We start from the raw sequence: 71,285 nt of genomic DNA on the forward strand, positions 1-71,285 counted from the left end.
GAGGAGGGATGAGAGTGGTGGCAGAGTTTAGGGGTTGCTGATTTGGGAATTTTAGGACGCATATTTCGGAAGCTAAGAATTCCACTGTTTACATTTTAAACAGTAGCTACGGTGGGACTCCCTTTAGTTCTGGAATATAATAAAGTAGTAATAATAATAAGTTGCTAAAACTACTATCAACTTCATTGATAACACACACATTGAAAGTCTTTTACCACCCTACACAAAGCGAAGCATCAAGTTTATTAACACTTTATGACACATCCAAATAAAGCATAGAAAGACCACTGTCGGAAACCTCAACGAGGGAATGCTGCAATCTCCATGTCTTTGCTACTTAGGAAAGGGATGGGTGCTTCATAAGCACTGAAAAGGCGATATGAGGAGATTAGAGAGAGCACTATGTAACAAGCCACTGCTCCAAAGGTGATGCCGATAGAGGTTGTGGCTTTGTTGCAGAATCCACTGAACACTCCGCATTCCTTGCTCCATGTCACTTGCTCGTCGCCATTGTAGGCCAAGTGGATGATTTCTGATGAGACTGCTCCAGCCGCTAGGATCACATAAGTTAGAACCTGAAAAAATTAGGAAGGGGGTTGTTACTAATTTGGAACTGTATTTGCAATGCAATTGTCATGAGTAAAGACCCTACATATTTGTTTTGTTTATCTGTGCCTATTAATCTTTTTTTTTTTTGTCATTGATCTGTGGTTTTTATTCCGATGTTGTTGATAACAAAAATGAGATTCTGAAATTACCATCATCCGCTGAATAGCAAATGGATGGTAACTTGCCTATGAAACCCAACTTTTCAATATGAAAGAGTAATGAAGTGAAACTCCAAGCTTTCTGTGTGTGCGCGCGCGTTCTCGTGTACATAAAATATTGGTGAAATGAAGTTACATTGTAGTTGGAGTACAAGTAGCTTGAAGCACGGTTCATCATCACAAGTAATAGGAGATGATTTGTGTTTGTGATCCAGCAGAAATAATTGAAAGGGAAGCAATTACAGGTTAGAAAGTAGGAATCTAATCATTTCAAAATCACAAAAGAGTTAGAATATCGGTTGTATATTTGCAAAATGTCTGTTTGTGATGGGAGAGATTGCGTATCTTTTCCTTATTATTTGGCAGAAACTATTTCAGACAAGAGTCAAGAAGGTAGGTTTTCCTATTTAGTAGTGGACACTGATAGGTTCTAATTGCAATTTCTTTTCTTCATTATACCTTTCTTAACCGAAGAAGGCCACAGTTATATAAGGAAGCTGCTTCCAATTTGAAGGAAATTTCACAATTTGGAATTGCATCAAAACCATTTCTTGTAAGTTGTCAGTGAGAGGTCGCAAAATTTTCACTTTTCCTTAAAGGGTTAATAGCCCCTTTACTATCGCTGTTTTGAACTTACGACCCTTATAGTTTCTTGGTAAGCTACTTCAAGATGATGTCATGACAGTCAAGATTAGAAACCCATTAGACATATTTTATTATGGTACCCCATTGGACACACTAAATAAAATTTCACTATGCGAAAGGAAAAAAAAAAAGAGACGTGTTTCATCTCATAAAAGAGACACCCAAACTATGAAAGTTTGATCCTCTTCTCCCGGGATCCCAGATGATGGAGCCCAAGGAGAGCCACCGAACTCCAACAATCGTCCATGTACGATCCATACTAGATCTGTGGTGAATATAAAACTATAATTCTCAAGTTTACTAGATCTTTGAAGTTGTTGTGGGAGTTAAAGAAGTTTGATAAGCAATTAGGTGGGAAGTCGGAGTCAAAAGTTAAGGCATGGGAAAGTCACCATTCATTTGCTCATTCATTTATTACCCATTCATTGCTTGGTTGAATGAATCTAAAATAGCCCAAAAAATTAAAGTTTTCCATCCAATCAGCTGTCAATGCTATGCTCTACAACAAATCATTTTCTCCCGAAAAGCTTTCTCGATCAGGCTAAATTATGAAAAAGCAACATCCAACAACCACTAATTTCACGTGAAAATTCAGTACTCAGTTTAACTACAATAAAATATATATCTTCAACTTTAGACAACTACTTACTTGGATAAACTCTAAGATAATCCTCGAATCATCGGTTTTCCATTTCTCAGATTACTATCCAGTGATTTTTTTTTTAATAGTGGAGAACTGTTGCATCCTGCAGAGCTACTGGATTATTCCCCCTAGTGTGCATGATTCATTAGTTGATCTCATTCATAACACGCACGCACGCATACGGTTCGTACACTGGACTAAAAAACAATCTTGTGGATCTCGACCATTAGATTGCCGATGCATCAAAAATCTGTCTTGATCTCTAGTTAATCTCTAGTTAAGCCAGCGTACTCATTTTGCAGAAATCTTTCGTAGTAGACAACTCCCAATACGCTAGATGTTTAGAGAACTTTGTGGTAATATTGTTCCAAAGTAATTAAGAAAATTCGACAAGGTTAATTAGCCTTCAACCTATTGTTGTTATCAAAGTTGCCCCCGGCTACTTTATCCAGACTTCAAGGTACGTAAACGTTAAGTTCAAGCTTAACCTAATTAAGACATCATCACCTGATCGCAGTAAGGATCATTCATTCACCTCGATCGCAGTCAAGATAGACGGCCCAAGCTCCTTCGCCAGGCGACCCGCCGCGCCGGCTCGCGCATGGGCTATGGTAAAAAAATGCCGACAACAGCGAGTAACCGCGCCACAATACCCCGCTTCAGCATAAACAGTGTAACAGCGAAATGGGATGTGAGGTTAGGCAGTAGCGAAAAACCGAGTCCCGAAACTCAGTTGTCTCTCTGTTCTTGACCATGACCAGCAAGCGCAGCGAGGCAGAGACCCATGCGGCACTATCCTCAGCAGCGGTCTCCGCTGTCCTCAGCAGGCTGCTGCTCTGCTGAGTCATCGCTGGGTTTCGATGGGCTGTTTTCTTGGTTGGTTTCTAGTCCCATCGCTGAGAAAGGGGAGGGGGATGGGTTTTGAGGGCAGGGGACGATGGGGGGTCGGACTTATGTAGGAGCGGGAAAACGAGTCCCAATCTCGAGTCAGAGGCTTTAGCATGTTAAGAGGATTGGGACTCCTCTCGTATTAATACACCCGTTTAAAACTTGGTATTCCTCTGGCTTTATCTTTCCACATACGGATACCTGATCAGTGAAATTTCTTAAAACTGTTCCATCCTCTGGAGATTTATTTGACGTCGAACAACAATTCCTCTTTCTTAGGCGTAAAAGAAGGATGGGGTTTATCGGCAAAAATAAAAAAACTAGAGAGGTAGTAAGTGTCACGCCCCGGACCCGTTGGCGCGTGCAAGCCGTGGGACCCACCGAGTGTAACGTGCTATTTGGCTCAAACCACTAACAAAATTAACTAGCCGATGTTACACTTGAGCCTTTAGCTTTACTATATAAACCACTTATTTTTCTATAATCCCACCAATGTGGGACTAAATTTTGAGTCGGTAGGATGCTACATTCACCCCACCTTACAAAGACGACGTCCTCGTCGCAGCATGACAATTAGCACATTCCAGACTACCAGACGATGTGGACTCTAGAGGTAGTTCCTACGGGCTCTAGAGGTGGCTCCCACCACACGGTGTAGCACTTAGCCCCGCATAGCACTTAGTTCCACACTTCCGGTTGGTAACTGCTCTGATACCATTTGTCACGTCCCAGGCCCACGGGCCCGTTGGCGCGTACAAGTCGTGGGACCCACCGAGTGTAACGTGATATTTGGCTCAAACCACTGCCAAAATCGACTAGCCGATGTTACACTTGAGTCTTTAGCTTTACTATATAAACCACTTTTTTTTCTATAATCCCACCAATGTGGGACTAAATTTTGAGTCGGTGGGATGCTACACTAAGTCACAACGACTTTGCAATTAACGGAGGGGATCCATCCGCAATTTTCTCAGGCATTCTCGTATATCTTGCTTTCATATGATTGAATATGGACTTGCACGACGGAATTCTACCCGAATTAAAGAATATGGTTGCAATTGTCATCCCTTGATTCATTGTTTCAGCGGAGCATCTGTTGTGCGCGGCGTGGAAGCGGGACAACCAAACGGGCGTGCTTCGAGAACTAAATCAAACAAACATCGAGATAAAGGCCAAACAAATCAAAAACAATGTCACAAATCCAAACACAACAGTTTTACGTGGTTCGACAAATTGTCTACGTCCACGGGACAAGAAGGGGATTGGGTTTTTACTAATAGAGAAGAAGAGTACAAACTGAGATTACAAAACGCTCAAACCAATCAACTAATCTCACAAACAAATTTCTTAATCTTTCCAAATAAACCCTCAAACAATTGCTCAGAAAAACTCTCTTTTTTCTGTGCTCCAAATATCTCCAAACCAATCTCCAAACAAAGCCAAAGAAACCATAATTCGTATGTTGGTATTTATAGCAAACACCAAACCCAATAAGAACAGGAAACACAAACATGCTCTGACCCGATTGGCGGTCGACCGCCCAAAGATCGCGGGTGACTGTGATCCAGCGACAGAGACCAAATTCGCCTATAGGGTCTCGCGGTCGACCGCGCCAAATCCAGACTCCTACTCTGGCTTGTGCACGTTCGCGGTCGACCGGCCTTGCGCCCAAAACGACTCCTGCGCCTCCAAACCTGTTCTGATCCAAAATTTCTCGCCGATTCTACAATTCTCTACCTCGGCGAAGTTTCTTCCAAAAACTGAGCCGACACCAACCAAACCAAATGCCTCACTTGTTGCGTCCAGTACGAAGTGAAACGATTCACGACAACAGACTCAATCCACAACAAGTCGAGACCCAAACGGGAGTGCGAACGCTCACCCAAACGTCGGTATCTACTCACCAAATCGGCTGTATCAAAACTGACTGCCTACGTATCCTCTTGCCCAAGAAATCAAGCCTTCACGTAGTTCATCCAAACTGCCTCCAAATGCCCTCAAACAAATAAAAAAAGTCTGCAACTCTTCACCAATATCATTTGCATCCAAATCCAAATGATCCCCAATCTGTGTCACCTCAGCTGGAATCCCAAACGATGCAGTATGATCTGGAGTATGTGGAGTAAACTTCACCCAACGTGGAGTAGCATCACTCTCTACCTGCTGCGATATCCAAACGATCTGATCAACACTCTCTACCTGCCGAGAGTCAAAAAGTGACATACCTGCTCAGAACAAAATCAAAGCTCCCAACCGATAATCAAATAAGCCTCTGAATCCCAAACGCGCAATCGGATCAAATCTCACATCCTTGATGTGACCAAATGCTGGATAACCAAATATCCGACACTAATCAAAATCTAAACCAGCTCCACCAGATCCAAAATCACTAAATGCAACAGTCGATAACCTATGTATAAGATGACCCAAACGTGTCGAAGCCCGAATACCAAGACTAATGCTCGACAACCAACACCGATCCTCCTCCAGAAAGGAGCAGCTCATCAAATCTGTCATCTATATCGTCGCCATAACGTTTCCTCTGCAATGAAGTGTCTCAAACTGCCATGAGCTCGACACAAATACAGAAATAGGTCCCTCTTGTACCTCCCGCTAAAATCAGAATGAAGTACCTTCACCTCCTGCCAATACACTTCTTCAACTGTTGTTGACTACTAGGACTTTAAAACCAACAGGATTTGGTTGTAACCCACAAATGCCTAGTACAATCTCCAACATAGGAAACTAAAATACGAATTTACCTTCCAATGATGCCTCCTTGGAAGGCCCCTAAATGCCTGAATGAACACCAAATAAAAGACCCCTCAATCATCGAATAGAAGTGTCAAACTCCACCTCGGTCTCCTTGCTCATACCAACATGCTCAAAGGACTTCAATATGCAGGTCAAGGGCACTTCTCAATAATCCAATGCATTGTATCAACAAACAAATAACCCAGCCTCAAATCCTTCTATCTCGGCCAACTATCTCAAAGCACCAACAAATGAAGAATATATCCAAACTGATAAATAAGAGAATTTTACCTCCAATTGAAACTCTAACAAGAGTCTCCAAACGATCTCACCCCGTACGACGGCAACGAGATCCGCGAATAGGAAAAATCCCTCCTTTATCTCCAAACGAAGCCCTCGAAGAGCCTCCAAAGCGATCTACTCATCCAAATAGTCCAAGCGCCAACAAACCAATGCGGAACAAACGAAGAATAGATTCAAACTGAAAAAGATAGATTCTTTACCAAAAAGATCCCACCTTTCTCACCAAACGAAGCCCTAGCCGAAACTTCCAAATTGATCTACTCCTCCAACCAAGACAATACCCTAGATCTGGAATCTGGAGCTCTGATACCAATTGTTGTGCGCGGCGCAGAAGCGGGACAACCAAACGGACGTTCTTCGAGAACCAAATCAAACAAACGTCGACATAAAGGCCAAACAAATCAAAAACAACGGTACAAATCCAAACACAATAGTTTTACGTAGTTCGGCAAATTGCCTACGTCCACGGGGCAAGAAGGTGATTGAATTTTCACTAATAGAGAAGAAGAGTACAAACTGAGATTACAAAACGCTCAAACCAATCAACTAATCTCACCAACAAATCTCTTAATCTCTCCAAATAAACCCTCAAACAATTGCTTAGAAAAACTCTCCTTTTTCTGTACCAACAAATCTCTTAATCTCTCCAAATAAACCCTCAAACAATTGCTTAGAAAAACTCTCCTTTTTCTGTGCTCCAAATGTCCCCAAACCAATCTCCAAACAAAGCCAAAGAAACCCTAATTCGTATATTGGTATTTATAGCAAACACCAAACCCAATAAGAACAGAAAACACAAAACAGGCCCTGACCCGATTGGCGGTCGACCGCCCAAAGCTCGCGATCGACCGCGATCCAGGGACAGAGACCAAATTCGCCTACAGGGTCTCGCGGTCGATCGCGTCAAATCCAGACTCCTACCCTGGCTTGTGCACGTTCGCGGTCGACCGGCCTTGCGCCGCGGTCGACCGCGCAGCACCCAAAACGACTCCTGCGTCTCCAAACCTGTTCTGATCCAAAATTTCTCGCTGATTCTACAGCGTCAAAAAGGTATCCATCGTTTCTACTATCAGAAATAAAAGTATGGAACCATTGTTTGGATATTCCTATCAAAATTTATGATTGGAATACAAACCCGCATTTCTATTTTTGATAGTATATATAAGTAAGTTTTAATTTGTAATATAAGCATCATTTCCCATCTGAGTTTGCATCAGATAACAAAGACTACGATGCACTGATTCGAAAGACGGACGTGCTACCGTGACACTGTATGGTTGAAGATACTTTATGAAGGTGGGTAAGGGAGCCGGGTGGTTGGGAAAATTGAATGGGCATGGCATAATGGGTTGATGGCCCACGAAACGATGGCCATTTAAAGTTGGAAGGAGGATTGGGAGGAAGAGTGGGGCACGCATCACAAGGACGAAAGCATTTGATGCGGGTAGCTCGGGGTTTTAGGCTGCTGTTTTCTCCTATACACGCGTCGGTGAAAGAATGCAACGTTGCATGGCAAGCTGGTGCGGTACTCGATCGGGTTACATTTACGTCAGCCATTCCTTAGCTTGTGAGGATCGGGCACTTTGAGTCGCAAACAATTGTTAGTTTTTCTTCAATTTTTTTTTCAAGTCTTGACGCAATGGACGCAATAAATTTGGATAAGATGCCCAACTATTCTCAGCAAGAGGATTCTTCCGAGGTCGTGAATCAACAATGCACTGAGCTGCTTATGTGTGAGGTTCGAAAAGAGGTCAGGCCAATTTGGGTCTGTTATATGCAGTCTTACCTTGCATTTTTTTTTTTTTTACAACAGCGATATGGAACGGTGGGTGATCAATATTTGTGCGCCAGTGGACGACCCATTGGCGAGTTATTTAAAGCCAATAGAAAAAGGGACAGGTTTCATAAAACAACTGCGAACCACTAAGCAATTTGCATAAAAATATAAAATATCTAAGAAGTATCAAAGTTACCCATGTTAAGGGTGTTGTCAAAAAGTCCAAGTATCATTAGTAGCCGGAAGGAAAAATATAGTGATAGAGCAGTTCTATAAAGGGTACATTTGGTTTACTGCAAAATGCAGGGGCTGTAACAGCAATAACAACTGCGTTTGCCAAAAAATATCCACTTGTAGTGGACAACTCACGCAAAATTGAAGGTAAAAGTTGCGACCTTTGTAAGTTGAAAAATAAGGTATAAACTATAAGCAGCCAATGCTCACTCAGCCACTATGATTCAACAAAAATCTAACATCCCAAAACTAACATTTGGACACATCTCCAAATTCAAAATCTTAAACTGAAACCAACCAAGCGCGAAGGAAACAATAACTAGAACTCAAGATAAAGGAGGTCATGAACTGAACTGTACACATCTTATTACCATCCACTTTAAACCAATCTAATTACAGTGTCCCTCACAACCAGATGTCAAAACCTGCGACTTCATACAAGCAGGTCGAGAAAATACATCGAAATGAAAGAATGAAAGAAAGAAGGATTATCAGACTGTACAGTATGTGATAACATTTTCTATAAAATGATATGTGCGAAAACAAGCTCACTAATGTGGCACACATCACCAGTCCTGGGGCAGGTGATTTCGTTTTCGTTCCCCACAGCCATGCTTAAAAGTGCCTGCGGCATAGTCACATGGAAAAAAGCATGACTCCAATATATTTGGTGTAAGTTTGAGAAAACTACCAAAAAGTTTCAAAAATACAGAAAAATACTATGAATTATTTAAGCAAACGTTGCTAAAATTATGTACAGAAGATCTAAACTACCCTCATTTATATCTATCAACCAACAAAGTTCATACCGGTAATATAGAAAATACATAAAGTACACAAAGACAATTATTTTGAGTATGGCAAAATAATATTAAATAGTTTATCAGCACTTATACGTTCTGAATCTCAGACAGCGTTATTGCTCACTAGCTTGAGATTTCATGTTAAAATCACTTCACGATAAATTGTTTTTGTCCCTCGGTTTAACAGAAAAAGGGGACTAGATTACGCTCTAAATTGAGGGCAAAAATGTAATTAATATCACGTGATTCTCTCATAAGATCTTAACCTAACGGGAAATAACGCTAGATCAAGAGGTGTAACTGCTAATACAATAGTTTAGAGGACAAAGTGGTTTTAACGGGATGTATTTACAATTAACCTTCTAGTTTAACTGTAAGATGTATTTACAATTAACCTTCTAGTTTAACTGTAAGCTAGTATAAACAACACTCGAGGTTCGTACCATGGTACTGTACGCATAACCGTTGGGTAACACAAGCGGCCGGTTCAAATGATCCATAGGCTGTTTGGATATATAACAGATAAGCTTGGAACTGCGATGGTTTGAGAATGGCAATTGTTCTATCCATAGGCTGTTTGGATATATAACAGATAAGCTTGGAACTGCGATGGTTTGAGAATGGCAATTGTTCTGCCAATTTGCGGAAGCCCGCCTGCGAAAATAAGCTTGGAACTGCGATGGTTTGAGAATGGCAATTGTTCTGCCAATTTGCGGAAGCCCGCCTGCGAAAATGGGTCTTCTTTTGGACAGTTCCCTTCATAACAAGATCTTGTGTAAGTTAAAGAAACAAACAGTACTCTTAAGTGATTTTTCCATCCATATAAGTAGCAAGGTAATTTAATGTGTATATGCAAAAAAAAAGTAAATTTCACGAAACCCCGAAGGAGTTTGACCCATATTGAGATAACCCTAAACAAGCTGCGAAATGTCACTTAAACCCCAAACTTTTTCAGATAACCCCCAAAGTTGGGGGTTATCTGAAAATAATGGAAAAATGCAAAAGTTTCAGGGTTAACTGACGTTTTTCTAACATTTTAGAGGTTATCTAAAAATGGGGGACTGGTTTCATGAAATTTATCAAAAAAAGTACATGTATTATACCTAACATGTTGTATAAGGATACAAAGTTTTCAGGACTGTTAATCCCGCTTGGAGATGGATATCCAGCGGAGATTCATTAGTTATACCAAACAATCTATGAAATTCTCTCTTGAAATCTTCGACCAAATAGTCCCATTGCTTTTCCTCAAACAAAACCTGAATGAAGAAAGATAGCTCGTATAATCAGAATGTGTTCAACAACCAAATTAAATTGACGTGACACAAATCTTTACAAACTTAAGTTACCACACAAAACTTCATGCTCATATATATTATTAACTGACCACGTCAAACAAGAATATCGCTGATAGTCATTTGTGGTTTTGAGGAATATGTTTGCATCAGTAATATTGGATGAATGCACACCGCTCAACAGAAGAAGGATAAACATGATTTCTTCAATGAAGATTTTGATAGATTGATGCAGGAACATGAAGGAAAATTTATCCCCTAGCACAAGCATGACTGAAGAATATCAGAACTAGTTGATAAAAAGATCCATTGTTTGATTTTGAATAGGGAAAAAAAGACCAGTCACAGGCATCGGTTAATTGACTCATGGAAAGGAGGACAACTCAAGAACAAGTTGTTCAGCAGAAGCGATTGATAAATAAAGGTGCATCAAAATAATTTTGGAGCTAGGTTGCCCAAACACTTCATCTAGGCTCCCATATCCGTGTCCGTATTCATGTCCGTGTCCGACACTCCTTGGACACTTCTTGAATATACACATACATTTCCAGACGTACTCAATTATATAACACATGTTTTAGTTCAAAATACTTGTGACACAGTACTTGAATGTATAGAGTACACTTCACCTCAAATTCTGCTACTCATTGAACTTGGGGCATGTTCGTTTTAGCACATACCTAGTTCATAAGTATGATTTTAAAGAGTCGTATGGGTATCTAGTTCAATAAGAGCAGTTTTTCAATTCATAATCTACTTGATAAAAGAAATATAAAGATGGTACAAGGATGTTAGTTCTCATGACATGTGAATGAAAAATAATATCAGTTTCATGTAAATTATTAATTTTAAGATGTATGTATACAGCCGTGTCCTCATATCCTAACTTTTAACAATTTGGTCGTCTCCCGTATCTGCACCCATGTCCGTGTCTGTGTCCCCACCCGTATCCATGTAACATAGTTTGGGAACACAGGATCACATACAGGTGGTTTCGGAATCAAATTTTAGTCTGTCCAATTAGCAGCATTTCGTTTGAATTAGTAACAAAAGGATTTGGATAGTAACCTATTGACAGATCCCTGAATTCTCTTTCGTTAATATACATACAGTAATTTATCGATAGTTAGGAACTTTTATGGATTATTTGTGAAATGTATTTAAATATTAATGTCGGAGCATCCTTGAAACAACCAGTTTACAAGAGAAGCATAATATTTTCAAGAACAATCTGGCCTCTTTCTATACTATAAATACACACACATTCAAACAAGAAACAAAGCAATAAAGCTAATAACTGTTGACCAGATAATGGGGTCTATAACAAGAAAAATGGAAAATGGTAGCACACAAATTTCAGCATCCAAATGACAAAATAAATAAGACCTAACCACTTAGACTGCACATAGACCCCTGTACTATCCTTGTTAGAAACTTACTACTCTTGTCGTTTCATTGTCCAGAAAGAGCTCCAGGGTGTTTAGAACTCTTTACCCTTTAGATAGACTCACTAATTTGACCGAGGTGCAATATCTACCAAATATTAACCGAAAGAAAGAAACTGAAAAAAAACTAACCCAGTGGTCTATCTAGAACAATGAAATTAAAAGGGTAGTAGCTACAAAACAGGAAAACTACAGGGGGTCTATGGGCAATTAACCATATTTAATGGTAGCAGAAGATATGGTTAAGCTGTCTGCATTAGCACACATGAATATGTAAAACAGATTGTAGTTACAAAACCTACCTTGTATGTCTCACATTCAGTATTGACACTAAATGCAAAGGCTCCCATGACATGTTCTAGCTCTTCCCTAAATGTAGCTCCCCAGGGCGCAAGGTAATTTTGAGCATAATCAACAGCCAGACTGAGGTTGTCAATGCGCAACAATTCTATAAACTCCTGACGCCTCAAGTGGAACTCAAATTTACTCTGCAGCATACAAGTTGCATAAAGTGTGAAGTGATAGAAAATTATTTAAGCTCCATCAAATGGGACAAATAGAATATCGGAATTAAAGAAACAGGTTCACCCATATTTATTCACTTTACAACCTCCAAAAAGTTACACTGGGAAATACTAAACAAAATGTATATCCTTCTATTGAAAAATCGCAGAAAAACGAAAATAAGAAGGGAGATACAGGAAAAGAATGGCATGTCATAGTAAGCTAACACTAACAGAGAAAATAGGAGCTGCCTGCTAAGAGCCAATATCAATATATATGTTGATGATTGCATATTTAGTGGAATTTATTACCTCATACCAGTTTCCCGGAAGACATCAAATTTGACTATTCAGGTCTCAGTTTATACTCACTCAGATTACCACTGAAATTTCCACTAAAATGTTACCTCTTCCCACCCAAGGCTTTTCATGACAAGTGCATGTGCATGTGTGTGTGCACACATGCGTGTAAGTATAATTCATTAAGTATTGTTATGAATCAGAAAGTCCCTGGATTCTCGAAAAGTGCGTGCAGTTTCACTCAATGACTTATGTTGCGCGCAGCGGAAATTTCGGCAGCACTTCGGCAGCACAACAAGAGAGTCAGGTCGCAATAAGAATTCTTGTTTCTCAAAGGGAACAAGAATCTGAAGCCTATATCCTATCAAAGTAGGATATTAGCTCTTCCTCTCGTCAGCTCTAGGACTGCGCGTCGAGGGACCCTAAAAGCTATTACAAATCACACAAATAACGAGACAACCAATTTTAACGTGGTTCGGCAAATTGCCTACGTCCACGGGGCAAGGAGGGGGGAGATCTACTAATAGAGGGAGAGAATACAACTAGGGTTTACAATCACTCACAATTTAAACCCTCACACAAACTCTCAAATCCCTCACACAATATCTCTCTACAAAAGAGGATGCACAAAACCCTTGCGCACAAAATCAGCACCAAAAGGAATCACTGTAGCCGAAATAAATCAACCCCTTTGCTGCGCCTGCACACCTGTAGCCGCACAAATCAAAACCAAATAAATCTCCTTGCACAGCACTTGCGCACCGGAAAAAGAACTCAGCCTCTTCTTTTTCTTTTTCCTTTGCACGCCGTTCTTCTGCCCTCAACCGCTTGCACACAAACCTAGGAAGAGGAAATCAGTTTTATATAGGGAATAGAATCGGGTGGGCCTCACTTCCTTCTTTGCACAAACCTCACGCGGAAACAAATCCCACGAATCATTCACGTGGCTTCAATCACGTGGTAGACCCCAAGTAGACCCCCCACGTCACAATTCTCCACCTCGGTGAAGTTTTCCCAAAACTGAGCCGACACCAAATCAAGGCTTGTACAAATATTCTAAGCAAAGAAAAATTCAAATACATTATCTTTTGTTCTTCATTTTCTTCACTTCAAAATGCCTTGATATTCACTTGCACTTGTACATATTCTGATATTGAAATCTGCATATGAAAGTTAGTGCACACAAAATATAAATTGTTATCATCAAAACATTATCATGGAGAAATGATATTCAACAATACTTACCGCCTGTGACAAATCTGGCCTCGTACATACCATCGCGTACATCAAGCTCCCAACCGCGCTCGCATATGGAGTCTTCGACATCAACTCACGATCTTCAACTGACTTCGGTGAGAGACCAGCTGAAAGCTTCAAATGGGCTCCCAATGGTACACTAACTGGCTTCGTATCCATGCTAACATGGAATCGCTGTAGAACTTTCTTCAAATAAGCCACCTGTGTCAAACAAATTCTGCCATTTTTCTTGTCTCTGCCGATCTCCATCCCTAAAATGCGCTTCGCCTCGCCCAATTCCTTCATCTCAAACTCATTTGAAAGCTGAACTTTCAACTCATCTATAGCCGACCTGGAAATAGAGGCAACCAACATGTCATCGACATAGAGCAACAAATAAATATACGCACCTCCTTTCAACTTGCGAAAATATACGCAAGGATCAAACTGGCTCCGAGTGTACGAATGACCAAGCATAAAACCATCGAATCGCCTATACCACTGTCGAGGAGACTGCTTCAAACCGTATAGCGATTTCTTCAGTTTGCAAACTAATTTTTCTTTCCCTGCAGCTCGGAATCCCAATGGCTGAGTCATATATATTTCTTCATCAAGATCACCATGAAGAAATGCCGTTTTCACATCCAACTGATCTAATTCCAAACCATACTGTGCCACCAAAGCTAGCAAAATCCGAATCGAAGAATGCTTCACCACCGGAGAGAAAACCTCATTATAGTCAATACCTTCCTCCTGTGCATAGCCCTTCGCAACCAACCTAGCCTTGAATCTCAACGGAGTGCCTTCAATGCCCTCCTTCTTCGTGTATACCCACTTGCAACCAATTGCTTTCCGCCCCTTTGGAAGCTCAACAAGCTCCCATGTATCGTTCTTATGAAGAGATTCCATCTCCTCCTGCATAGCCACCTGCCACGAATCAGCCTCCGAACTCTGCTCGGCCTCTCTGAATGTAGTAGGCACTAACTCATCGATACTCTCCACCGGAAGTGCATACGCAACTGTGTCGGCATACCGTGCTGGCATCTGTATGTTTCTCCTCTGTCTCCTAGCCGCAATAGAATCCTGAACCTGAGCCGTCGGTTCCTGATCCTGCACATTTGTACTCGTATCCTCCGTGTCATCGTCGTGCTCGCCTGGCGTCACCTCAGTCGGCACCTGCATGGATACTGTACCATCTGGACAATGTGGAGCTGCATCGATCTCCACCACCTGCGATATCTCCTCCGTCGGGTCGCTCTCCACCTGATGAGAGCTGGGAAGCTTCAAGATAGAAGCCTCATCAAATGTGACGTCCCTACTCAGAACAATCTTTTTATCAACTGGATCCCAAAGCTTGTATCCCTTGACACCACGCTTGAATCCTACAAATATGGCCTTCCTAGCTCGAGGTTCCAATTTATCAGTTCTAACATGATAATATGCAGGGCACCCGAATACCTTGAGCTGGTCATAGTCATGTGCTGGCTTTCCCGACCACATCTCCATAGGGGTTTTCCCCTCAATCGCAGATGAAGGCAGCCTATTAATGAGGTGGCTCGCATATGTAAGTGCCTCAGCCCAAAAGATCTTCTCCAAACCACTCTGCGACAATAAGCATCGGATCTTCTCCAGTAAAGACCGATTCAACCTCTCTGCCACCCCATTTTGCTGCGGTGTATGACTAACTGTGAAGTGTCTCTCTATGCCCTCGTCTCGACATAGCTGCTGAAAGGGGTCAGAAGTATACTCACCACCGTTGTCGGATCGCAACGTCTTGATCTTTCTCCCAGTCTGCAGTTCCAATCTCTTCTTCCACTCCACAAACAAATCTAGGACTTCACTCTTCTTCGTCATGGTGTACACCCAACAACGCCTAGAATAGTCATCTACAAAAGTGACGAACCAATGTCTACCACCAAGTGATGCAGTCTTGGTGGGACCCCAAACGTCTGTGTGCACGTAATCCAGGATGCCCCTCGTCTGATGAATGGCAGTCCCGAACTTCACCTTCGTCTTCTTGCCAAGAACACAGTGCTCACAGAACTCAATCTTCCCACTCTTGGCTCCCTTCAATAGCCCCTGCTTGCACAATGTCTGCAGTGACTTTTCACCTGTGTGCCCCAATCTATAGTGCCAAAGTCTGCTCATGTCCGCTTCTGAAATAGCCGAAGCAACCTGGCCAATCTCGGTGCTTCCCTTCAGATAATACAAATTCCGATTGCGGACTCCCCTCATCACCACCAATGATCCCTTAGTAACCTTCGCTACAGCGTTTTCGAAAGTCACCTTGAATCCCTTCGCCTCCAAAGCTCCAACTGAGATAAGATTTTTCTTCAGTTGAGGAACAAATCTCACCTCCTTCAACTCACGGACTACTCCATCGTGCATCCTAATCCGCACGGTACCTATCCCACAAACGCCACAGGATTGATCATTTCCCATGACAACAACGCCCCCGTCGACTTTCTCAAAAGATGCAAACCAGTCTCGCCTAGGGGTCACATGAAAGGTAGCGCCGGAATCAAGCATCCAATCTGATGCATCCACATGGTTCACCTCCGGAGTAATCAGTAGAGAAAAGCACGAATCATCGGAATCATCGCCTTTCGCAATGTTCACCTCATTGGCCTTCGGGCCCTTTTTCTTGCTATTCTCCTTCTCTTTGAGCTTCGGGCAGTCTCTCTTCCAATGTCCCTGCTCCTTGCAGAATGCACATTGGTTCTTTGTTAATTGGTGGCGGCCTCTAGACTTTGACCTCCCTCTGTTACCACCTTTCGGATATGGGCTTCTACCTCTTGTCGACAAGGCCTCTCCTGAAGTACTAGCGCGGGAAGTCTCCTTATCCTTCCTCCTCAAATCGTAGTTCGTCAAAGCGTTAGTCACTTCACTATAGCTGATAGAAGATCTCCCGTTCAACAAAGTGAGCACGAAGGTATCATACTCCTCATCCGGTAAGGAGCCCAACAAAATAATCGCCTTGTACTCATCCGATATCTTCTCATCAACATTCGCCAAGTCCGACAACAACTTCGTATAGTTGTTCACATGAGCCGCAAGCGAGGTGCCTCTGGACATCTGGAATCTGAATAACCTACGCAGCAAGTGCAATCGGTTCTCAACACTCTTCGTAAGGTACTTATTGTTGAGAATTTCCCACATCTTCATCGCAGACGTCACCCCAATCACATCATACTTCAGCTCCTGTTCCAAACAGGACCTGATCACCCCACAAGCGTTCCTATTCATTTTCTCCCATACCGCCTCTTCATATTTAGGTGGCCTCTCGTGGACCATGATGGTCTCTTCCAAATTCTGAGCATTTAACGCATCCTGTACGTCGCTCATCCACAAACCAAAGTTGATTTTTCCGTCATATTTCACCACACTAATTTTGGTGTTTTGAAAACCAACTTGTATTGTACCCGCCATCGATTTGCTGCTTTCACCTTCTTCTCCCATTGCGAACTAACTCCAAATTGTAGAGAAAGAACAAATTTGATAGAATTAGGAACCACCCAACTGAACCCTAGATCGGATTCCAAATAGATCTCCTATCCACACGAGGAAAGCGAAATCTCCAACGGCCACTCCTAATGCTATCTCCACCGAAGCCTAGAACTCCAAGAACCAAGCTTCCAACTGAATCTTCCTCCACCAAAAAACCCTAGATCTGAAATCTGGGCTCTGATACCACTTGTTGCGCGCAGCGGAAATTTCGGCAGCACTTCGGCAGCACAACAAGAGAGTCAGGTCGCAATAAGAATTCTTGTTTCTCAAAGGGAACAAGAATCTGAAGCCTATATCCTATCAAAGTAGGATATTAGCTCTTCCTCTCGTCAGCTCTAGGACTGCGCGTCGAGGGACCCTAAAAGCTATTACAAATCACACAAATAACGAGACAACCAATTTTAACGTGGTTCGGCAAATTGCCTACGTCCACGGGGCAAGGAGGGGGGAGATCTACTAATAGAGGGAGAGAATACAACTAGGGTTTACAATCACTCACAATTTAAACCCTCACACAAACTCTCAAATCCCTCACACAATATCTCTCTACAAAAGAGGATGCACAAAACCCTTGCGCACAAAATCAGCACCAAAAGGAATCACTGTAGCCGAAATAAATCAACCCCTTTGCTGCGCCTGCACACCTGTAGCCGCACAAATCAAAACCAAATAAATCTCCTTGCACAGCACTTGCGCACCGGAAAAAGAACTCAGCCTCTTCTTTTTCTTTTTCCTTTGCACGCCGTTCTTCTGCCCTCAACCGCTTGCACACAAACCTAGGAAGAGGAAATCAGTTTTATATAGGGAATAGAATCGGGTGGGCCTCACTTCCTTCTTTGCACAAACCTCACGCGGAAACAAATCCCACGAATCATTCACGTGGCTTCAATCACGTGGTAGACCCCAAGTAGACCCCCCACGTCACAACTTATTCACACACCAAAAGGTAAAGGAAAGAGAAAGAACACATTTCACCTCTTTAATAACAATAGATTATCAAGGCCCCCTCAGTCACTCCCTCTCTAACATTCACCAAAACGAAAACAGAAAGGAAAGAAAATTTCTCAGGCCTTACAGAAAAGGAAAGGAAGGAAGAAAAAGGAACTATAAACTATTAGATCAGGACATGTTTTCCCTAGGATATTTTCTCAACTCTTCAAGTGCATGCTCGCACTATCTTACCACAAGCTTCCTAGCGCATAAAATAGAAGATGGTAATACACATAATAACAGCTTCAACATGCATTAAAAGATGAAAATAAAACAAAAACCACTTAGTCAACATACCTTGAATTTGTTCAACCTGATCCTGTTCTCTGCACACCAAGCTAAAGCAGGAGGTATTTCCTTATTATGAAGAAAATCAATTATCTCTTTTGCCTCGAGAAAGACATCAATGTCAACAAGGTCCTATAATAAAGGGATTAACAAGTTCTTGTTACCTTAAGCAATTGATAACAAGGCTGATTATAATACAGCAAGAAAGTTTATGATAATTGGATGATACGCAAAAGTGATCAAATTAGTTATTAGAACAAACAGGTAAGGCGGTGTGCTTATTGCAGAATCACGTCAAAAAAATAAGAAGAGCGCTTACTAGTGCTTTAGCTAGTGAAACCATTTCATACTCAGTTACACCTATAGGAAATCTCAAAGCTTCTATCAGCAAACTCTCTTTGTTTCTATAGAAATGCTTCTAATTTTTAGATCGATTTTTAGAAAAGCTAAATCATGAGCGCAAAAAGGCATTAACTGACAGGGGCTTATTTAGTGCTGTGGTTAGAGGGTCAGCGACAAACACTAAAAGAACTGAAAGTCTTTTTCAAAAGCTGTAGATTGAAGACAATCACCAGATTAAGATCTTTCTTAATTTAAGGCAGAGTGCTGCCAAGGCCAAGATGGTCAAACCTAGAAAATTTGCGGCAAGGCAAACGATCTCTCTTCCAACGAGTTTTTTTCATCAGACATATTATTCATTACTCAAGATCAGCCATAAATTTCATGGGATCTTAAGTCCATTATAGTTCTCCGTTTTTCGATATGTTCCTAATTTACCATGGCAGACACAACCTCAAGAGATGGAAAAAAAAACTCGTGAAACTACCGCATCTATGACAACATTGTCATTAGCATTTTATATCCACCTCAGTTGAATTCAATGAAGAAAAATCTTTTTGATGGTGCTATAAAGAAGTGAGTTATGTTAAAATCATATTTGCATTATGTAAATGAAGCAACTCATAGAAAATCTTTGGCCATATTGATATTAAGCATCAAATTCATACTACATATTTTGTCTTAGAAATTCCTAAAGGTAAAAAGCTTACCTGTATATTGTAAGTTTCTGCCAGTTTAGTGGCAAAAACAATGTCACACTTGCGCAAGAAGTAGTCAACAAGGATTCGCTTCAACTTCATATCATTCCACTCCTTCAGATTACCTACACTTGCAGTTCCTAGGTGGTCTAATCTAGTTCGGCATCTTTGTAGCTGTAAGGTCTCGATCTCATTACGTTCTTCTAACTGATCCAAAACGAAAACGTACAAATCAGATAATAATTGCAATATTAGCAAGTTCGAAAACTTGATCAGTAGAACGTTCAAACATGAAGTATGTTAAGAAATACCGTACAGGCATTTGTATCAAAATCCTCTTTTTAATCACAGTTGCGAGTATCAGATTCTTGTCCTTGCAGGAAAATCAAGAAATATGAAATTTTGATAGGGTTGATATAGGGCTGTATTCTCCTATGTCTCTACAAATTTCTTGGTTTGGAAATATAAAAATCAAGAAAATCAAGAAATATCCTCAAGTGCTACAAAAATCCTAAATTTGTGATTTTCTTGGCAATTAAAGAATCTTAAGCACCAGATAGACAGACGCAATCTAAAATCTCATCTCTATTTCTAGCATTTCTCTGTGTGTGTTTGTGTGTGTTATCAAAATGCTTAGTTTTCAAAGGTTATCCTGTGATGCATCTACTCTTCGTGTTTCAATAACCTCCAAGATTTGCAGCTTTTTACAGTAAAATACTAATAACTTTCAAAATTGTACTACACCCAATAACTTTTGGAACTGCATAACCGCATTTTGCGGAAAACCCCCACAAATGAGAACTAAAAAACAACATAAAAGAGTATTTTGAATTTGTTGGGGGGTTTAGTGTAATTTACCTAAAACATACTGGATGTTTCTACAAAATGCTAAAAGTTCTTGGGGGGTTAGTGTTATTTACCCATATTCTATCATTGGTTTTTTTTTTTTTAAACTTAATAGATGAGAATTTTTTGATTCCCTGTAGTTCACTCTTCTAAAATCCTGGAAAAATCAAGGACTGAGATATCGATTCCTCACCCTGAGTTTGAGACCTCGGAGCTTCGAAACCGCCGCCGTCAACTTCGTCACCGCCTGATCGCCCGACATTTCGGCCCGTACCGCAGAGATGACGGCCGAAACTTCGTTCCTTGCGATTCGGTGGTTGTTTCGGACCGTCCTTTTGAATTGCTCGAAGGGGACTTTCAAGAACTGGTACTCTAGACTCTGCGACTCGGCGAGTCTTCTGAGCTTCAGAAGTTGTGCTGCTTCTGCCCGGAGGCGGAGACGGAGGAGGAGGCGGAGGAGGAGGAGCTGGACTCCGTAGAATCTTGGGTTACGGGAATTGATGGCATTGGAGAATTCTTCGGACGGCGGGAATGAGTTCGGGACTTTGATGATCGAGGTTTTGGGTTTTCTTTCTTTTATGTCGTAAATAAATGTATTTAATATTTCTACAAGCGTACTTATAAGGAATGGGAACAGTACTGCTACGAGTATTAGTAGATTATTATATAATTAATAATTTTTTTTAATTAAACGTGTATGTACGTATGCAGGGTCGGATGGACGTATAGTGTAGGGGTGCGCGGTTGCACCCCTAAAGATTTGTAAATTGCGCATAAGTTTTGATAATATTTACAATTTTACCCCAAAGAACTTTAAAAACTGCACCTGATCAAACCTATTTAATAACACTGAAAAATTACTAGCAAATTAAATTACCCATTGGAAACCGAAAACTCATTTAAATTTTCAACAATCAACCCTTATAACACATATGATGTGATAGAGTTAATGTGATAGAGTTAATAAACTATACAGAATACGTTCCCGTCAAGTACAGTAATTTGTAATATTATATATTTTTTAATTATTAACAGATACTTGTTGCCCACCCCTCAAGAATAATTTTCTAGATCCGCTATTATGCATGCATATATGAAGTCATGTGTCAATATCTAAGAAAAATATACTCGGACATGCTGCTGCTAATGATGATGATGCTAACATTATTATCGTTACAACAAGATGTTCCGTTGAGAAGTTGGATTTCTTTAGAAATAGACATTGCCGACTTGCGGACCGAGGATGTTTCAATGGTGTTATAGCCTGGAAAATTAACAAGTGCTAATCTCCTTATAGAAACCGACACGTGTTTTACTCCTTGCCTATATTACACGAATTGAGGCTAAGACGACTCAAAACTAGCACACTAAGCCAATCCTATTGGCCGATGCGTAGTCGAGTCAAAAGGCGGTACTTATCGACTACCCCACTCGGCCGATCCTTTGGGCCGACAACCTACGTAACCGAGTCAAAAGACGGTGCTTGCCCTGGACCAAACAAACAAAGAAGCGGCAGTTGTCAAAAAGTCCAAGTATCATTAGTAGCCGGAAGGAAAATATAGTGATAGAGCAGTTCTATAAAGGGTAGATTTGGTTTACTGCAAAATGCAGGGGCTGTAACAACAATAACAACTGCATTTGCCAAAAAAAGTACCCACTTGTAGTGGACAACTCACGCAAAATTGAATGTAAAAGTTGCGACCTTTGTAAGTTGAAAAATAAGGTATAAACTATAAGCAACCAATGCTCACTTAGCCACTATGATTCAACAAAAATCTTACATCCCAAAACTAACATTTGGACACATCTCCAAGTTCAAAATCTTAAACTGAAGCCAAGCAAGCGCGAAGGAAACAATAACTAGAACTCAAGATAAAGGAGGTCAGGAACTGAACTGTACACATCTTATTACCATCCACTTTAAACCAATCTAATTACAGTGTCCCTCACAACCAGAGGTCAAAACCTGCGGCTTCATACAAGCAGGTCGAGAAAATTTATCGAAATGAAAGCAAGAAGGATTATCAGACTGTACAGTATGTGATAACATTTTCTATAACTCGATTTGTGCGGTAACAAGCTCACTAAGGTGGTACACATCACCAGTCCTGGGGCAGGTGATTTCGCCTTCGTTCCCCACAGCCCTGCAAAGTGCCTGTGGCATAGTCACATGAAAAAAGCATGACTCCAATAACTCCTGTCTTCAACTTGGTTGATATATTTGGTGTAAGTTTGAGAAAACTACCATAAAGTTTCAAAAATACAGAAAAATACTATGAATAATTTAAAACTGTAGCTTACGATGCTAAAATCCTGTACAGAAGATCTAGACTACCGTCATTTATATCTATCAACCAACAAAGTTCATACTGATACCGGTAATATAGAATATATATATAAAGTACACAGACAATTATTTTGAGTATGGCAAAACAATATTAAATAGTTTATCAGCAGCACTTATGCATTCTGAATCTCAGACAGCTTTATTGCTCACTAGGTTGAGATTTCATGTTAAAATCACTCGAGGATAAATTGTTTTTGTCCCTCGGTTTAACAGAAAAAGGGGACTAGATTACCCTCTAAATTGAGGGCAAAAATGTAATTAATATCACATGATTCTCTCGTAAGATCTTAACCTAACGGGAAATAACGCTAGATCAAGAGGTGTAACTGCTAATACAATAGTTTAGAGGATAAAGTGGTTTTAACGGGATGTATTTGCAATTAACCTTCTAGTTTAACTGTAAGCTAGTATAAATAACATTCGAGGTTCGTACCATGGTACTGTATGCATAACCGTTGGGTAACACAAGCGGCGGGTTATCATAATCCATAGGCTGTTTGGATATATAACAGATAAGCTTGGAACTGCGATGGTTTGAGAATGGCAATTGTTCTATCCATAGGCTGTTTGGATATATAACAGATAAGCTTGGAACTGCGATGGTTTGAGAATGGCAATTGTTCTGCCAATTTGCGGAAGCCCGCCTGCGAAAACAAGCTTGGAACTGCGATGGTTTGAGAATGGCAATTGTTCTGCCAATTTGCGGAAGCCCGCCTGCGAAAACGGGTCTTTATTTGGACAGTTCCCTTCATAACAAGATCTTGTGTAAGTTAAAGAAACAAACAGTACTCTTAAGTGATTTTTCCATCCATAAAAGTAGCAACGTAATTTAATGTGTATATGAAAAAAAAGTAAATTTCACGAAACCCCGAAGGAGTTTGACCCATATTGTGATAACCCTAAACAAGCTGGGAAATGTCACTTAAACCCCCAAACTTTTTCAGATAACCCCAAAAAAGTTGAGGGTTATCTGAAAATAATGGAAAAATGTGAAAGTTTCAGGGTTAACTGACATTTTTCTAACATTTTAGAGGTTGTCTAAAAATGGGGGAGTTATCCAAAAAAAAGAAGTACATGTATTATACCCCCCCCTAACATGTTGTATAAGGATACAAAGTTCTCAGGACTGTTAATCCTGCTTGGAGATGGATATCCAGCAGTGATTCAGTAGTTATACCATACAATCTATAAAATTCTCTCTTGAACTCTTCAACTAAATAGTCCCATTGCTTTTCCTCAAACAAAACCTGAATGAAGAAAGATAGCTCATATAATCAGAATGTGTCCGACATCCAAATTAAATTGACTTGACACAAATCTTTACAAACTTAAGTTACCACACAAAACTTCATGCTCATATATATTATTTACTGACTAAGTCCAACAAGAATATCGCTGATAGTCATTCGTGGTTTTAGATGAATACGTTTACATCAGTAATATTGGATGAATGCACACCGCTCAACAGAAGATATTAACATGACATTCTTCAATGAAGATTTTGATAGATTGATGCAGGAACATGAAGGAAAATTTATTCCCTAGCACAAGCATGACTGAAGAATATCAGAACTAGTTGATAAAAAGATCCATTGTTTGATTTTGAATAGGAAGAAAAAGACCAGTCACAGGCATCGGTCAATTGACTCATGGAAATGAGGACAACTCAAAAACAAGTTGTTCAGCAGAAGCAATTGATAATAAAGGTGCATCAAAATAATTTTGGAGCTAGGTTGCTCAAACACTTCATCTAGGCTCCCATATCAGTGTCCTTATTCATGTCCATGTCTGACACTCCTTGGACACTTCTCAAATATACACATACATTTTCATACATACTCAATCATATAACACATGCTTTAGTTCAAAATACTTGTGACACACTTCTTGAATGTATAGAGTACACTTCACCTCAAATTCTGCTACTCATTGAACTCGGGGCATGTTTGTTTTAGAACATACCTAGTTCATAAATATGATTTTAAAGAGTTGTTTGGGTATCCAGTTCAATAAAGAGCAGTTTTTCAAATCATAATCTACTTGATAAAAGAAATATAAAGATGGTACAAGGACGTTAGTTCTCATGACATGTGAATGAAAAATAATATCAGTTTCATGTAAATTATTAATTCTTATACAATCATGTCCTCATGTCCTAAGCAATTTTTCCGTCTCCCGTATCCGCACCCATGTTCGTGTCTGTGTCCTTACCCGTATCCATGTAACGTAGTTTTGGAACACAGGATCACACACAGGTGGTTTTAGAATCAAATTTTAGTCTGTCCAATTAGCAGCATTTGGTTTGAATTAGTAACAAAAGGATTTGAATAGTAACCTATTGACAGATCCCTGAATTCTCTGTTTTGTTAATATACATACAGTAATTTATGGATAGTTAGGAACTTCAAGTGTTTGGATTATTTGTGAAATGTATTTAAATATTAATTTGGAGCATCCTTGAAACAACCAGTTTGCAAGAGAACCATAATATTTTCAAGAACAATCTGGCCCCTTTCTATCCTATCAATAAACACACACATTCAAACAAGAAACAAAGCAATAAAGCTCATAACTGTTGACCAGATAATGGGGTCTATAACAAGAAAAATAGAAAATGGTAGCACACAAATTTCTGCATCCAAATGACAAAATAAATAAGATCTAACCACTCGGACTGCACATAGACCCCCTGTACTATCCTTGTTAGAACTTACTCTTCTTGTCGTTTCATTGTCCAGAAAGAGCTCCAGGGTATTTAGAACTCTTTACCCTTTAGATAGACTCACTAATTTGACCGAGGTGCAATATCTACCAAATATTAACCGAAAGAAAGAAACTGAAAAAAAACTAACCCAGTGGTCTATCTAGAACAATGAAATTAAAAAAAGTAGCAGCTGCAAAACAGAAAAACTACAGGGGGTCTATTGGGCAATTAACCCTATTTAATTGTAGCAGAAGATATGGTTAAGCTGTCTGCATTAGCACACATGAATACGTAAAACAGATTGTAGTTACAAAACCTACCTTGTATGTCTCACATTCAGTATTGCCACTAAAAGCAAAGGCTCCCATGACATGTTCTAGCTCTTCCCTAAATGTAGCTCCCCAGGGCGCAAGGTAAATTCGAGCATGATCAACAGCCAGACTGAGGTTGTCAATGCGCAACAATTCTATAAACTCCTGACGCCTCAAGTGGAACTCAAATCTACTCTGCAGCAAACAAGTTGCATGAAGTGTAAGTGATAGAAAATTATTTAAGCTCGCTCAAATGGGATAAATAGGATAGCAGAGTTAAAAAAACAGATACACCCATATTTATTCACTTTACAACCTCCAAAAAGTTACACTGGGAAATACTAAACAAAATGTATATCCTTCTATTAAAAAATCGCAGAAAACCAAAATAAGAAGGGAGATACAGGAAAAGAAAGGTATGTCATAATAAGCTAACACTAAAAGAGAAAATAGGAGCTGCCTGCTAAGAGCCAATATCAATATATATGTTGATGATTGCATATTTAGTGGAATTTATTACCTCAAACCAGTTTCCCGCGAGATATCAAATTTGAATATTCTGGTCTCAGTTTATACTCACTCAGATTACTGTGAAAACGGCGAAGGAATTGAGGAAAAGAATTGAGAAAAACGTAAAGAATAAGCAAAACAGACTCCACCACATCCTGGTATGGTATCTGCCATGGGTGTGGCAGAATCTATCCTGTCTGCCATGGGTGTGGTCTGCGCCACACCTTGGTGTGGCAGAACCTGTCATGTTTACCATGGGTGTGGTGTCTGCCACCCCAGGGTGTGGCAGACTCGTTTTTAGAATCTCAATCAATTTGGGATTGTGTTTTGTTATAAATAGAGACACGTTTTTTAGGGTTTCTTTGGCTTTGTTTAGACTTTGATTGGGTTTGATTAAACATTGATTGGGGGATATTTGGAGAACAAAAAGAGGTATTTTTTGAGCTTTTGGTTAGGGTTTTGTTTGGAGAGATTAAGAGTTTTGTTGGTGAGATTAGTTTGTTCCTTCGAGTGATTTGTAATCTCAATTTGTGCTCTTCTTCTCTATAAGTGAAAACCACATCCCCTTCTTGCCCCGTGGACGTAGGCAACTTGCCGAACCACGTTAAAATTGGTGTTTTGTTTGTGCATTGATATTTAGTTCGTTTGGCTCTCTTGGATTGGCGTTTGGTTTGGTTCCTCGACACAGCTTTTGGCATAACAATTGGTATCAAAGCGCAACAATTTGGTATCAGAGTTCGGGCTATGCTTGGGCTATTTGGAGGAGTAGATCGATTTGGGAAGCTCGTCTAGGGTTTCAGTTGGTGAGAAAGGTGGGATCTTTTCTGTAAAGTTTCTTTCTTTTCTTAGTTTTGGATCTATTCTTCGTTTGTTTCTGTATTGGTTGTTGGTGTGTTGAGGATTATGGCCGAGAAAGAGGGAGTTGAGGGTGGTTCTTCAGGTGTAAAGACTGTCCAAAGTTTGAGTATCCACTCGATGAAGATTGACGTGGAGAAGTTCAATGGCACTAACAATTTTGGACTTTAACGATGCGAAGTCTTGGATGCGCTCAATGCGCAGAATTTGGAAGATATGTTAGAGTTGGACGGAAAACCGGACGACATTAATAAGAAGGTTTGGAAAAAGATGAATCAGACAGCATGTGGTGTGATTAGGTCTTGTCTCACTCAAGATCTAAAATATGATGTGATGAATAAGACTTCTGCGAAGAAGATTTAGGAGGTCCTAGAGAGCAAGTACTTGACGAAGAGCGTTAAAAACCGCTTGCATTTGAAGAGGAGGCTTTATCGCTTCCAATTGAAGAAGGGGACATCTATTAGTGATCACATGAACCACTACACGAAGCTTCTTGCAGATTTGACGAATGTAGATGTCATTGTTAAAGATGTCACATGAACCACTACACGAAGCTTCTTGCAGATTTGACGAATGTAGATGTCATTGTTAAAGATGAGGATAAGACGTTGCTATTGTTGAGTTTCTTACCCGACGAGGAATATGAGACGTTTTTCCTTACTCTTATTAATGGGAAGACATCTCTTTCATATATTGAGGTCAACGCTGCATTAGTGAATTACCAACTCAGGAAGAAGGACAATGAGACTTCTATTGAGCCGGTAGCGGGGGCATTGGTTGCAAGAGCAAAGGGTCCAAACCGAGATAGAAGATCACATTCTAGAGGAGCACATCTTGGGATTCGTAGGAATCAGTGTGCTTTTTCTAAAGAAGAACATTGAAAAGTTGAATGCCCAAAGTTGAATGATCAAGCCGGGAAGAATAAGGGAAAAGCTATTCAGACTTCAGAGGTGAATGTTGTCAATGCTAGTGACAACGATTCGGATTCGGATTCTTCGGGCTACTCATTATTTGCACTGCCGTCAGTTTGTGTTGCCTACTCTACAGAGTGGATGTTGGATTTGGGCGTTACATACCATATTTGTCCTAGGAGTGATTGGTTCTCCAGCTTTCAGGAGTTGAAAAAAGGGGATTTCGTGCTCATGAGGAATGATCACAAATGCTCTATTAGTGGTATCGGTACCGTTCGGATCAGGATGTGTGACGGGGTGATTCGGAAGTTGGTTGGAGTGAGGTTTATTCCTCAGTTGAAGAAGAATATCATTTCACTTGGAGCTTTGGAGGCAGCAGGCTATAGGGTGACCTTGGCGGATGCACGCTTGAAGGTTACATTTAGGTCCATGATTGTGATGAAGGGCGTCAGAAAGAGTAACTTATACTATTTGCTTGGGAGCATGGTGATTGATAGAGCTCTGACGACTTCATTGGATTTGGCTAGATTGTGGCGTTGTTTGGTGCTGGGGTATTTGATTGGTGATGTCGTGCATAGGTTGTTGAGGAGTGCTTTAACCTGCAGATGGAAATCCTTTGAGCACATTGGGATGAGCAAGACCGAGGTGGAGTTTGGCACTCCTATCCATCGAGTGAGGGGTCTTTTAGGAGGTGTTCAGTTAGGCATTTGGGGGCCTTCCAAGGAGGCATCACTGGGAGGTAATCGTTTTATAGTTTCCGTAGTTGGTGATTATTCTAGGCATTATTGGGTCACGACCAGTTCCCGTTGGTGTAAAATCCTAGAAGTCAATAACAATTGGAAGAAGTGTATCGGCAGAAAGGTAACTCGTTGTTCTAGCTTTGATAGGGGTCCTTTCTTGCGTTTGTGCCGAGCTCACGGTAATAGGAGACACTTTATTGGTGTGGAGACTTTGGGACGACAAGATGAGATGACAGTTTCGATGGGTCGTTCCTTTCTGGAGAAGGATCGGCGTTGGTTATCGAGCATTGGTTCTGAAGCTTCGACATATTTGGGTCATCTTAGTCATAGGTCGCCGACTGTTGCATTAGAAGTTATTGGATCTGGTGGAGCTGCTTCAGATTTTGGTCGGCGTCGGATATTTGGTTACCCAGTATTTGGTCACATCGAGAATGTGAGATTTGATCCGATTGCGCATTTGAGATTCGAAGGCTCATTTGATTATCGTTTGGGAGCTTCTGATTTTGTTCTGAACAGGAATGTCACTTTTGACTCTCAGCAGGTGGAGAGTGTTGATCAGGTCGTTTGGATATCGCAGCAGGTGGAGGGTGATGCTACTTCACGTTGGGTGGAACTTATTCCACATACTCCAGATCATACTGCGTCATTTGGGATTCCAGCTGAGGTGACACAGGTTGGGGATCATTTGATTTTGGATGCAGATGATGGATTAGTTTTGGATTCAGTTGCAGCTGATGGACATGATTTGGATACGGTCACTAGTTCACCTCAGATAGAGGTGTTTGATTTGTATCAGTTTGGGACCGCTATCAGTTACAGATCCGTTGGCGATATTGGGGAAGAGTTGTAGACTTTTCTATTTGTTTGAGGGTCTTTGGAGACCGTTTGGGTGAACTACGTGAAGGCTTGATTCCTTGGACAAGAGGATACGTATGCAGTCAGTTTTGATGCAGCCGATTTAGTGAGTAGATACCGACGTTTGGGTGAGTGTTCGCACTCCCGTTTGGGTCTCGACTTGTGTGGATGGAGTCTGTTATCATGAGTCCGTTGTCGTGGCGTACTGGATGCAACAAGTGAGGCATTTGTTTTAGTTGGTGTCTGCTCAGTTTTGGAAAAACTTCGCCGATGTAGAGAATTGTGAAAACGGCGAAGGAATTAAGGAAAAGAATTGAGAAAAACGTAAAGAATAAGTAAAACAGACTCCACCACACCCCGGTGTGGTGTCTGTCATGGGTGTGGCAGAATCTGCCCTATCTGTCATGGGTGTGGTCTGCGTCACACCCTAGTGTGGCAGAATCTGCCCTGTTTATCATGGGTGTGGTGTCTGTCACCCCAGGGTGTGGCAGACTCGTTTTTAGAATCTCAATCAGTTTGGGATTGTGTTATGTTATAAATAGAGACACGTTTTTTAGGGTTCTTTGGCTTTGTTTAGGCTTTGATTGGGCTTTGATTAAGCATTGATTGGGGGATATTTGGAGCACAAAAAGAGGTATTTTTTGAGCTTTTGGTTAGGGTTTTGTTTGGAGAGATTAAGAGTTTTGTTGGTGAGATTAGTTTGTTCCTTCGAGTGATTTGTAATCTCAATTTGTACTCTTCTTCTCTATTAGTGAAAACTCCATCCCCTTCTTGCCCCGTGGACGTAGGCAACTTGCCGAACCATGTTAAAATTGATGTTTTGTTTATGCATTGATATTTAGTTCGTTTGACTCTCTTGGATTGGCATTTGGTTTGGTCCCTCGACACAGCTTTTGGCACAACAATTGGTATCAGAGCGCAACAATTACCACTGAAATTCCCACTAAAATGTTACCTCTTCCCACCCAAGGCTTTTCATGACAAGTGCATGTGCATGCGTGTGTGTGCGTGCGCACAAGTATAATTCATTAAGTATTGTTATAAATCAGAAAATCCATGGATTCTCAAAAAGTGTGCGCGCTTTCACTCAATGACTTATTCACACACCAAAAGGAAAAAGAAAAGAGAAAGAATACATTTCACCTCTTTAATAACAATACATTATCAAAGCCCCCTCAGTCACTCCCTCCCTAACATTCACCAAAATGAAAACAGAAAGGAAATAAAATTTTTGAGGCCGCACAGAAAAGGAAAGGAAGAAAAAGGAACTATAAACTATTAGATCAGGACATGTTTTCCCTAGGATATTCTCTCAACTCTTCAAGTGCATGCTCACACTTAAGTCATGCTCACACTATCTTACCACAAGCTTCCTAGCACATAAAGTAGAAGATGGTAATACACATAATAACAGCTCCAACATGCACTAAAAGGTGAAAAAAAAGAGAAAAAGTCAACATACCTTGAATTTGTTCAACCTGAGCCTGTTCTCTTCACACCAAGCTAAAGCAGGAGGTATTTCCTTATTATGAAGAAAATCAATTATCTCTTTTGCCTCGAGAAAGACATCAATGTCAACAAGGTCCTATAATAAAGCGATTAACAAGTTCTTGTTACCCTAAGCAATTGATAACAAGGCTGATTATAATCCAGCAAGAAAGTTTATGATAATTGGATGATACACAAAAGTGAGCAAATTAGTTATTAGAACAAACAGGCAAGGTGGTGTGCTTATTGCAGAATCACATCAAAGAATATAAGAGTGCTTACTAGTGTTTTAGCTAGTGGGACCATTTCATACTCAGTTACACCTATAGGAAATCTCAAAGCTTCTATCAGCAAACTCTCTTTGTTTCTATCGAATTGCTTCTAATTTTTAGATCGATTTTCTCTTGATGAACCTCAAGAAAATAAAATGAAGAAAAGCTAAATTATGAGTGCAAAAAGACATTAACTGACAGGGGCTTATTTTAGTGCTGTGGTTAGAGGGTCAGCGACAAACACTAAAAGAACTGATAGTCTTTTTTGAAAGCTGTAGATTGAAGACAATAACCAGATTAAGATCTTTCTTAATTTAAGGCAGAGTGCGGCCAAGACCGAGATGGTCAAACCTAGACAATTTGCGGCAAGGCAAACCATCTCTCTTCCAATGAGTTTTTTTCATCAGACATATTATTCATTACTCAAGATCAGCCATAGTCTTCATTTCTCGGGATCTTAAGTCCATTATAGTTCTCTGTTTTTCGATATGTTCCTAATTTACCATGGCAGACACAACCTCAATAGATGGAAAAAAAAATCGTGTGCAACTACCGCGTCTATGACAACATTGTCATTAGCATTTTATATCCACCTCAGTTGAATTCAATGAAGAAAAATCTTTTTGATGGTGCTATAAAAGAAGTGAGTTATGTTAAAAACATATCTGCATTATGTAAATGAAGCAACTAATAGAAAATCTTTGGCCATATTGATATTAAGCATCAAATTTATACTACATGTCTTTCACTACATATCTTGCCTTAGAAATTCCTAAAGGTAAAAAGCTTACCTGTATATTGTAAGTTTCCGCCAGTTCAGTGGCAAAAGCAATGTCACACAAGTGCAAGAAGTAGTCAACAAGGATTCGCTTCAACTTCATATCATTCCACTCCTTCAGATTACCTACACTTGCAGTTCCTAGGTGATCTAATCTAGTACGGAATCTTTGTAGCTGTAAGGTCTCGATCTCATTGTGTTCTTCTAACTGATCCAAAACAAAAACATACAAATCAGATAATAATGAAATATTAGCAAGTTCGAAAATTTGATTAATAGAACGTTCAAACATGCAGTATGTAAAGAAATACCGTACGGGCATTTGTATCAAAATCCTCTTTTTAATCACAGTTGTGAGTATCAGATTCTTGTCCTTGCAGGAAAATCAAGAAATATGAAATTTTAATAGGGTTGATATAGGGCTGTGTTCTCCTATGTCTCTTACAAATTTCTTAACCCCATTGAAATCCAAACACACCTATGTCTCTTACAAATTTCTTGGTTTTGAAATATAAAAATAAAGAAAATCAAGAAATATCCTCAAGTGCTACAAAAATCCTAAATTTGTGATTTGCTTGACAATTAAAGAATCTTAAGCACCAGATAGACAGACCCAATCTAAAATCTCATCTCTATTTCTAGCATTTCGGATGGGTAAACCACAAGAAATTCCCTTCATCCATGTACAATCAACAAACACCTTAATCTACTAAGCTTTAATATAATATATCATCTGCAATAGTCTCAAAATCCTTAGTTTTCAAAGGTTAACCTGTGATGCATCTACTGTTCGTGTTCAATAACCTCCAAGATCTTCAGCTTTTTACAGTAAAATCATAATAACTTTCAAAATTGTACTACACCCCAATAACTTTTGGAACTGCATAAAACCCCGCAATAATTTTCCGCAATTTGCAGAAAACCTCCATAAATGAGAACTAAAAAACAACATCAAAGAGCATTTTGAATTTGTTGGGGGTTTAGTGTTATTTACCTAAAACATGTTGGGTGTTTCTACAAAATACTAAAAGTTCTTTGGGTTATTGTTATTTACCCATATTCTATCATTGGGTTTTTTTAAAAAACTTAATAGATGAGAATTTTTTTATTTCCTGTAGTTTACTCTTCTAAAATCCAGAATAAATCAAGGACTGCATAAGATATCGATTCCTCACCTTGAGTTTGAGCGCTCGGAGCTTCGAAACCGCCGTCGTCAAGTTCGTCGCCGCCTGATCGCCCGACATTTCAGCCGATACCGCAGAGATAACGGCCGAAACTTCTTTCTTGGCGATTCGATGGTTGTTTCGGACCGTCCTTTTGACTTTCTCGAAGGGGACGTTCAAGAACTGGTACTCTAGACTCTGCGACTCGGCGAGTCTTCTGAGCTTCAGAAGTTGTGCTGCTTCTGGAGGGTGGAGGAGCCGGAGGAGGAGCTGGACTCCGTAGAATCTTGGGTTACGCGAATTGATGGCATTGGAGGATTCTTCAGACGGCGGGAATGAGTTCGGGAATTTGATGAGGTTTTGGGTTTTCTTTCTTTTCTATTTCTATCATAAAGAAATGTATTTAATATCTCTACAAGTGTACTTATAAGGAATGGGAACAGTACTGCTGCGAGTATTAGTAGATTATTATATAAAATTAATAAATTTTTTTAATTATACGTGTATGTACGTATGCAAGGGCGGATGGACGTATAGTGTAGGGGTGCGGTTGCACCCCTAAAGATTTGTAAATTGCGCATAAGTTTTGATAATATTTACAATTTTACCCCAAAGAACTTCAAAAAATGCACCTGATCAAACCTATTTAACAACACTGAAAAATTACTTGCAAATTAAATTACCGATTGGAAACCAAAAACTCATTTAAATTTTCAACAATCAACCCTTACGACACATATGATGTGATAGAGCTAATAAACTATACAGAATACGTTCTCGTCAAGTACAGTAATTTGTAATATTATATATTTTTTTAATTATTAACAGATACTTGTTGCCCACCCCTCAAGAATAATTTTCTAGATCCGCTATTATGCATGCATATATGAAGTCATGTGTCAATATCTAAGAAAAAATACTCGGACATGCTGTTGCTAATGATGATGATGATGCTAACATTATTGTCGTTACAACAAGATGTTCCATTGAGAAGTTGGATTTCTTTAGAAATAGACATTGCGGACTTGCGGACTGAGGATGCTTCAATGGTGTTATAGCCTGGAAAATTAACAAGTGCTAATCTCCTTATAGAAACCGACACGTGTTTTACTCCTTGCCTATATTACAAGAATTGAGGCTAAGACGACTTAAAACTAGCACACTCGGCCGATCCTATTGGCCGATACGTAGTCGAGTCAAAAGGCGGTACATATCGACTACCCCACTCGGCCGTTCCTTTGAGCCGACAACCTACGTAGTCGAGTCAAAAGGCGGCGCTTCTCGGTCCTGGACCAAACAAACAGAGAAGCGGCAGTTACCTCGAAACCCTCGCTAGCCGATTGCTCTTGCATTAACTGCTTTGACAAAATCATCATTTCTCTAGCCCTCATAGTCTTTATGACTTATCAAGCCTAGTCAGCTCCAAGCATATGCTGTCATTCTCTCATTTAATAGCTAGGTGACCTATTTTCTTCCATGACCGACACCTAGAATAAGGCACTTGCCAACTCAGCAGCTTGTCTGGACTCGACCGAAATTACCTTCATACCCCTATTATCTGCTATAAAAAAGAGCTAAGCTGCATGGGATAACTTCTTCTACATTTTGGCAAGTTAATGACTACTTGCATACTTTCTCCTTGATTTTCCCCCTCAAGATCAAAATACTGACTTGATCATTATAGGAACAGCAAAAGAACCTAACTCTGCCTTCTCACGAGTTTCCCATGTGCGGGGATGAACAACAGGCTCTAGAACTAGTCATCTGAAGAAGTTTGAGGCCCCTAAACACTCTCATAACTCTAATATAAACCCCCTACTTGATAACTAACATCAACAGTTTGGCGCCCACCATGGGGCGTTCTTTCTTCTTAAAGCAAGATGTCTGGTTCCGAGCACCCTGCTCTGTCCGGCAACCCTATTTCTAAAGAACAGCGTGCGGGCTACATCACTCAAGCCCAGCTGGAGGAATCCGCTTAGTAGATATCACAATCTTTCCACCAGCAATTCACAACATTCAATAATGAATTCCTCAACCGAATTCCTCCAACAACCTTCTTCATCAGCTGCTCTATCGTCGCTAATTGGTCAGCCAGTAGTCCCTCCTTTGTCAGCACACGCCGCACTGGTAGGGCATCATAGAGACTACATCGAGTACATGTCCCCCCCACCATGCCAGCAAGCTCGCTTTGAGGATCCTCATCGGCACTATTCGTAATTTCTGGAAGCAATCGGAGAAAGTCCTAGTCCCGATCGTGATGGCCGAGAACATGCCGTTAGAGGAACATCATGAGGCCCTCGATATTATCATGTCGTTCCAGGCCTATCGACCACCAATTTAGCATCAGGTTATGATCAATATTTTCGACTGATCGCCGAAGGCATTGAGGGAACACTCCCTCACTGACAAAATCATTAATGTTACGTGTGAGGGATTTAAGATGCCTCGTGTGCAGAAGTACAAGGGTGAAGAAGAGCCGGCTGAGTACGTCCAGAATTACTATGATATGATGACCATGTTGCAAGCATCAGAACTAATCATTTGTAGATGCTTTCCGACTCTAAGCTATGATGGAACTCGCTGGAGAAGAAGTCCATCAATAGCTTTGAGCAGCTCAGCCAGAAGTTCGTGTAACACTTCTTGGTCAACACCAAATAGAAATTGCTTCCCCATATATTAATACAAATGAGGCAGGAGTTTGGAGAGAGTCTAACAACGCTCAGAAGCGAGTGTTGCATGAGTCAAGAGGCTACAAGCTAAACGGTTGGAAGTTGACGATCCTGGGAGTGCGGTCACAACGTCCACTATCATAGCTAGCCTAGAGAGTAATGAGAAGGCAGCTAGGGAGGCAGAAGTAGAATCCACAGTAGTGCCAGTAGCAGTAGTGACAACACCAGCGACTAGGCTAGCAATAGAGGCTGACCTCCTGCCAAGAAGAGATGCGGCAAGGGTTCCCTCCAGAGCCGACCCGAGATCAAACCAGACCGATATGAGGGATTGAGGAAAAGAGATTATACAGAAATCGGTCCTTACGGCCCTCAACACCTCTCTCATAGAAGCCCTTTACATGGTTTAGAAGGAGGGACACCTCACTTCCCCCTTCCTCATATGAAGTCGGATCCTTGATCCCGAGACACTTAATAATATTGTTGATATCATCAACATCACCATCATCTTATCAATGATGCCGAGTCCTACAGAGAGATAATGAGGACTTGATACAAAGAGGATACATGAAGAAGCTTGTCTCCCAACGGGATAGGAGAGGGCCTGCTCCAGGGGAAGCAACATGAGGTCACGCTCCAGACCGCCCCATCCCTAATAGCCACCTGACACCTGACCTCCTAAGAAAAACAACAGGGGTGTCAATGACACAATTAGTGGTGGCCCCGCAAATAGGTGGGATGTCTAACAATGCTCAGAAGAAGTATGTCAAGCGAGTGTTGCAGGTCAACCTGGGCGACAAGAGGCTCAGAATGGAAGAACCCATTTCCTTCAGTGACTCAGACTTGAAAAGTGATGAGATGCCTCACGATGATCCTATCGTCATCTCGGCCAGGATCAATGACTTTTAGGTTAAGAGAATCATGTTCAACACAGGAAGTTCAACTGATATCCTGTTCGTTGATGCCTTCAACCAGATGGACATTGATAAGTCCAAGCTATAACCTTGTCGAAGTCCACTCATCAGATTCATAGGGCACTCATTTCTACCAAAAGGGATGATCACGCTCCCCTAATGGTTCACGAATACCCTCATCAATCCATTGTTCAGACTCAGTTCCTAGTGATGAACCTCAAGTCAGCCTACAATGTTATTTTGGGAAGAACCACCCTCAATAACTTGCGGGTTGTTCCATCACCTACCACCAGATGGTACAGTTTCTAACCCCTGAAGGAGTCAGAATTGCCAGAAGCAACCAACTAGAGGCCAAATCCTACTATTTGCTCTCAATAAAAAGGAAAAGAAGAAAGAGAGACCATGTCCATCGAGTAGACCTGCCTCCAGATAGGAAAATACTAGAGAGAAAGCACAACCCCCATCAAAGAGCTTCATGAGATATCGATCAACCAAGATGGAATGAAGAATGTCAAGATTGGATCGACCTCCTTGAGCCACAATGAGGGGATTTAGTCATGTTCCTGCTATAGAGCACAAATGTCTTTGCCTGGGGGCCAGAAGATATGCTAGGGCTTCCCTCTGAAGTAGCGAACCATGAGCTCTCAGTCGAGTGACACACCAAGCTGGTTTAATAGAAGAAGAGACACCTTAGCCCTGAAAGGCATAAGGCGACTGCCGAGGAAGTCGACCGACTCCTTAAGGCCAACTTCATCAGAGAAGTACAATATCCAAAGTGGCTATCCAACGTGGTGCTTGTGAAGAAGTCCATGTGAAGATGGAGGATGTATGTGGACTTCACGGATCTCAATAGAACCTACCACAAAGACAGTTACCCCCTTCCTAGTATCGACCAACTTGTAGATGAGAGTGTGCCATTGTAGAACCCCGTAAATTTATTAATGAATATATTGAGTGATTAGTGATAAACTTTTCTTTTGAGATGAATAACCATGTATATGTTAAATAAATGTGATAAATAGTGTTTGGGAGCCTAGCAAGAATTTCTATGTTAGAGAAATCAAGGGGTTTGATCAGCATGTGATGGTAGGCATAGCAGGCAGTTATTCTGCTGTGCGGTCGACCGCGATGTGCGCGGCGGTCGACCGCACAGCAGTCGGGCACACAATAGACTTTTCTCCTGCTGCGCGGTCGACCGCGTAAGGCGCGGGGATCGACCGCACAGCAGGAAGAGAGTTTTTCTGTGTTGGGTCTTAATGGGTTTCGGGTCGGGTTGTTTTATTCGGTTTTTATTGAGCCCAAAATCGTATTTTTGTGTAGATAAGTAGATCTTATGGCATGGGATGCAAGAATCATATATTTCAGTCTTAAAAAGTTCACTAATGATGTTTAATTAAATGAGTTTTTGATTTGAAGCACTTTTATGAGAGTTAAACTCATTTTTACTATTTAAGAACTTTTAAAATCATGTTGTTTAAGGTTTGGGATTTTTGATAATGAGGTTTTAACCATTTAAACTTGTTGTGTATTGCCATAGTTCTCTATTAAAAAGTTATAGTGTAATGGGTATAGAAATCCCCAAGTTTTTGTATGAGTTCGGTAGCTGACAGAACCCAGAATGAGGTTCTGTCCGCCCAGCGATCGACCGCATAAGACTCAACGGTCGACCGTCGCGCGTTCCCGCCTGCAGAATCGTTTCTGCACTTTGGGCGGTCGACCGACATGACCTCTGCGATCGACCGCCGCTCAGCTTCTGAGCCCAGTAGTTCTCGGGCCTGCAAGCGGTCGACCGGAGTGGGTTCTGCGGTCGACCGCCGCACAGTTTTTCCTGCCCTGTTTATTTCTCCTGTATAGTACATTCGTTAGAGCGTTTGCCTCGATCACCTAACTTTGATCTTCAGTTGTACTAAGCATCTATGCATGATAGATGGCCTGAAATACTTGCCTAGAATCACACGACGAGTTGAGTGTGAGTTTTGCATAAGTAAACCAAGCCTTGTATATCACTAATACTTGTGCACAGTCCTCGTGTTGGACTATAATCCATATCAGTCCTCGTGTTGGACTATAATCCATTTCAGTCCTCGTGTTGGACAATTATCCATTTATCTCATGTGTTGGGAAATCTCTATATCTAATTCATGTACTGGACATCTTTATTAACCATGCATGCGACATTTCACATGAGTTATGACATGACATTTATGAAGAATAGGACACCACGTATATTGAGAGTATGATATGACACTTATGTCAATTACGACATGGAAATTATGTGGGACGTCACGTAAGACAATATATATGTATGTTCAGAGATATGTTGTATTTTCTTTTTGCTTATTTCTGTTTACATATTAGACTCCGGGTTTGGTACTTAAGGATTTTCAATTTGGGATACAAGGTATATACATGAGGGTTTCCTTGTTTGGATTATTTCGCTCGACGTACCTATGCCCGTGTTGAAACTTCATAAGTACTAAGACCCATTGTTTATTGTTAGGGTAATTGTTTATATATATATATATACTTTGTGATAACTGTATTTTTCTTATACAATGAGCCCTCTCCCTTGGGGTTGGTTGTGATGTTGCTCGCTAGCGCTTTGACGCTCGTTGTCCCTCCCCCTTTCAGGTCACGAGCCAGGAGCCCGGAGAGTCACAGGTTGATGACGACACACTTTAGTGTTCGACTGTCTATTCTAGCTATGTTTTATTTTGGAGCTCCACTATAGACTTTGTTTAGACGGTTGAGGACTTTATTCCTAGATGTTGTAAAGGCTGTGTGCCTTATTTCCTTTACTCAGACTTGTTGTATTTGGGATGTATTAAGAACTCCAGTTTGTTCATTTCAGACATTGACTTTATATTCCTGTATGTTGGATGATGAAATACTATGTGATCACTATTATTCCATCAGTTGTGTCTTGCAATATCTTGTACTTGCTTTTGTACCTACACCTGTTATTGATTCCACTAGACAGATGTTAATTGTGATGGTGAGACATGTTATTACACGGTGTGGTGCAATGCAGGTTTGACATTCTTGGTTTCACCTTGGACTGCAGCCTTGAGTGAACCCAGGGGCGTCACATTACAAACTTAAAATCTAACATGTTCTAATGAAAATCGATCAAATTTGTAATCTAACAAATCAAGAGTTTGGTTTAAACACTTAACAAACATGAATTTTTTTTGAAAAAGCTTTTACAATCTACTTTTAAAATGTTTTTAGAGTTCTGAATGGATTCTAATTTGAAATATTAATTCCAGCTTTTTTTTTGTTTCAGTGTGCACCCCCCCCTCCCCCCCAAAAAAAACAAAAAAACAAAAAAACAAAAAAAACAAAAAAACACACACACATAGGATACCGCAACAATATGTTGTAAAATTGTTCTAGCTCTTCCCTATAATTTTGATTTAATAAAGATATTATTTGTCTTTAACCTGAAACCCCTCAAATTTCAATCCTCAATTTTCTCACATTGGTGAGAAATATTTTTTTTCTAGAGTCTCCCGTTGAGAATCATATATAAAGAGGAATGAGAACACGACACATAATGCTTGGTTTGCCGCAAAACGAATTGCAACAAATGTTATATCAATAAATGTTGCCTGCAATTTTTTTGTTATTTGGATTATTATAATTTTATTGTAGAAAATGTATTCAAATTATAAATCCGGTGTTTGGTTGACAATAGGTAGTGTAGAAGCTGCATGACCTTTTTTAGATTTAAATTAAAGAGTTCTTTTTTAGATTTAAGAAATAACAGATTTTGCTCTCATCAAAATTTTGCAAATTTAAAGTATTTTGTGTGAATACTATATGTTGTGAAGATTGTATTGTGATACACTATTTATAGAAGTTTATTTTGACTCATAAACTTTTATTTTCTTATGATCAGAGAGATGGCAGGACGTGGTAGACCTCGTACCAGGAGAGCTACCCAGGCGGAGTCACAGCAGACTCCATCAGAGCAGCAGCCAGCTCAGTCCGAGCCTCAGCAGGCTCCACCCGAGCCGCAGCAGGCTCCTCAGTATTTGGTGGACATCATGGCTCCTCTCATTGCCCGGATGACAGCCATTGAGGAGTTGGTGACTACTCATATAGCACCATGGACACAACCACCACCGGTAGCTCAGCAGCAGGGGATACCTGCCGTTCCTGTCAGAGAGAGACCCCCAGAGGTCGCGCCTGCAGCTATTCCTCTAGCAGTCCCAGACAGAGCCACCGAGCAGGAGGCTTGGCTCCGTATGGTTGAGAGGTACCAGAAGATGAGAGCACCCGAGTTTCAGGGATCACCAGACCCTCTGGCAGCCCATAAGTGGAAGGAGGATGTGAGCAACATTCTCGACATACTCAGTGTGGACTCAGTTCAGAAGCAGAGGTTGGCATCCTACAGTCTGAAGGGTGATGCTGGGAGATGGTACCGACTTTAGTTCCCTCCAGAGCAGAGGATGACCCTCACATGGGAGGACTTCATATATTTCTTTGATGGGTAGTACATTTCTTCTGCAGCACGGACCGGGAAGGAGCTCGAGTTGTCCCAGTTGACTCAGGGGGATATGACCATGGCAGATTTTGAGAGCAAGTTCATGGAGTTGCTGCATTTCACGAGCATGTGGCAGACAGGAGAGCGTCAGGCTCAGATGTTCTTAGCAGGGCTTCGCCCTAATCTCCGTCGGTACCTCGTCTCGAGGAAGTTCTATTCAGTTAGGGAGGTAGCTGAGGCTGTCACTTCACAGGAGATTGAGACTTCCATGTTCCAGAAGGATAAGGAAGGGAAGGCCAAGACAGGGCAGAGTGGAGACAAGGGCAAGAACAAGAGGTCTTTTTCTGGACCTCAGCAGCAGCATCAGGGTCCTTATAAAAAGGGACCCCAACAGGATCAGAGGGCGCATCAGCAGCGCAGGTTCCAAGGGTCTTGCTTTAACTGTCGCAAGGTCGGACATAAGGCATCAGAATGCCGTAGCGCACCAGCAGGAGCCCAGCAGGGTAAGGGTCCGAACCAGCAGCAGCAGCGACAGCAGGGCAGAGGTCAGGGCCAGCAGAACAGGTTTGAGGCACCGCCAGCAGCTCAGAGGACTGAGGGTCAGATTCGGGCAGTTCAGGAGATTTCTCAAGGGCAGATCATCCCATATTCTCCATCCCCATCAACAGAGCAGTCTTCAGCCACAGGCAGGGTTTATGCAGTAGTTCCCCGTGATCACGGAGCCAGCGGAGCTGTAGTGGAGGGTACGTTCTTTGTGAACTCTCTTCCCGCCCGTATTCTTTTCGATTCAGGAGCTTCGCATTCTTTCATCTCGCATGCATTTATGACTAGACTCCAGCTCGTAGCTCAGCCTCTAGATACCCCTCTATCTGTTTCCACCCCTTTAGGTGAGGTATCGCTTCTGGAGAGCGTGTGTAGGAGGTGTACCGTCAGTTTAGACGAGTCGGAGTTCATAGTGGATTTGATAGTGTTGCATATGTCCGAGTTCGATATTATCCTTGGTATGGATTGGTTGTCTTCCTACCATGTTAGCATTGACTGCTTTGCGAAGACAGTCAAGTTGCGAGCGTCCGACGGGTCCGAGATGATTGTAGCCACCTCTCAGGGCAACCGATTTGCGGAGTCATTTCTGGCATACATCGAGGAGGTGATGCGACGGGATCAGGGTGCTGAGTTATTGGAGACTAGAGTTGTCTCAGAGTATCAGGATGTCTTTCAGGACATACCTGGATTACCTCCGGTGAGAGAGGTGGAGTTCTGTATCGAGTTGCAGCCAGGCACAGCCCCGATATCCCGCGCACCCTATCGCATGGCACCAGCTGAGATGAGGGAGCTTCAGACCCAGTTGGATGAGTTGTTAGCTCAGGGTTTTATTCGCCGGAGTCATTCTCCGTGGGGCGCACCGGTCCTCTTCGTGAAGAAGAAGGACGGTAGTATGAGATTATGCATAGATTATAGAGAGTTGAACAAGGTCACTATCCGGAATAGGTACCCACTACCTAGGATTGATGACTTGTTTGACCAGTTGCAGGGTGCGCAGTATTTCTCGAAGATTGATCTTCGTTCTGGCTATCATCAGTTGCGGGTTAGGGAGATTGATATTCCCAAAACCGCCTTTCTTACTCGATATGGTTCTTTCGAGTTCTTGGTCATGCCATTTGGGTTGACCAATGCACCCGCGGTATTCATGGACTTGATGAACCGGGTGTTCCGTCCCTTCTTAGATCAGTTCGTGATCGTTTTCATCGATGATATTCTCATTTACTCGAGGTCGGAGGCGGATCATGAGGAGCATCTACGGATAGCATTGAGGACTCTTCAGGAGCATCAGTTGTATGCTAAGTTCAGCAAGTGCGAGTTTTGGCTTTCAGAAGTTAGATTTCTTGGCCATGTCATCAGTCGAGAGGGTATAGCAGTGGACCCGGCTAAGGTCACGGCAGTCCTTGATTGGGAGCCACCGAAGACGGTGACAGAGATTCGCAGCTTTTTGGGCTTAGCTGGATATTATAGGAAGTTCATTCAGGACTTCTCGAAGATTTCGACGCCTATTACACACCTTACGAAGAAGGGTGTACAGTTCATATGGAGCATGGAGTGCCAGAAGGCCTTTGATATTTTGAAGACTAAGTTGACTACAGCGCCGGTTTTGACTATTCCGAGCAGTGACAGAACATTTGTTGTGTATACGGATGCATCATTGGCAGGCTTAGGAGGCGTATTGATGCAGACTCAGAGAGTGGTGGCCTATATCTCACAGCAGTTGAGGGTGCATGAGCAGAACTACCCCACTCATGACTTGGAGTTAGCAGCAGTGGTGTTTGCACTGAAGTCATGGAGGCACTACTTGTATGGAGTACAGTTTGAGCTGGAGGCACTACTTGTATGGAGTGCAGTTTGAACTATTCACAGACCATCAGAGTCTGAAGTACCTCTTTTCTCAGAAGGAACTCAATCAGAGGCAGAGGAGGTGGATTGAGTTTATCAAGGACTACGAGTTCGCGATTCAGTATCATCCAGGGAAGGCGAACGTCGTAGCAGATGCTTTGAGTAGGAAGCGTCGGCATCGGGTTGCGGCTTTGAGGTGTTCCTTGTACAGAGATCTTATCACTCTTAGCCAGTTTGATATTAAACCTGAGATTGGAGGAACCAGTGCATTCTTGGGAGCCATGTCAGTGCAGCCATCTTGGAATGACAGGGTTGTCAGAGCTCAGTTGGAGGACTCTTGGATTCAAACCCGTAAGGGGGAGATTTCCAAAGAGCCTAAGGTGGACTGGACCATTGGAACAGATGGAGGATTACGGATGAAGGGTAGATTGGTCATGCCAGCCAGTGCAGAGTTGAAGAGGGAGTTATTTGGCGAGGCGCACCGTACGCGGTACACAGTACATCCAGGGACTACCAAGATGTACAAGGACCTGAAGAGGCATTTCTGGTGGAGTGGTATGCGGAGAGAGATTGCAGACTATGTGGCTAGATGTTTTACCTGTCAACAGGTGAAGGCAGAGCATCAGAGACCGGCAGGGACACTGCAGCCTTTACCCATTCCAGAGTGGAAGTGGGCAGATATTTCCATGGATTTTATTGTGGGGTTGCCGAAGTCGAAGAAGGGGAATGATTCAGTTTGGGTGATAGTGGACCGGTTAACGAAGTCAGCACATTTTATTCCAGTGAGGACCACTTATACAGCCGAGACTTATGCGAGGATCTTCATTCGGGAGATAGTTCGACTTCACGGGGTCCCGGACACGATCGTGTCGGATCGAGGATCGGTTTTCACTTCACATTTTTGGAGGAGTTTCCAGGACTCATTTGGCAGCACGCTATCTTATAGCAGTGTATTTCACCCGCAGACGGATGGTCAGACGGAGAGGGTGAATCAGGTATTGGAGGACATGTTGAGGGCATGTGTCATTGACTTCCAAGGTAGCTGAGAGGATCATATTCCATTGGTAGAATTCGCTTATAACAACAGTTATCAAGCGACGATCGACATGGCTCCGTATGAGGCATTGTACGGGAGGCCCTGTAGATCACCGATATGCTGGGCAGAGCCAGAGGATAGCTTGATGCTTAGGCCAGAGCTTGTGAGGCAGACTACTGAGAAGGTAGCATTGATCAGAGAGCAGATCCTAGCCGCTCAGAGCCGGCAGAAGAGTTATGCAGATAAGAGGCGAAGACCCCTAGAGTTTCAGATTGGGGATTTGGTTATGTTGAAGGTATCGCCTATGAAAGGCATGCAGCGGTTCGGGAGGCGAGGGAAGCTTGCATCGAGATATATTGGACCTTTCCAGATTTTGGAGCGTATTGGAGCGGTGTCATACAGACTAGATCTTCCAGCATCTATGTCTAGTGTGCACAATGTGTTCCACATCTCTATGCTCAAGAAGCACTTGCATGATGAGGAGCAGCAGCGAGTGTTGGATATACCGGAGATTGAGCTTCGGGATGATTTGTCTACTATTGAGATCCCAGTGTCTATTCTTGCTAGAGAAAACAAGAGACTCAGGAACAAGGTGATTCCATTGGTGAAAGTTCAATGGAACCGAAGTGGAGTTGAGGAAGCTTCTTGGGAGCGCGAGGAGGACATGCGACGCGACTACCCACATTTGTTTGATCAGGTAAATAAATTTTATGACAAGTGCCTTATACTATGTTGATATATTGGATTAGATCTATTTAACACTAGAATGAGAATATCTTCGCCCAATTCTTAATCTCTTGGAACACATGGTATATGTATGGGGGGTTCCTTGTTTGGATTTTTCACCCGATGTACTAGTTCCACTAGATTAAGGCTTGAGCGAGAATGTTATCATTTTGGACGGTTAAGTATAAATATCCATGTGCGCTCATCTAGAAATTTCATATTTCGAGATGAGTATGATTTTTGAATTTCGAGGACGAAATTCTTTTAAGGGGGGAAGAATGTAGAACCCCGTAAATTTATTAATGAATATATTGAGTGATTAGTGATAAACTTTTCTTTTGAGATGAATAACCATGTATATGTTAAATAAATGTGATAAATAGTGTTTGGGAGCCTAGCAAGAATTTCTATGTTATAGAAATCAAGGAATTGATCAGCAGCATAGCAGGCAGTTGTTCTGCTGTGCGGTCGACCGCGATGTGCGCGGCGGTCGACCGCACAGCAGTCGGGCACACAGGAGACTTTTCTCCTGCTGTGCGGTCGACCGCGCAAGGCGCGGCGGTCGACCGCACAGCAGGCAGAGAGTTTTTCTGTGTTGGGTCTTAATGGGTTTCGGGTCGGGTTCGGGTCGGGTTGTGGGGTTAGTATATATACTATCATACCGGGATAGTATATATACTATTATACCCAAGAGAGCCCCATTTTTCATCTGATATCAGAACCCTAGCCCCCTCTCTCCCCTCAAACCCTAGTTTCTCACTCCTTGGTGATTTGGAGGAGCTTTGGAGGGCTTTTCAGCAAATTTTTGGTGGATTCAGCGAGAGGGATCATCTTCCTCCAGATCTAGGGCTTCGTTTTCGTCGTAGGCGAGTAACATCCCGCCCAACTTCATCCCTTTTCCTTTTTATGCTTGGATTTGAGTTTTATTCGGTTTTTATTGAGCCTAAAATCGTATTTTTGTGTAGATAAGTAGATCTTATGGCATGGGATGCAAGAATCATATATTTCAGTCTTAAAAAGTTCACTAATGATGTTTAATTAAATGAGTTTTTGATCTGAAACACTTTTATGAGAGTTAAACTCATTTTTACTATTTAAGAACTTTTAAAATCATGTTGTTTAAGGTTTGGGATTTTTGATAATGAGGTTTTAACCATTTAAACTTGTTGTGTATTGCCGTAGTTCTCTATTAAAAAATTATAGTGTAATGGGTATAGAAATCCCCAAGTTTTTGTATGAGTTCGGTAGCTGACAGAACCCAGAATGAGGTTCTGTCCGCCCAGCGGTCGACCGCATAGGACTCAGCGGTCGACCGTCCTGGTCAGTCGACTGGCGAGCTGAGGCTGTGCTGTCTGAGCTCCATCAGTCGACGTATGAGTCGACTGACGTCATCAGTCGACACATCAGTCGACTGATGAGCTGTTTTACAGATTCTTGATCTGTTTAAGTTGTCTTTCGGGGTCGCCTCGGTAACCTGACCCTAGTTTATCACGTTAATGATTTATCTGTGCATGTGGGTTGACTTTTGACATGAGTTTAGACATGTACATCGGGATGCGTGCGGGTTTAGATTTGGTGTATTTTTACATGTATGCAAGTGATAAATTACATTTCCTTCATTTATAGTCTACGTGTTGGACAATACATTATTCTGATCCATGTGTTGGATACTTACCATCTTGGTCCATGTGTTGGACATGCATTCTATTCAGTCCATGTGTTGGACCTACATCACTTTTAGTCCATGTGTTGGACATTTTTGCCAAACCTTGAGCATGGTACACATTTGAGTTTTGGAACACGATTTTTTTTGATACCGTTAAGACATGATAGCTACCTAGACTGGGAATGACACTTATGTAGAATACGACTTGATATTTTATGGCATGGGACACCACATGATACTCTACTTATGTTCTGAGATGGGTTGTCTTTCCTTTTATTTATTTTCTGTTCACGTATTAGACTCCGGGTTTGGTACTTAGGTACTTTCAATTTGGGATATAAGGTATATACATGAGGGTTTCCTTGTCTGTATTATTTCGCTCGACGTACCTATGCCCGTGTTGAAACTTCCTAAGTACTAAAACCTATTGTTTATTTTTAGGATAATTGATTTTATATATATGTATTTTGTGATAACTGTATTTCCTTATACAACGAGCCCTCCCCCTTGGGGTTGGTTGTGATGTTGCTCGCTAGCACTTTGACGCTCGTTGTCCCTCCCCCTTTCAGGTCACGAACCAGGAACCCGGAGAGTCGCAGGTTGATGGCGACACACTTTAGTGTTCGACTGTCTATTCTAGCTATGCTTTATTTTGGAGCTCCACTATAGACTTTGTTTAGACATTTAAGGACTTTATTCTAGATGTTGTAAAGGCTGTGTGCCTTATTTCCTTTATTCAGACTTGTTGTATTTGAGATGTATTAAGAACTCCAGTTTGTTCATTTTAGACATTGACTTTATATTCCTGTGTGTTGGATGATGAAATACTATTTGATCTTTATCGTCTCATCAGTTATCTCTTGTAGTATCTCTTACTTGCTTTTGTACCTACACCTATTATTGACCCACTAGAGTGATAAAATTGTGATGGTGAAATATGTTATTGCACGGTGTAGTGCATGGCAGGTTTGACATTCTTGGCTTCACCTCGGACTGCAGTCTTGTGTGAACCCAGGGGCGTCACAGCCATGAACTACTGAGCTTCATGGACGCTTTCTCTAGTTACAACTAGATTCTTATGGCGATGTATTACTAAGAGAAGAACTCATTCATTACTGACCAGGGAACTTATTACTATAAAGTAATACCCTTCAATCTTAAGAATGCATGTGCCACATATCAGAGACTGGTGACCAATATTCACAAACCCCAAATCAGCCGCAACGTGGAAGCCTATGTAGACGACATCCTAGTGAAGTCAAATTTGGCATCATCCTACGTGTCAAATCATGAAGAAACCTTTTTGGTTCTCTGACGCTATCGCATGAAGCTCAATCCAGCCAAATACATTTTTGAGGTGCAATCGGTCAAATTCTTCAGGTTCATGATCACCAAAAGAGGTATTGAGATCAACCCCGAGAAGATAGCTGTCATAGAGCAAACCTGAATGTCGTACGCTGAAGGATGTCAAGAGGCTAAATGGAAAGATAGCAGCATTGGGCCGCTTCCTCTCGAAGTCAGCTGAGCGGAGCCTCCCCTTTTTCAAAATCCTCAGAGGAAGCAAGGAGCTGAAGGAAGGCAAGAGCTGGACACAGGAGTGCACTAAATCCTTCAAAGACCTTAAAATATACCTGAGCACCAAGCCTATATTGAGCCAACCCATAGAAGGAGAGATTGTGTACCATCCACCGAAACTGTCAGTTCTGTCCTAGTTCAAGAGGAAGAGAATATGCAGAAGCCAGTGTATTATGTCAGTCGAATCTTGAAGGGGGTAGAACTCAACCCTCTTATTGAAAAGGCCTCCTTCATTCTTATCACTTCAGCAAGAAGGCTTCACCCTTACTTTCAAGCACACACTATAGTTGTGTGAACGAACATGCCTTTGAGGAAGGCACTAGGCAGCCCTACCACTTCAAAAAGATTGGTCACACGGTCGGTCGAACTCAGTGAATATGATGTATAGTTCAAGTCGAGGACTACCATTAAAGCTCAGGTCTTGACCGACATCTTGATCGAGTTGACCTCAACAAATGAACAACCATCTCCACATCTACCACTTGCCCAACCGAAGTCTTTGACATCTCAGGTAGTCAAGGTACTTGCAGATCGGACGAATCGCATCCTTAAGCATGATACACCAAAATTCTCCTCTTGTTGGTTACTAAAGGTAGACGGGTCCTTTGGCGAAGCAGACAATAAAGCAGGAGTAGTTCTGGGTAGCCCTGATGGGTCAACACACGAGTACTCCATCGCTTTTGATTTCTCTACCTCGAATAACGTGGCTGAATATGAAGCACTTTTGGCGGGTCTTCAAGCCGTCTTGATAGTGAAAGCTGAGCGCCTCTACATTTTGGCTGACTCCCATCTTGTGGTTCACCAAGTAAATGGGGAGTATGCGTCCAAGGATTTGAGGATTATCCTGTATCTGAAGATGGTCAAAGAACTATTGAGCAACTTCATGGACTTCAAGATTGCCCAAGTCCCCCGCGTCCTCAATGCTCGGGCGGACGCCCTATCCAAGCTTGGATCAACATACTCAAAAGGAAATCAGGGCCTGTGTACAGAAATACCCTCAAGCATCCTAGCATCACGGAGACGTCAAACACAGTATTGCAGACCGAGACGTCTACAAAACCTTGTTGGATGGTTCTAATCATCCAATATCTAATAGGGAGGCATCACTAGAGAATGCCACTGAAGCCAGGAAATTACAAAGGAATGCTCAACGATATCTCATGATCGATAACCAATTTTATCGATGGTGTGGGGCCGTATCTCTGGTGTCTTTGGCCAGTAAAGGCCAACTTTGTTCTCAGAGAAATTCACGAAGAAACTTGTGGGAATCATCCCGAGGCCAGAACCCTCTCACAAAAAGTCATTCGCGAAAGGTATTATTAGCTTATTATCTTGGCTGAGTCCAGGAGACTCGATTCTTTGTGCAAAAAGTGCCAATTCTTCTCTAGCATATTAAGAGCTGCAGCCATTGAGCTCTCCTCCATTTTGAGCCCGATTCCATTTGCTTAGTGGGGATTAGATCTATTGAGACCTCTTCTAATAGCCTCGGGGTAGCGAAAAGTTTTTATTGTGGTCATCAACTACTTTACTAAGTGGATCGAGACCAAGCCTTGGCCAAAATTGCTGAGAGTAATATCACTAATTTCATATTGAGGTCCATTGCCTGCCGGTTTAGTGTCCCTCTCTATTTCATCATGGACAACGATACTCAGTTCGACAGTGGAGGCTTTCAGAGTTTTTCAAAGAGTGGAATATCCAACTCTGATTCACCTCGGTTGCACATTAGAAGTGAAACGGAATAGCAGAGACTGCCAACAAATGCATCCTCTAAGCTTTAAGGATGGTAGGTGGACGAGGTAGTCGAAAATTGAGTTGAATAACTATCTGGAATCCTATAGTTTTATCGCACAGCTCATAAGAGCTCTATGGGTGATACCCCCTTTAAGCTTGCTTATAGAGTCGAGATGGTTGCCCTAGTCAAAGTCGGCATGATAACAATCTGAGTGTAGCATTTCGATGAAGATTTGAATTCATAAGGGCTTCGAATAGGGCTCGATCTCATTGATGAAGTCCAGGAAAAGGCTCTTCGATCCTATGTCATCAACCAACAATGTATTGCAATGCACTACATCAGCAAAGTCTGCCCCCAAAGATTCAACATCGGTGATCTAGTTCTTCAGAAATCCATTTTCGACAGAGATACCAAGGGCATCAAATTGGTCGTCAATTGGGAAGGACCTTATACATTCATCGAAGAAGTGCACCCAAGAACCTATAGATTGAAAAGCCCTGACTGAAGAATCTTACAACATCCCCGGAATATCGAGCATCTCAAAAAATACTTTCAATAATCTTGATTGTAAGACTCATTTGTAATATAAAATCATTTGTGTTTAACAAATTTATCATATTATGCTCTTGTGGTTCTATAAATACTCGCAGGAAGTTGAGGTCGACTCATACTAAGACCTTGGCATCATTCTCCTAAGTCCAAAACACGTACCAAAAGGCCTTTAGTGTCATTCATATGAGTAAAACCAATGCACTCCATCAGCAAAAAACCTTGGTACCCTCTCGGAATAAAACCAAGGTGCGCCAACCACTCGGTCGGCTTCAACTCAAAAGGCATTAATGTTATTCATATGAGTAAAACCAAGGCACTCCATCAGCAAAAGACCTTGGTACCCTCTTGGGATAAAACCAAGGTGTGCCAACCACTTGGTCGGCTTCAATTCAAAAGCCCTTGGTGTCATTCATATGAGTAAAACCAAGGCACTCCATCAGCAAAAGACATTGGTACCCGCTAGGGATAAAATGAAGGCGTGCCAACCACTCGGTCTGCTTCGACTCAAAAGGCCTTGATGTCATTAATATGAATAAAATGAAGGCACTCCATCAGCAAAAGACCTTGGTACCCTCTCGGGATAAAACCAATACACGTGAACTACTCGATCAGCTTTGACACAAAAGACATTGGTGTCATTCATATGAGTAAAACTAAGGCACTCCATCAACAAAATACCTTGGAACCCTCTTGGGATAAAACCAAGGTGCGCTAACCACTCTGTTAGCTTGGACTCAAAGGACCTTGGTATTATTCATATGAGTAAAACCAAGGCACTTCTTAGGTAAAAAACCTTGGTACCCTCTAGGGATAAAACCAAGGCTCGCAAAAAATCAATCGAATTTAAAGACCTTAGTGTCATTCACATGAATAAAACCAATGCACTCTCTCGACACTAAAGACTTTGGTATCTATTTAGGGAAAAACCAAGACTCTCTAGCTATTCAGCCGAATGCAAAGACCTCGACCTCATTTAGGAGTAAAACCAAGGCATACAACAAGATAAGCGACGCATGCTACACACGTAGCCAAGTCGCCATAATCAACACACCAGTCACAAATCTCACAATGAGATAAAAATTGCAGATAAACACAAATAGAAACATATCAACCAAGAAGATGAAAGCCTATTTTTTTATTTATATATCAATATATTTACGTCACTATCCTCATTGATGTTTACAATAAAAAATATATTAAGATCTTAGGGATCCTGGCTCATATGTGGAGTGCGACTCAAAAGAAGGGCACTTGACTCAGGAGTAGGGGCGACTTTATCCAGAGCGTCCCTTTAAAATTCTTCCCCTTATTTCTCATCTCTCTCATCCTCGTCGTCCACATATAGCACTATGCCCCCTCCCTTTTTTTGTATCTCCTTTAAAATGTCAAATCAGTTGGTGACACGAGAGGGATAGTACAGATAATTTAGAGTGGGTTTGGATTCACGAGGAAGCAGTTCCAGAAGATAGTTGAATCTATCCTTACATGCTAGCGACACGAACCTTACCTATGGGGCTATCACGATATTTTCCCACGATTTCTCCCCTATAGGTGATGTAGGACGCTTAACTGAAAATTTTATGGGGGGATGCAGATAATCACGAGCTAAATACAGATTTATATGTATTATTGATCTTCGCAAAGAAATGATCATATCTTCCAACCCAGAAGGCAGATTCTAACATATTATATATGTAAATTGTCTATCTCGACGAGACGGAACCAACTAGATTGCCAGATTTTTAAAATCTCATCATTTACACCCAGTTTTGACTAAAATCTGAAAATAATCAGCCTTTAGTTTATTTTTAGTAATAAAGTTGGAGTCTATTTAGATTAGAAAATAAATTCAATTTTAGAGTCAAATTAGATTAGGAAACAAATTCAATTTTGATTCATGATTTGTTTTCTTTATTATAGGGAGACTTTTTAGGATAGAATTTAATACTTTTTATTTATTTTTATAATTTTAGTCTTACTAGGAGACTTATTTATTTTTCTATTTAAAAAGAATCATGTAACCCCAAAGGAAAACAACTTGTTTTATCAATAAAATTTCTCTTTCAATATTTTCTTCGTGGATTCAGAGATTGTTCTTTGTGGATTCAGAGAACGCCCCCTTCATGGATTCTGAGGTTTTACTTTCGTGTTGCGTTAATATCATAAGTATTTAATTATACTTTTAAATAAATTATTCAATAACTAGCTAATATAAATAACTATTAAATGGATTAGTTAATAATAGTGTAACTTAAAATTTTCAATAATAGTATAGTAAAATAACTTATAACATAATTATACAAATATTAAATAATATAATATTAAATAGAAAAATAAATATATCTATGTGCAAAGCTCATGCATTATATTAATTATATTAAAAGTCATATAGCCTGGTTTAGCCCATATAGTTAACAAATTATCATTTAGAATTCCATGTGAAAAATTTTGCGCAAGTTAGTATAATCAGTCACTAGGGATATGCTCCAAGATATCATTGGCATAATGTACACAAAAGTAGATTCTTAAACACTAGGAATTTCTATTGCCATCCATGTTAATTAGGATAGCAACAGAGATCAAAAAAGAAGAAAAATAACATAAAAGAAATTAAGAAAACATAATAGAAATTAAACACACAAAAAAAAAAACAATAGATTTCTACATTATAAAAGAGATTGAAGAAAATATTTATCTCAATGGCAAAAAATCACAGATCTGAAGAACAAGTGGAAAGATTATGCAAGAAATAAACCCCACATTCAGATCAACAGTAGATCAGAACCAAAATATATTGTAACCTAAGTAGATCATAAGTGAAGTATAACAACAACCAACCTCAATTAAGCGTGAACCCCAAAAGCTAAAAATATTTAAAATTTCATCATCAATCTTAGATCCAACCATGATTGGGTCATCTAGGGTTTTTACTGGAGGTAGAGGAGACATGGAATAGAAGTCATCGAAAAGAAAGAGGAGAGAAAGGAAGCGAATGACGAGAAGAATGACCACGAAATAGAGGAGAGAATGAAAATTGGGAGTGAAAGGGAGTCCTAAATATTTCTACTCTCTGATGATTAGAAGAAAATAATAAAGGGGATGAAAATGGGTTACGGGTATTAGAACTCATTTTTATTACAATGTGTCAGATTTCTAGGCAATTTTAGCCTATATGGAAGCATTTGTGTTTCTATAAAATACACTCATTTTCTCTACTTTGATGAGCTAAGCTAGAGTTTTAGGAATTCAGGAACCATTTAATAAAAAAAATACCACTATCAGATGATTTCCATAAAAACCAGTGAACCAAATAACCCCTAAAAAATACAGTCAACTTTCCTTCTACTAGATAGGATGTCCGTGCATTGCACGTGGTCAAATAATCTTAATTGTTTTTTTGAGTTTATTTTTACTATAAGTTGGTTGTAGAATAATTTATGGTTATCATAAAACCTATTTAAATTAAAATTCCTAAATATCTTGATGGGTAAAAGCCTGTTGGTTTCAATCTTTTTCCCTCTAGAAATAATAGCAAAATTTAGATTCTTAAAAAATAGCATTGTAAATAATAAACTATCCATCTGACAAGCTTGTATATTGCATATGAAAAATCAAACTATTTAGGTTGTTCATCACAATAAATTAGTGATGAAACCCTAGTATAGTGTGTGCGCTTTGCACATAAAACTTGGACATAATTATTTTATATTTTATGTTTTTCATTAACAAGAAAATGATGACGTGACTCAGAGGGAAAAAATAAAGATTAAAGTAAAGCATGAATAGTGCAATTTTATTTTGTTTATAATATTTTTTATTTATCAATTTATGCAGTGGCTTTACTATTAAAATATCATTTTCAATTGATCAGAAGAAAGAAACTCAGCTTCATATATGATGATGTTAGTAAAAGTTGTATAGAGTGAACTAAGGCTCTGTTTGGCAAAACTAGCTGAAAGCTGCGAGATTATAGCTGAAAGCTGTGAAATTATAGCTGAAAGCTGATAGCTGTGTAGCTAGCTAATTGATTAGAGCTATTTGGCAAAAGTAGTTGTACAACTAACTTAAATTTGTTAAATGACTAAAAACGATATGCAATATTATTGATATAAAATTAGAATTATTAGGGGCAAAAACGAAAGAAAAAAATTGGCAGCTCCTTCCCAAAGACAAACGCTACTTAAGATAGCTTTCCAAAAACTACTTGCAAAAGACACAATCTTCAAAATAATCTCTTCCTATTTTTGGTCACCAAATAGCACTACTAGCTTATTGACAAAGTCAATAAGACACAATGTCTTAGATAAGACATAATCTCTTGTTGCCAAATAGTGCCTAAGGTTCTGTTTGGCAAAACTAGCTGAAAGCTAATAGCTGTGTAGCTAGCTGATTGACTAGAGTTGTTTGGCAAAATTAGCTGTACAACTAGCTTAAATTTGTTAAATAACTAAAAAGGACATGCAATGTTATTGATATAAAATTAGAATTATTAGGGGTAAAAACGGAAGAAAAAAATTGGCAGCTCCTTCCCAAAGAAGAATTATTAGGGGTAAAAACGGAAGAAAAAAATTGGCAGCTCCTTCCCAAAGACAAACGCTACTTGAGATAGCTTTCCAAAAGCTACTTGCAAAAGACACAATCTTCAAAATAATCTCCTCCTATTTTTTGTCACCAAACAGCTCTACTAGCTTATTAACCAAGTCAATAAGACACAAGCTCTTAGATAAGACACTTCTTTTGATTGTCAAACAGTGCCTAGAGCTATTTGGCAAAAGAATGGGTTAAGGATATTTTTGCTCAGTGATTTTTTTTTTAAACTTCCACTTTTAAAGGAAATATGACACTCAATGCACTTTTCTCTAAAGATTGTTTGATATTTCGCCGGTACGTGGAAATGCCAATTCTAGCATTAGATTATACGAATTTGACCTTAGCAGTAGGACTATGATCGACCTTACACACATAATCTAAAGAGTTTTGCCCATCAAAATAATTGATCCCCTCATTCTACCGTTTTCGAAGTAAGCAGTGATAAGCTGGTCATCAATTTGTATTAAAAAAGTGGGGATATTAAATATTTAAGGAACATGTGCTTTTTGTAGTGAAAACTATTACTTATATGGGAACAGCTTGGCAATTTCAGAAAAAAAAAGCAAAATAGGCATTTGTCCATCATCAAGCCTAAAACAACTTGAATTACAACAAAATTTATATTACACCCTGTTTGGATGGAGGGTAGAGAGGGGGAGGGGAAGAGAAATGCAGCTTTCACTCTATTTAGGAGTTTTTGTAAGGAGGGTAGAGAGTAGGAAGGAAGGAGAACGGAGGGTAAAATTGTGTGGTTTTCTTCCCCCCCCCCACCCCCCACCCCCCCCCCCCCACCCCCCCCCCCCCCGATTCGGGCGGTAGAGGAGGGTAAAGGGAATCATTGCATGTGTAATGACATTCTTACCCCCATCAAAACAAATAAAAAAGCTGATGTTGTGAACCCTATTCTGTAGCCGTCTTCTCACTGAGCTCTCTTCCTCCCGCGCTCTCACTCCCCGCGAGCTCTCTCTCCCCGCACGAGCTCTCTCTCCCGGCGGTCTCACTCCCTGCGCGGTCACCCATCATCCAACGCCATCCCGCGCGGTCCCCCCTTCATTCAGCCTCATCGACGTTGATCCTTCAGGTTTGATCTTTATAATGATTTCTTTTCAATTACACACAATTTTACATCTGAAATTTTTACTTATTATGTGGATTTTGTAAAATCTGAATTTTCACTTATTATGTGGATTTTGCAAGATTTTGTAAGATCTAAAATCAATGAGAATGAGTTTTTGCTCACTGTAAAGTATGCTTCTAGAATGAGTCATATTTCAAGAATGAGTCATATTTCAAGAACTCACACAATTTTGTATGAATCTTTTTTATAAATTATTAAAACATACATTTCTTGTACATAACTCACTTTTGGTTTTTCAGAGCATGAGCATTATGCACTTGGAAGTTTAGCTAGTATAACATTGATTATTTAATAATCAACTGAATATAATATATTTCTAATTAAATTCTATTAGTTTATAAGTTAAATACTAAAATTATTCACGTAGTATTAAATGAATGATAGAATCAAATCGAATATGCGGATGAATAGTAACAACTTGTTTATTAATCATTTGGTTCACTTCTACTCCTAATGAATACCCCCCTCTCTTCAGGGCCTGTTTGTTTCGTTTCCCCCCAGAATCTAAAACTCACTTTCCTTCACTTTTTCACTTTCCCCACTTTCTTTAACCCACTATCCTTCACTTTCTCCCAATAATATTGTGACAACTTATCTCATCACATCTCATCTCTTACTTTTAAAAATAAACTATACACAAGAAATGAGTCACATCAATCAATTCATCTAACTCACCTCACCTAACTTTCCTTCATTTTCTCTCATCTTTAAAAATTACTCACATCATCCAATAATATGGTGATAACTCATCACATCTCATTAAAATTTCCTTCCATCCCTTTCCTCCAAAAAAACAAAGAAATTGATTTTCCTAAGTATGTGTCACATCATCCAATAATATAATGACAGATTATTTTCTCTTATTTATTTTCTTAGTTTTAAGAATGAACCAAACACAAGAAAGAACAAAAAATAAAGAAAGTTGAGGAAAACATCAAAAATTACTCATCTCATTCAATAATATGGTAACAACTCATTTTCTCCATCACTTTTTTTTTCAAATTTTGACGAACCAAATATTAAAAAGTAGAGAAAAACATCAAAATTCATTTCCCTCCCCACTTTCTGCAATTTTTTGCGAAACAAACAGGCCCTCATACGAGACAGGGGTGATTTTTGGCATAATCTTGATCTCCAGCCCTAAATCGGGTCTAGATACATTCCAAGTCGCAACAGATTGAAGAAGAAGAATCCCCACAAGATTTGGGTGAAATAGTACGGAAGCAATTGCTGAGGTAATTTTCTCCAAATTTCTTAGCTTTAAATTTAATTACTTGTTTATGTTGAAGTCATCTTATTTTTGCAATTTTAATGTTCTTTATAAGTAAGAGACGAGGGCTTTCATTGGCAGAATAATCGAGTACTCCATAGCAATTCCTATAGCAAATTTCAAAATATGGTTTGAAATGGGTTAGAGAAGGAGATTTAATTTGATTAATGGATGAGTTTCTTTGGTCATTTATAGCCTCAAAAAATGCAAAGAGTAATCTGAATGAATTGTAATGAGATCTTCGGAGACGATATCATTAGCGAAGATGAAGAGAGAATTAGATATGGATGAATTTTCAAAATCGACATATTTTGAATTTTATTACTAAAACAGACCCATTTCAAACTTAATTTCAAAAACAGACCCAGTTAGCTGAAACTGGGTCGATTTTTGAAAAAAAAGTTCCCAAACTTCACGAGAGTTGAAGTCTCGTGAAGTTTTTTATATATAAAAACTTCACGGGACTTCAACTCCCGTGAAGTTTGGGAATTTTTTTTCAAAAACCGACATAGTTTCTCTCCAACTAGATCGGTTTTTGAAATTAAGTTTGAAACAGGTCTTTTTTTGAGAATTTTTTGGCAAACAGGTTGGGTTTGAAAATTTGTCCAATTAGATATTGTTCGGTCCTTTATGAGTTGATGGGTTTGAGTTTAATAATTGAGGGTAGTGCTTGTTTGGATTAAGGGGAATGAGAGTGAAGGGAAGTTAGGGGAACCATTCACCTCCATTCACCTTGTTGGGAACATTTAGGAGGTAAAGTTATTCACCCTAATTCCCCTTGGTTCACCCCCTAATAGTATAAAATTTGTTACCCCCCAAATTGGGGTGTAACCAAGGGGAAGTGAACTCCCTTCCCTTCCCTTCCATTCTCTCACCTAGTTTTCCTTAACTTCCCTTCACCCCCTACAAATCCAAACAGGCCCTAACTGTCCATTTCATACCAAGGTTACACTTAGGGGGGTTATTCATTGGTGTAATTTGGTGTAAATTGGGGTAAATTGTTCCAATGGGGTAATTTTACGCAATGAGATAATTTAAGTGAGATAAAGTGGGGTAAAATGGGGGTAATGAGACAATTTGAGTGTGACAATTTGAGTGGGACAATTACCCCACTTTATAATATTATATTTATAGCTCAATTTAATTCAAGTTTAACTTGATATAACATCAAATGATTAAATAAATAATAGTTATAATATTATTTTTTAAGATTATTTTAATATAAAATATTAAAAATAAAAGAATTTTAATAATATCAATATTAATCAATCTTTAAATATTTTAAGGCTATTCATAAGGTATAAGATAATGTTGTATGGACTTTTAAGGCTATTCAGAAGGACTCCCTGTAACACAAACTATCCAATGCAAAATAGATATAATATAGAACATGTACATGTACAAAAACTCACCAAGATAATACACCTCACATAACTCATCAACTCACATAAAGCATAGAAAACATGAAAGAGAAATTTCGAAGATGATCAACAACTGCAGGATTCCGATAATGTAAAAGTTGCAAACGAACAAGTCTCATTCTCATTGGAATCCAAGAATATTTACTTTTACTCCTACCGTATCCACGCTGAATTCTAGACAAAAAGCAACTTAACAGGGACTAAAATGAGGTTCATGTCACTAAACCAAACTAGTAAGCTTGAGGGACATATACCTTGAGCATGATGGTCAATCTTATACACCCAAATATGAACTCATTACCTTGAGCACGAAGGTCAATCTTATACACCCAAGCCATATGAGATGATACATGTGCTTCCATCAATAATATACAAGTAAATATATATATATATAAGTAAATATAAGATTTGCAAATATGTTGGCAAACTCTTTCACCGTGATGCATGGATAGCATTCCCACACATAAAATAGATCATTCAAGTGCCAAATGTGATTGCAACATTAATTTTAACTGAATCATGCGGATTGAATCATTCAAATATGAACTCATTATAGCCACCCAGACTTAAAACCTGAACCTCGCCTGAAATGGGAAGTACGGATTCAGGCAAGGTTCAGCTTCATCAAAATCCATGCATGTTAGTGTACATATAACTTACAAGACCAGGAACTAGTATAATGAATTAAATTATAAAAGCATAAGATTTTTGGGCTTTCTAACATTTAACATTATGGATATATCCATGTAATTCTATATAATTTATTTAACCAAAGCATAATACAGTTGCACATTATGTGATCACGGACCTGAACTGCAATGAAAACATGTATTTCAATTTTGATCATTCATCATACCCATAAACTTGTTTAAAATCAAACTGCTACACAGCCCGCAATAACAGACCAAAATTAGGCTAGCAAAAATCACAACTCTAAAATTGACTATGAAAGTATTTTACATACATCTCAATTCGAGATGAATGACACTGGACATCACACAAATTTCTGACATATGGAAAATCATCAAGTGCTGCTCAACTTTATGACAACATGTCAAGTTTTACAAAGGAGTTGAGATATGCATTATCATTCCACTATAATGGCATGTTTACCTAACGCTGAACAAGTAATTATAGACTTGTATTTGCATTCTCTTTTACCAGTAAATTATTCTCTCCACAGCATAAAAACTTATGTATCTCTTCGTCAAAATTGGATCAAAATTTCATCAAAATTTCAGCAAAAAATAACTTTACCTTCCATCAGCTAATGACCTTGGGTATTCCGAGTTCTGGACCAGCATCTCATCGTCCACCTGCTGCAAAATAACAACGAAGCCATCAACCAAAGCTTAGATCCATCAAAGCCGCACCAAAGCATCCAAACCAAAACCCTAGGGATTGAACTCACCGCGGTGGTGCGGAGGAGGCAACAGATGAGGAGGCGGAGGAGATGGCGGCGGGCAAACGAGCTTGAATACGACTAGATGAACCCCTTTTATTTCAATTTTCGCTTCATTGAATAGTTCGATCGAATTGATTGATGGCAAGTGCTCTAGTGTCTGGTAACAAGAAATCAATATTATAAAAACCATAGATGAACCCCTTTTATTTCAAAATGAGAAAAAAACCAAAAAAGAGAAATTTGAGAAAAAAAATAATAAAGGTGAAGAAAAAGGAATAAAATTAATAAGTGAGAAGAACAAAAAGTTACCTCCTTGAAGTTCGCCGTCGTCGTCCTCATCGTCGGAGTCGTCTCTCACGACGACTAGGGTTTTGGGCGATCGCCTCCGCCGTCATCGTCTTCAAGCTCGTCGTCGTCATCTTCAAGCTCCGTCGCGTTCAAATCTCGGCCATCCGAAGACGAGATTGACGAGTGCGGCTTCGTCTTCAAGCTGGCTCGACCCCAAATTTTGAGAACGGTGGGGAACTGGGGTGGGAACGAAGTGGGGTAATTTTTTTCCAGCAAACGAAGTTGGGTAAATTTTCAGGATTGACTGAGCATTGGTTTTTATAGCTGGGATAATTTGGGAGAAAGTAGGGTTTTTGTCCCCCAATTACACCAACAAACTAATAACACCAAAAAGTTCACTCTAGTTCCAATTACCCCAACCAATAACATCAAAAACTGATGTTCCACAAATTACCCCATTATCCCCCAAATTACACCAACGAATAACCCCCCTAACATAATATTCCGTGACATTTATAACTCCGACTATCCTCAAAGACTACTATCAGCATATTTGAGCAATTTGAGGGGCTAATATCAAAATACACAGATTTAAGGGAGTAATATCAGAATACTAGTGATTTAAGGGACTGATATCGAAGAAACCCAAAATAGAAATAGGAAGCTCGATTTCTTTGACCTCAAAATCCCCAGATTCGTCGAGCGCGAGGTTTCACTGAAAACACCGACCTTTTCCTAGATTGCGATGCTTTCGTCTGATCCGATGTGATGTCCCAATTCTGGATCGTGCTCGGCCAATTCGATCCCATCCAGTCCCAATCCATGGTAAATCTAGGGATTTCTTCAGAAAGAGAAAAAAAAGAGAGAAGAAAAGTTCTTGATTTCTCTGCTTACTGACTCTTTGTTTCCCTCCTCAGTCGACATCGAAGAAGGTGATCGCGAGAGAAGAATGGGAGAGGAAGCTGAAGGAGGTGAAGATTCGAAAGGACGACGTGAACAAGCTCGTCATGAATTTTCTCGTCACTGAAGGCTACGCCGACGCCGCCGAGAAGTTTCGGATCGAATCGGGAACTGAACGTATCCTTTTCCCTTTTAGTTTTTTTAGAAGATCATTTCTTTAGGGTTTTGTATGGATTTTGGGGGGTTTTGCTTCCTTTTCCTTATTGGGGAACAGCAGATATAGATCTCGCAACGATAACGGATCGAATGGCGGTGAAAAAGGCACTTCAGTCTGGTAATGTGCAGGATGCAATTGAGAAAGTTAATGACTTGAATCCTGAGGTATGCTTCGATCCTGTTGATTATGATATCGATACGTGTTTTTTTTTTTGTTATTTTGGTGTGAGACTTTGAGGATAGATAACTACTCTAAGAGCAAGTGCAGCAAGCTCCCAGCATGCTCTCAAGAGCTCTTAAGCTTTTCAAAATAAAAAAATTAACAAATTATACCTTGGGAGGCACTCCTTCTTTTATAGAGCTCCAACAAGCTCCTAGTTAGGAGCTCCAACAATATCAAAAAAACCCCTTTTCTATTTTAATATTTCACCCATTACTTTTAATTATATTTAAACTTCTTGTATTTTATTTCTAACCGCTGCACACGGTCTTCGAGGCAACCGACAGTCTTCGAGGGAGCGCACACGGTCTTTGAGGTAACCCGCGGCTTTTGAGGGAACGCACACGGTCTTCGAGGTAACCCACGGTCTTCGAGGGAGCGCACACGATCTTCGAGGTAACCCGCGACTTTTGAGGGAACGCACACGGTCTTTGATGTAACCCGCGGTCTTCGATGTTGGGCACGAAGTTCGAGGTATCGCAAACTTTGACCGTCAACCGACTGATGCCTATAAAATTCGACGGCTTCTCTCCTCAACCCATCATCTCTCAGAATAAAATGTCTAGCTCATCTAGTTCTAGTGATGATGAAATGATGAAGAAGTTCTTTCTTATGGGAGCTGTTGTCGTTGAGGAAGAACAAGAGAAATGTTCAACTTCAGTTCAACACAAACGACGTATCGTGCTCTATCGAAACCGACTGGAAGGCCACAATCGGTTATTCCAAGATTATTTTGCTGACGCACCAACCTATTCTCTTTATTATTTTCGTCAAAGGTTCAGAATGAGGCGTTCGTTATTCCTTCGAATCCACGACGCAGTCGTCGAACATGACAAGTACTTCGTCCAAAAGAGGAATGGTGCTGGACAGTTAGGACTATCTAGTCTTCAAAAGATTACTGCAGCTAGGCGGATGCTCGCATATGGAGCATCCGCTGACTCCGTTGACGACTACGTTCGGATCGGTAAAAGTACGTCGCTTGAGAGCGTGAAGAGGTTCGTTCGATCGATTATCAACATCTTTGGAGAGGAATACCTTCGTGCACCGACTAATGAAGACGTTGCACGCATGCTCGAGGAAGGCTCACAACGAGGTTTTCCTGGTATGTTTGGGAGCATCGACTGCATGCACTGGACATGGAAGAACTGTCCAACTGCCTGGCAAGGTATGTATACTGGACATTTTCATGAACCTACAATTATTTTGGAGGCCGTAGCTAGCAAAGATCTTTAGATATGACATGTCTTCTTTGGACTGTCGGGGTCTCACAATGACCTTAATGTTCTACATCGTTCACAGGTTTTCGCACAACTTGCGGAGGGAAGAGCTTCACCGTGCAACTATACTGTCAATGGCCACGAGTATAATATGGGATACTATCTCGCCGACGGGATTTACCCAGAGTGGTCCACATTAGTGAAGACTATTCCAGCACCTCGAGGAAACAAGCATAAGTACTTTGCTCAACAACAAGAGAGCGCAAGAAAAGATGTTGAGCGAGCTTTTGGCGTGTTGCAAGCTCGATTTGCGATTGTTCGTGGACCAGGACGTTTCTGGCAACCTTGTGTGCTGAAAGATATCATGACAGCTTGTATCATAATGCATAACATGATCGTTGAAGATGAACGTGATTGTCAATTGGACAACAACTTCGACTTTACTGATTCGGTACCAGTCGTTGAACCTTCTCATGTGCAGACGGTGCCTCTAACTGAGTTCATCCAAAATCATCATCGGATCAGGAACACGCAAACAAACAAATCACTAAAGAATGATTTGATCGAGCATCTGTAAGTATTGACGTTGAACTGAATTGAGTGTTGAGAGATCGATCTTCATGATATCGTCATCTTGTTTCTTCTGTTTTAGCTCCATTTTTTCTTTGTTGGTTTGCTTCATCCACGCGAAAGCCTCTCCCATAATGGACTTAGCGGACTCAGATTTGTCCACATTTTGTTTCCTCTTGAGTTTTGCCGCTTTCCTCCCTTCAGGCCTTGCTATAACATCATCCGAGTCAATGTTCAACTCGATGGGGGTCGCTGGCATGGAATTGTTTGGTGAGGAATCAGAGTTCGTGGTTCTTCTCGGCTGTGATCGAATCTTATTGTAAGTTTCCATTTGTTGGTTCCATTTTTGGTGATGACGCAACTCAACCCAGCAATGGTCCAACACGAATGGCTTACCATAAAGGGATTGGTATAATTCTTTTACTTCTGCAGTCTACACAAGAGTTAAATTTAGAATAATCAAACATATAAGTTAAATATTTATATAAAAATATATAAGTTAAATATTTATCTGGTCAATAATTACCGTACCAGATCTTTGTCTTCCTTCAATCTGAGCAACGCACCCGCAGAACTTGTTGACCGACAGTTGAATCGTTGACCAACGGTGCATCATTTGGTTTGGTGTGCGACTCGTTGGATCGGTGGAGTATTGGATAAAGTAGTCGTTAGCTCTGTGCCAGAACTTATCTTTGTGTTGTCCTGTGCCTTGGATGGAGTCTTGGCTCGTGTTTAGCCAAGCAGACACAAGAAGCTTATCCTCGTTGACAGTCCAATTTTCGGACCGCGTGTAAGCCTTCTTCTTCTTTGTGGTCGGTGTTTCTTGGGATGACACTTGTTGTGTTGCGGATTGCGATAACTCGATGAGATGACCTTCTTCTACGACTTCTGTATAGAACAGCGAGTATAAGGTCGATCCTTCACCGGTAAGGAGATGCGAATAGTAGTTGTTTTGGGAGGGATCCATGAGATTTATAATTTGATAGGAAAATATAGAGTTTTTTTTTATGAGAGAGTTGTGTGGAATGAGTTGTGTAGTGAAGTCCAACGAATTTATAGAAATTTTTTTACAACGGTAAAAATTTCAACGGCATGATTTTATTACAACGGCTGAATTTTTATACAACGGTAACTTTTCATATCAGCAACACAACTCAACCAATTAAAAAAATCAAATCCTCACCGTAACATCAAACCACAACTCAGCCAATATCAAAAAATCCCAACCACAACTTAACCCCAAATCAGTTCATCTTCTCCCCAAATCCAAAACAGTTCATCTTCTCCTCAAATCCCAACCCCAAATCCCACCCCTTCGACAACCTCAAACAAGGCACCCAACCTAGTCGGAGGCCTCATCTTCGGCGCCTCATCTCCGGCGCCTCATCTTCCACATCTCCGGCACCCAACCCTCTTCCACATCTCCGGCGCCTCATCTTCTACCCAGTCGGAGGCCTCTTCTCCCCAAATCATCTTTGTTTCCCCTCCTCTTCCACATCTCCGGCGCCTCTTCATCTCCCGTTGGTATTTTGCTTCTTTTTTGGGCAGATCTGCGAAGATGTAATTGTTGGGGGGGGGGGTGTTAAATTCCGGCCAGTTGGGAGCTCCCAAGCGCCCCACAAATTTGTGGAGCGCTTGGGAGCTCCGAAGCTCTCCACCTCCACGTCAGCGCTTGGGAGGAGGTTGGGAGCGCTTCGGAGCTTGTTGGAGGGGGTTAAATCGGAGAGCACATCCACGTCGGAGCTGAGAGCGGAGTTGGGAGCTTGCTGCCCATGCTCTAATGTCGTTGGGGGCTGTGGATTTGTTTAATATGTACTTTTAGAAGCTTATTTTTTTTGCTAATCCTGGGAGATAGGAACCAATGACTCTCGGAAGATAAATTAAAACTTTTGTTAAGTTTGCGGTTTGTTATTGTACTGTGTTTGTGCTTGCTTCGTAAAGATCCAAGTGCTCGGGGCTAGTTGTTTATAATGGCTTTCTGTGCGGCATTAGTGCACGAAGCAGCGTTTGAAAAAGATATTTTGAAACTCAGCTCCGAATCTCGCTTCAAAACTTTTTGAAGGATAAGCTCTTCGAAACTCAAAAGAGAAGCTATTTATCCCTTGAGTGGCTTAAAGAATAATTGAAGCGTACGTCTTGCGCTCCATAGAGTACTTGTCTTTTAAAGTTCACGCTTTAGATAAGATGGGAAGATATAAAAGAATTTTTGATCAATTTAAGATACTCTTATGTATATCCTATGTATGCAGCCTAGTTTTATTAATTGCGACTATACCTCTAATTTACTAATCAGGACATTAATGTATCATTTGTAAATTATTATACCACTACATATTATAAGGCAGTGTTGTCAATGCGCGAGGCGCAATGCGGGGCGCAAAGCAATATTACGTACACCGGTACACATGCGCAAGGCGCAACATGATGCGCTCGCCCGAGTGATGTGAGGCGCACGCCACACATAATTTTTCAATATAATCAAGCGCGAAAGAACATGTTTTAAGAATTTACATGAAAAATATCATTATAAATAATAACTTACTACAAAATCACAATATAATACTTAATTCTAATGCTAAAACCCAACATAGTAGCAAAATTCATCAAATTTCAAATCAAATGATAAATCAAGACTAATATCCAAGCAAATGATTAGTAATGGTCCTCAATTGAAGGCTATTAAAAAGGCCTAATGGATTTATTTTGCTTTTTGGGATATGGAATATCAAGTATAAAGACTCGATTGAAATGTTAACAAACAAAACTATATGGGGATATGTACTACATGCACAAAAAAGTAAGGATGTATGTGAGGCGCGAAAGGCGTTGCTGCATTAGATGTGGGACGCTTCGCCACCGCCCGCATCGTAAGGCGCATGAGGCGCGCGCCTTTGAAAACACTATTATAAGGTTTATAATTTTTATAAATTTAAAATTTTAAATATATTCTTAGCTAATGAGACTTAAGCCTTACTCTTTGAAGCTTGCATCTTGCTTCATAAAAGGGTCTATTGTTTTGGCTTGCCCTAGGATACTCTAGATCAGTAGTTATCCATCCTTTAAGATAACTACTACAACAAAATTTATTTGTTCTAACACCTTTCGGCTCGCCTCAATTTGTTCTTAAAAGAAAACTGTAAGTTATTTACTAACTAGGATTTATTCGCTCACTCCTAAAACCAAGGATGGGCTGAAAGGTTCTAGAACAAATAAATTTCAATTTTTTTAAAGATATGGTTTCTTTTGGACCAGACTTTTATTTATAGAGTTAACTACTACAAAAGTTGGACTTTGACGTTATACTCGGATTCTTGTAATGACGGTCCTCTTCATCATCTGACTTGCATTTATCTTGCAATTTCTCAATTTCTCAATCATGCATAGATTAGCTCTTTTGCTAAATAGGGGTGGCAATGAGACTTGTTACCTTATCTCAGTCTGGCTTAGGTTTCAAATATGGATTAGAATTATCTCCAGTAACTAATCTGGTGGAGTGTGGACTGTGGAGCCTTGAAATGAATTCGACTCCTTATTGGATCTAAATATAGATCCTTAATATTTAAACTCTTATACTCCATTTGTTGCTTACTGAAATTCGCTTTCCAAAAAAATGTATTGTTGGCCTTTAGTCATACGTTGAGGAGGCATGAATTTCAAGACAACACCTGAAATTATAGCATCAGTTAGTTCTTTAGGAATATAATGAATTTACCCTATTAGTGCTTTGTTTCTTGAAATCTTGAGGGAACTAACTTCAGCCAAGCGGTGTTCTATCCAAGGTAATTTTTGGAAATAGCAGAGCTGCATCATGAATTTCTATCATACGCATGGCCTTCTTAATACGCTTAATTCCTCCAAATTTTTTTTGGAAAAATCTTGATTTGCCTCCGTGCTGATCTACTTCAGAAATATGCTATTTAGTAAAATGCTAATTGGGGGTGAATGAGTTCTCTTTATGTTGATCTATTTGGATATTGCTTCGAGTCTATTTAAAGACTGATACATAAATCCAGAGGCATGCCATGTTTGACATAAGGAAACTTAATTTTACGAGAGTTAAATGTTGAAATAGTGATGGATGGGTGTTGCTGATGGGATGAGGAGATAGGAAGATGAGGGTAAAGGAACACATCGCCGACTTGTGGATGGAGGTGTTTGGCTGAGGAGAGAGGAAGACGAGGGTAGAGGAAGATAGACACATTGAGAACTTGTGCGAGTTGTGAGAGCACTTGAATAATACTATTTTCGCCTCACAACTATAATCAATTCTTATATTTAGAATGAGAAAAAGAGGACTCGTCAGAGTAATTAAATCTATAAACATCCCCATGTAACCATTTTTATTATCATAGTAAAAACAAGTATGAAACAAAACCTTTCTTGACTGAAAATCCTTGCTTTTGTCTCTACCATTCAGACCATGTCCCAGCATTGTTCTTCAGGAGAATCTTCCTAAAGCTCATTCCTGGACTTGTTTTCATTCACAGTTCTCTTGTGGAAGCACCGTATTCAGATAAAAATCTTATTGAATTTTTCTAGACAAACAGATGTAAGATGTTACATAAAAGTCCTGACTGACCTTCTATTCAGCAATTGATTCATCATTCATGCCTTTGAAATAAAAAACTTTCACATCAATGATCATAACCCTTTTATACAGAGAAAATGTGTGCAGATATTAGTTAAAATGTTGGTTCACATGTGTTTTATTGGAACTACTCCATTCTCAGAAACTACCCGAACTTGTTTGGTATAAAATGATAACAATTTTCCTTTGTAAGAAATTTATGCTAGGATATAGGCCTGGAAGAACTATTAGAACTTACAACAACAGCAGTTAAGCACTTATCCCACATATTTTGTGTTCGCTACATTAATAATTTTCATGCGTTCTGTTCTGTTTGGGGCTATCTCCTTTGTTAAGTTAACCACAATCATGTCCTTCCTACTTGCTTCCAAACCAAATTTTCTTAGGCCTACCCGTAATAGTCCTTGCTCCATTATTACAATTTAATCCTGCCCTCCTAATTGGTGCATTATGTGGCCTCGATTGCATGTGGAAAACCTTCTCAATTGATCTTGCTTATTTTATTCTCAATAGAAGCAAATTCTAACCTCCAACAAATATACTCATTTATCATCTTATCTCTTAATACATGTCCATAAGTCCATCATAACTTTCTCATTTATGTTATGTTCACTTTTGCACATGTCATTTTGTAATTGCGTTGTATAGGTGTCCTATAGAAATATTCCTTTGCATTCTAGGCCACAGTCCTACAAGCTTGTTTTTGCCCCAAGAGTGTTAGTGCTTGTTTAATATTAAGTATTAAGCCCACCCCACCCCCACCCAGCGAACCCCCCTCTCCAAAAAAAAGGAAAATGAAAAAAAACCCACCCCCCAACACACACACACACACAAATAAACAAACAAACCCCACACAAAAAAGACTACAATGGCTTTTATATAAGTTGTTGGTCAATGTAGGTTATGCAGATAATTTACCTTCCTCTTGAAAGGGCTAGATCCTTTTTCTAGGAATCCAATACAAAACTTTTTCATGAATGTGTCCTGTACAACCTTTTCCAGACCAAGAAGTATGTAAAATTTGTTTAATGTGAAGATGGGGGGGGCGGGTGGAGTACTTATTTTTCCACTGTGTACAATTTCTGTTTTGCTTACTAAAATTATAAGGTTATCATATACTATTATCATCTAATTTTGTAGGCACATATATCACTGGATTTTTTATTATAATTAATTATTCATGAGGAAACAATTGGTAAACCTACAGTTTCTTTAACAAAGTTGGACTGATCTGTCGTTGTAGGATTATTGATGGTTGACTAGTTGTTGATATACATAATTCTCAACAAAATTTCAATGTGAAAGCTTTCATATTCAAGATAAAATTATAAAATCTGATTTTATGAAGTTCTTGTTATTGGTTCCATATTAACTTATAAGCTTAACGCGAATATGACTTGTTAAGCTATGAGCCCTCTGTTTGTCGTATGCAGTTTCATAGACAAAATTACATTGGCATGGCCTAAACATATATATTTGAAATCAATTAAGTAGTGTGAAATAATTGAAGTAGGATATAGACACCATATACACATTTCACTCTTATACAGATTTTTCAGTATTGTTATAAAGGAGTGCTATTCACGATATATCATACAAATTTGCATTTCCACTCTTTTTACAGTCTTATCTAAACTGTATCTTCAATAACGACATAATACAAGTATGACAATAAGTAGTTCTTGGCAGCAAGGAAAAATAAAGAAATAAAAAAGTGGGTGTTTGGAGTTTTCTTTCCTTTTTTTTGGGTGTGTGTGTGGTGATTGACACAAAGATGTTATTCCACAGGTTTTCTTGGAGAGTTTGTTGCTAATGCAGTCAGTATTTTCATATTTTTATAATGATGCCTGATATTGGTGGGAGGAAAATGAATACTGTGCACACTCAAACTCTCATTTGACTGCTCAATTTGCTTTTTAACATTTCAGATACTGGATACCAATCACCAGCTATATTTCCATCTACAACAGCAGAGATTAATAGAACTGATCCGTCATGGAAAAATAGAAGAAGCTCTGGAGTTTGCTCAGGGGGAGCTTGCACCAAGGGGCAAAGAAAATGTAATTTGCTTCTGTTACATCAATCTAATTCGTGTCATTGTGTGTTGTGTGGTTCTCATTTCGTTCAAAACCAGGATTTCATTTTTTGTGTTTTTTTTCTTTGCCCCTTTTACTTCTGGAAACTTTCCTTGGTAAACTGGACTGGGGGTTATCTTGTAACTTAAATTGCAATGAAATTCCTACATATGGATTTAAACATAATCTGATTTTAACACCAAAGTTCGCTATGCAGCGAAGTTTTCTAGAGGAGTTAGAGAGAACAGTTGCTCTACTGGCGTTTGAAGATGTTGAAAACTGCCCATATGGAGAACTTCTGGATGTGTCTCAACGCTTGAAAACTGCAAGCGAAGTGAATGCCGCAATATTGACAAGCCAAAGTCATGAAAAAGGTCGGCAATATTTTCAACCGTTTCCCTTTATTTTGGATATTAGTGTGTGCTTGTGCCCCCCGCCGCACGCACATGCG

General features: G+C 40.2%; 5 protein-coding genes across 7 annotated transcripts in view; 2 read left to right on the forward strand and 3 right to left on the reverse strand.

Annotated features, from left to right (window-relative positions):
* On the reverse strand, positions 151-2,890 carry LOC109821663 (CASP-like protein 2A1). Its single transcript, XM_020387833.1, is given in 3 exon segments — positions 151-575; positions 2,772-2,813; positions 2,815-2,890. Coding segments are annotated over 3 exon segments (345 nt in total). The 5' UTR covers positions 2,842-2,890; the 3' UTR covers positions 151-299.
* Positions 8,356-20,683, reverse strand: LOC109822020 (macrophage erythroblast attacher-like). Of its 2 annotated transcripts, none has more exons than XM_020388179.1 (8): positions 20,455-20,683; positions 19,428-19,622; positions 18,388-18,510; positions 11,857-12,042; positions 9,940-10,073; positions 9,489-9,584; positions 9,258-9,348; positions 8,356-8,636 (listed from the first exon to the last, which is right to left on the reverse strand). In XM_020388179.1, the coding sequence occupies exons 1-8, from the start codon at positions 20,521-20,523 to the stop codon at positions 8,532-8,534; spliced, it is 999 nt and encodes a 332-aa protein (XP_020243768.1). In that variant the 5' UTR covers positions 20,524-20,683; the 3' UTR covers positions 8,356-8,531. The 2 variants fall into 2 exon arrangements, with proteins under 2 accessions (XP_020243768.1, XP_020243769.1); XM_020388180.1 differs by lacking the exon at positions 20,455-20,683 and adding an exon at positions 19,732-19,805.
* LOC109822021 (macrophage erythroblast attacher-like) lies at positions 22,142-33,434 on the reverse strand. The gene is made up of 8 exons (XM_020388181.1): positions 33,208-33,434; positions 32,046-32,240; positions 30,957-31,079; positions 25,633-25,818; positions 23,722-23,855; positions 23,273-23,368; positions 23,042-23,132; positions 22,142-22,416 (listed from the first exon to the last, which is right to left on the reverse strand). Exons 1-8 carry the CDS (start codon positions 33,274-33,276, stop codon positions 22,315-22,317), a joined length of 996 nt encoding a protein of 331 aa, XP_020243770.1. The 5' UTR covers positions 33,277-33,434; the 3' UTR covers positions 22,142-22,314.
* On the forward strand, positions 42,457-49,730 carry LOC109821665 (the record flags this gene model as incomplete). Its single annotated transcript, XM_020387834.1, has 5 exons — positions 42,457-43,601; positions 43,636-43,913; positions 44,157-44,515; positions 44,888-45,331; positions 49,245-49,730. Coding segments are annotated over 5 exons (2,712 nt in total), but the record flags the coding sequence as incomplete, so codon positions are not given.
* LOC109820413 (glucose-induced degradation protein 8 homolog) overlaps positions 61,713-71,285 on the forward strand; it is a 10,296-nt gene continuing 723 nt past the window's right edge. The window contains exons 1-5 of one of the 2 annotated variants that reach the window (XM_020386547.1): positions 61,713-61,873; positions 61,966-62,125; positions 62,226-62,329; positions 70,688-70,819; positions 71,052-71,208. In XM_020386547.1, the coding sequence (XP_020242136.1) occupies positions 61,817-61,873; positions 61,966-62,125; positions 62,226-62,329; positions 70,688-70,819; positions 71,052-71,208 (610 nt within the window). In that variant the 5' untranslated portion in view covers positions 61,713-61,816. Of the gene's footprint in view, positions 61,874-61,965; positions 62,126-62,222; positions 62,330-70,687; positions 70,820-71,051; positions 71,209-71,285 lie in introns of both variants that reach the window. The other variant, XM_020386546.1, reaches the window with a different exon arrangement.

This window comes from Asparagus officinalis, chromosome 8 (genome assembly GCF_001876935.1).
Source record: "Asparagus officinalis chromosome 8, Aspof.V1, whole genome shotgun sequence".
In the NCBI taxonomy this organism is placed as follows: domain Eukaryota; kingdom Viridiplantae; phylum Streptophyta; class Magnoliopsida; order Asparagales; family Asparagaceae; genus Asparagus; species Asparagus officinalis.

Excerpts from the sequence above, each read along its gene's own strand:
- LOC109822020 (XM_020388179.1), bottom strand. The coding sequence starts at position 20,523 with ATGTCGGGCGATCAGGCGGTGACGAAGTTGACGGCGGCGGTTTCGAAG. Across the intron at positions 12,043-18,387 it reads TCAGGTTGAACAAATTCAAG|AGTAAATTTGAGTTCCACTT; the intron begins GTATGTTGACTA and ends TGTATGCTGCAG. Across the intron at positions 8,637-9,257 it reads GTTATGCGTACAGTACCATG|GCACTTTTAAGCATGGCTGT; the intron begins GTACGAACCTCG and ends ACTATGCCGCAG.
- LOC109822021 (XM_020388181.1), bottom strand. The coding sequence starts at position 33,276 with ATGTCGGGCGATCAGGCGGCGACGAACTTGACGACGGCGGTTTCGAAG. Across the intron at positions 32,241-33,207 it reads TCCGAGCGCTCAAACTCAAG|TTAGAAGAACACAATGAGAT; the intron begins GTGAGGAATCGA and ends GTTTTGGATCAG. Across the intron at positions 31,080-32,045 it reads CGGAAACTTACAATATACAG|GACCTTGTTGACATTGATGT; the intron begins GTAAGCTTTTTA and ends GCTTTATTATAG.